General features: G+C 35.2%; 2 protein-coding genes across 2 annotated transcripts; both read right to left on the bottom strand.

The window, feature by feature from the left end:
* Positions 1-50,267: 50,267 nt before the first annotated feature.
* LOC118499667 (60S ribosomal protein L13a-like) lies at positions 50,268-50,686 on the bottom strand. The gene has a single exon (XM_036021600.1). The coding sequence runs from the start codon at positions 50,659-50,661 to the stop codon at positions 50,308-50,310; it is 354 nt and encodes a 117-aa protein (XP_035877493.1). The 5' UTR covers positions 50,662-50,686; the 3' UTR covers positions 50,268-50,307.
* On the bottom strand, positions 50,268-50,941 carry LOC114496168 (60S ribosomal protein L13a-like). Its single transcript, XM_036021601.1, has one exon. The coding sequence runs from the start codon at positions 50,917-50,919 to the stop codon at positions 50,665-50,667; it is 255 nt and encodes an 84-aa protein (XP_035877494.1). The 5' UTR covers positions 50,920-50,941; the 3' UTR covers positions 50,268-50,664.
* Positions 50,942-72,089: the final 21,148 nt, after the last annotated feature.

Below are 72,089 nucleotides of genomic sequence, written 5' to 3'. Positions count from 1 at the left end.
AAAACATGATTTGAATCCTGTCTCCACCTTTATGAACCATGGGAAAGTAATTTAATTTGAGTCTCCTAGAAGTTTTTGTTTCTTAGTCTAATTGTCTTCATCTGTAAAATTGATATAATGTTACCTAAGAATCTCATAAGGGTATCTCATAAGCACATAGTAAATATAGTAAATCTTAAACAAGATATTCCTGTAACCTATCTAGCACAGTGACCAATGAATAGTAATTGCTTAATAAATACTTATTTATTTGGAATACAATTCCTCACTAAAATGCATTGCAAGAAGTTGTTTAGAAGAGCTATGTATACGACAATATAGAATCAGATGAGACTTGAAGAATCATGGGGCAACAGAAACCAAAATAAAAATTGCAGTGTTAATTCCCTACATCCTTGAGGCTCCCAATGTGAGACAAACACTAGACTCAGATGAATTTCAAATACAACTTCCAGCAAGACTAGGTCTACCAGCCTGATGCCACTTTGAGTCCATTATGTCAAATATAAAAAAATAGAATTTTAAGTACTCCAGTTTTGAAACATTTTATATTTACTCACCTATTTAAGTTCTAATTTCTTTTCCTCATCTATGATAGAAAATTAATGTCAAATCATAGATATGCATATTAAATATTCATTACCAATATCAGTAAGAAGTGATACAAAGATTTTCTTTTTATATTCAACTCTATTGAAATGTGCAGATTCACCTTTCAGTTTCTTTCTTTTTTAAGTTTTTAAGAGGACACTTAAAATGTATTCCCCTCTAAATATTTTTTTTGTATATTGTTGTACAGTTTCTCCTAAAGTAGTCTGCCTCACTTATTATAATGACTAAAGTCCTTAACTGGCCCTTCACTAAGTCAGGAGTGCCTCTCAGCTCTGAAGCTCCACTTTCAAAAGTGACATGGACCCAGTCAGCACTTTGGTTGTTAAATTTCAAGACATTTTAATCTTACTGTAAATCATCTCCAGTGTTGTTACTCTAAGTACTTAATTATCTAACACTATTTTTGCCTAGAAATTATTCATTGGCTTTCTACTATGAACTACCCTTTAATTCAAAAGTTAAAAAAATTATGGAGATTTGGGCTCAGTTCATTTCCACACAGGTGCTACAAATCATGTTGAGAAATAGATATGAAAGGACTGGATATTTTAATCTGTTTATTCATCAAAGCTTTTTAAAAAACTTTTTAATACATGGAATATTATGGGTTTTTAGTATAATCATGACTTTCATACAAATATAAAATGAACACAAGGATTTTATTTAACTCATTAATCAATGAGTGAACCAAAAAAAAAAAAACATTGAAAAGTATTTCCTATGAGAATCCTAAGATCAGATGCATATAAGAAATCTGTAATAGTGTTAACAATAAAAAAAACCCTAAATCCAAAATGTTGAGATAAATTTATTAGGATATATCTTCTTATGTGTGATGTAGTTTGCATCTTCATCTGAAAAATGTATTTGCATAACTGTAGACAATCATGTCATTTGTGTAACCAGCAGTTTGGTGCAATTTGAAGAGATAGAAAAAAGCTGAAACACAAAATGAGAGCTCTGGAAGGAAATAAGAAAGCATGCACTGAGCAACACATAGAATTCAATTCCACTGTTTTTCATGATGTACTGTAAAATGACTTAGAAACAGGGTAATGTGGAAAAAGTTAAAGGAGAATGACTGCACTGGGTTTTTACCATTATTCATAGGATATACAGAGGCAAAGAAAGGGAAAATGCAATGAACACTGACTGCCCACGACATATAGGTCCTTATTAATCTGTTTGAATATAATATTGTGTTTATATTTCCTAAAATACATTTTTCTTTAGCTATTTTTTGAAGTTGACTGTACCACCCCCCAAAAAAACACTATGTTGATGTTGTTACTCCTTCTACCTGTGAATGCGATCTTACTTGGAAATAAGGTCTTTTCAGACTTACTTAAGATGTGAATTAGTATGAGGTCATATGTAATCAGGTGAGCCCTTAGTAATATGATCTGACTGGTGTTTTTAGAGGAAGAGAAAAAGAGACAGACACAATCCACAATGGCAGAAGCAGAGACAGGAATGATGTGTGTACAAACCAAGGAGCTCTGAGGAATGTTAATGACAGTGGAAGCAAAGAGAAGGGCATAGATCAAATTATCCTCTAGAGCTTTGAAAAATGCATGACTCTGCCTACACCTTGATGTTAGGCCTATTCTAACCTATTTATTGATTTATTAGTAAATCAATAAATCCCCATTGATTTAAGCCACTTAGCTTGTGGTAATATGTTACAGCAGCCCTAAGAAACCTATACAGTAATTTTATAACAATTTTGTATTTTAATATAATAGTTAACAAAAAGGATTCAAAAATTGGCAAACATCACACAGATCCTAAGTGACAGAGTGAAAACTTTTCCCAGGAACATTAACATAAATACAGCTTTTTATTCATTTGTACCCTAACACATTTTTGTTTGATAAATGTTTTGAGTGATATCACTTATTTTGAATTTTTTATTAAAATTTAAAATGATCAGTATTTAAATTTATTTCTAAATCATAATTTTATTAATAAAAACCCCTGTAACTGGTGATACCTAATATAAACAAAGCAGGTAATAATGTATTTCATCTTAGCTAATAATTATTGTATTTTTCTCTTTGTGTAACATTAAACACTCTACTAATATTGGTTAGAATATGTTTCCAAATATAATTTGAAAACAACAAAAAAAATGGCAGGAAACAAAAAAAAGTCCTGGAATTATGAAGGACATATCTCTGTTTTTATTTACTTTGCGGCCCTTTATAATATGCTAATTAATTCATCAGAGAACCCAAGGAATTATACATTAATTACCAAGAAAATGAGATATAATATTTGATATCAAGTCTAATTTCATTTAGGTATTTGCTGTTGTACTAAGTTCTCAGTTTTTGTTCTGTGAGCTTTGGTTGTATGGACCAGACAGGAAAATTTTTGATTTCTGATTTGTGATAAATATGATTATAAAAGTGATGACAACAGAACACAAATATATTAAACTACACAAAATTCACCACACATTTCGGTATAATTGGCATATTTTGATATATTTCTTAACCTGGTGGACATCACCATACAAACATGCACACACACGCAAATTTTTGTGCTTTGCTTTTTTTTAACATATCATTATACTGTTATGTAATTTAAATTATATAATTAGGAAATACACAAATGCTTTGCAGAAGAGAGTATAAGGGGGGTAAATGGTAATGGAAAAATAATAAAAAAGAAACTATAAAAATATATAAAGCATGTTATTTTAGTTTGATATCTATTGACTTCATGGTAATTTTATTTTAGTGAGAAATCTGTAGTAACCCAGTGTTTATATGTAGTAATATGTTATTAGGTGATAACATTTTTAAAGCATGTTTACTAGTCATACATATGAAAAATTCTTGAAATAAATGATTACACTTATTTATATTTTCTTAAAGACAGTGAAACAAAATGCTCTCTCTTCTTACCACCTTGGTCTTACATAGTTACCTCAACAGATACACAGTAAATTAGTAAGAATTTTGTTACCTATGCCAAGGCTACAACTAAAAAGTAATGTTTGTTTTCCCATTGAAACTATTTGGTTTTGTTCTTGTAGACGTTAGTGATGGAGTCAATATGACGAGTCTGTTTTCTTCAGTAGTTTCTTATATGTCATAAGGCATTGTTTATGAGTAAATATGACCTCTGCCACTGCTGTGCAAACACTATTGGAAGATGAGTTAATTTTTAAAACTGTCAGAAAGATGTTCAAATATACACATTGCCCTCGGTTTTAAAGCACAATGTTTTTATTTCTACCCATAGAACCAAGCAAAAGGTAGATGTTTTGGCACTAGTACAATATATTATTATGTACTTTTTTTTTACAGAAATAATTTAAGCATATCTAGGTGACAGTGAATTCAGAGAACTATAAAAATATTAATAGAGTGACTGCATATAACATAAAACTTATTCAGTTGTATTATTGATTGTTTACTTATTTATAAGAGAGTAGAAAATGGAGAGAGCAAAATACTCTCTTTGTCCAAAGCCCATTTTCATTGAATTTGCTATAAATATCCAAGGAACAAGGACATACATATGTGTAAGAGTCTCCTAAAATTCTCAAGGTTACAAAATCATTTTCATACTCCCTGTGAAAGTTTTCTTATGTCCATTATTATGTTTTTGCTATGGAAATCAGCCCTGGTATTCAGTACATGCTGTAGTAAAATCTAAGTAGGTTAGGGCTGGGTTCAGAAGCTATATATTAAAAGTTCCTATGAGTTAAGCCCAAAGAATCAGAAAGTTACACATAGAAGTTTGTATTTCCAAATTCTGTTGTAAATTAGGTTTCACATAGCAAAAATGATCAGAAAAGAAATGAGACAAGAAAAATCAGGATGAGAGGTTTTTGTCATTTTTTTAAAAAAAGAGGAGACAAAATAGCATCATTATACATTGATGGAAATGAGGCATTAGAAAGGAAAATGATGATGCAGAAGAAAAAAAGAAAAAGTCTTAAGAGAAGAGAGTGGATTTGTACTTGTGAACAATAGAGAGGATTCATTTTAGATTTGGGATTTGAAAAACTATTGAAAGTGACTATAAAATGAGAAAATGAGAATTCCTGTCTTTCAAAGTATACTTTCTGGTATATTCAGCATAAACTATATATGTATGTGGTAAAATTTCCAGAGTGACCAGATTGTAGTATTAATCCATTATTGTTTGAATTAAGTAAAATCCTTTCATGTTAAAAATCCAACAACACTGTGCTTCCATGCTTGCATTTCATTTATCTTAAAGCAACCACTTTCCTTATTCCTTATGTTTGAGCCAAGTGTTTTACATGTCCATCGAGATATTTAACCTCCTTATGTCTCTTGTGGTCCATAAGACCAATTATACCAATTGTATTAAGAGAAAAAATCAGAAAAATACCCTTCAATTCAGAGAAATATGATCCCCTTTAACAACTTTTTAAAAAACTGCTATGGTTCATTTTGGATCACAGATAATTAAATAATCAGAGCATAAACTTTAATCCCCTGCTTTATCCATAGCAATAATAGTATCTTTGGACACTTAATGAAGAAGACTCTCATCTATAGTTTTTTATATTTAAGCACTATAGACCTATGCAACTGAAGGCTTTTGGTCCACATGTATGTAGCCACATGGTGTATATGTTGTGTAGACAAGTGGCTCACAATATCCAACATGTACGCACACAGCTATGTTCTGCAAGGCATATCTGTGATGCTGAAATACAGGTCAATTTACTAGATGAATCCAGAGCCAGGCCTAAAAAGCCAAGAAATCCATCCATCTCTAATAACCAGCTCCTTTCACATAGAGGATTCTGGCCTTTCTTTATAAGGTATATCTCTATCTTGTTACACCCAATGTCCCTTTCTTTGTTAATTCTAAAAACTTAGAGTTGTCAACCTCTTTTAGGTCATGAAAAAGCATTGGTTAAATGTAACTTTGTGTTAAAACCACAACTCCTCAATACTCTGAAATGGCTTGATATCATTCCTTCCGCTTGATTATAGGACCAAGTTTCCACACCACGTGAGCCCCTCTGCCAAACAAACAAAACAACACAAAATAGGATTTTAATATTGCAATAGTAATCTAATGTAGTTCATTACAGTGGCTCAGATTCCCGGCTACTTTTGTGGCAACCTGTTATCCCTTCCCTTTTCTTGGAGTTCTTTCATAAGCAGATCCAGAAATTCCTCTGTCACACCCCACCTTCCTAAAGCCATCCTTTCTTTCCACGGTTGACATGTCATATCACTGTGTCTTTATCTGGATCCCTGTGTAATGCCCGCTGTAAGGCTAGGCTACCATCTCTAGGGCCACTGAAGCCAGGTCATAGATTCAATTACCTCTGAAAAGCCTACAAAAAACTTAAGAATGGCTAACTTACCAGGGCTGTCATACCATTTCCAAAGTCAGTGTGGGTTTACTTGCCAATGCATATCTGCAGACTCCACCTTCACTTTTCAGGGCTTCATCGGTCTTCTTTGTAATAGAATAGGTTTTATTATTCCTGATGCTAAACTCTATTTATCTGCCATCTGATCTCTTTTATCAATAAGCCTCTACTAGTTTGTATTCACAAAACAATGTCATCTTTTCTCCATGTATTTCAAGTATATGTATACAGGTCTGAGTTAGAGGACAATCTGAGAGAAAAGTTATAAACATAGCCATAATAACCTTTCTTTTCATAGCTGAATCCTTGTCCTGAGCCATTTGTATATCTTAAACTTTCCTCTGGGATAAGTCTTTTTCCCACAAGTTTCCATAGTCCTAATGATACAAGATACCTGATGGTGGTGGCCCCTATGCCCTCTAGACAGCTCATGCATATTTTATTCTGCAGCAACTTATACCTCAGGGGTGCCAAACTGAGAACTATACTAATCTATAGTTGTTATATATTTTGTTGGAAAATGTGATAGATAATAGACAGGTCTCTGACTTTCAAGGGTTTGTACGACTGGCTGAAACCTCCAATTCATGTCAAATACTACAATTCCAAAATGCCTTTGATTTGATTTGAGTTTTAATTATATTTTATTGATTATGCTATTACAGTTGTCTCGATATACCCCTTTTTGGCCCCCTCCACCCAGCAACCTCTGACCCCTCAGGTAATCCTCACACCATTGTTCATGTCCACAAGTCATGCATATAAGTTCTTTGGCTACTCCATTTCCTATACTGTACTTTACGTCCCCATGGCTGTTCTGTAACTACCTGGCAAACTCACAGGCACACAATTTCATTTTTTAAGCCACTTCCTTTTTCTTATGTATGACTTTTAAGTAGCTCAGGTATTTGCTAATAGGACTTCATACATATTTTCTAAGGAATTATTTCGAGCATTCTAAAATAGGTAGAATCTTTTGTTGAACAGAGCTGTGCTCCTAACTAAGAAAAGGAAAAGAAAAGAAAACCTCCTAGTGACAGAACTACAAATAAGAAAAGATGAAAATAATAGGCCCATGATTCCATAATACCATGAGGGTAGATAGATCAAACAAGCCAGACCCATATGAGAATAGCATTAGTTGTTTAAACAACATATCTCAAAAATCCTATATATACAAGCTTATTAGAAAAGATGAGAAAAATATCATTTAGCATTTCTTTAAAAGACCAATTTTCCAGAAAATTACAAAGAAGAAATGACATCAATTTTACATATAAAGGTCAAAATGGAACAAAGTTTAAACACACAGTTTCTCTCCCTCAGACTACTATTCCTGAAGTTACACTGGTGGCCATAGCACCTCTCTGACTTAATACTTGTAGGAAAGCAAAAATGTTATGAAACAATAAAGAACAGAACCTACATGACTGGAGAAGGTCGGAACACACCCTGACTCTTAACATGCAGGTTCCAAACTTTACTTTTGCTAAATAGACATTTGTCTCCCAGGTGTTTCTCTGCTAATATTTGACTGCAAGAAAGAGAACATACCCCAGGTAAGGTAAGCAGAGTGTGAGGATGTGTTTAAAACCACAAGAGGGCCATCGCACAGAAGCCAAGTAAGTACATTAATTGCTCCATCATAGAGAATATAGTCAATAATATTGTAATAACTCTGCATGCTGTCAAAAAGGTACTAAACTTATTGGGCGATCACTATTTTGTACACCTAAAACTAATATAATATTGTATGTTGGCTATAATTTAAAAATTAAAAAAATATTTAAAATTTCTTAGCATGAACTGGAACAACTGAAGCTAACTCTCTGCTGAACTTGAACAAAGACCCATTATGCCCATTTCAGCCTCAGTTATACACTAACTCCCGATTTTATTAGAAAACAGACTTTTCTGGATCCCAAAACCAAATTTCTGTCAGGTCTCAGGATGCATCATTCATCTATTCTTGGTCCAATCAGCTGCGGTCTTAGCTGTGTTTAAGAAGAAGGCATCCCAAGCCAGGGTACATGCATGGGTTGCAAGGCCATAACCCCAGCAACCGCACATTGATGTTTCTCTCTCCCTCTTCTATCTCTCTCTCTCTCTCTCTCTCTCTCTCTCTCTCTCTCTCTCTCCCTCTCTCTCTCTCTCCCTCTCTCTCTCTCTCTCCCTCTCTCCCTTCCCTTCCCTCTCTAAAAATAAATAAATAAAATCTTTAAAAAAAGACAGGTATGAGATGCTTAAAGTTTAAAAAAAAAGAAGAAGGCAAAAGGAAGAAACATTTTGAGTGGGAAGCAGAAGGCAGAGCTGGGTAGGATAAGCATTTGTCAGAAAAGTTAATGTAAAGCATCAGAATTCCCTGCCAGAGTATACAAGAAAGTCTATTTTCTTGTTGCTAAGTGCTACTGAAGTGGGAGATATGGGACTGAGATGGCTTGATAAAAAAAAACAAAAAATCCTGGCACAGAGGAACTGAGGGTCTTTTCATTTATGAGCACAGGGGTCCTTTTAAAAACCCAGACACAGGGTTTCCACACCGTTTCCAAGGGAAAGACAAGCACCCCATTCTACCCTCATCCTCAGAACTTAACATCTTTCACATATTTTCGTTTAACAAAACCTTGTGTCTGTACTTGCCTACAAAAATACAGAAAAATAACTTGTGGCTCTCACATCTTTCAAAATACCACCAGCTTCCCCTGCAGCACTGACAGCTCTGGCTGCCTCAGAGAACCTTGTTAGGGACTCAAGCTGCAGTGCACTGCAATGACATTTGACCTTGTTCTCATCACCTGGAGATTGCTTAAAGGAATTCCCCAACCATTTGTCTTACAAGCACAATAGTGTTCCTAGAATGGTATTCATGGACTTTGAAGATGATAACTAAATCTAGGTTCCATATGCCAAATATAGCCTGGCACCAGCTGGTTATAAATCTGTTCTCATCTCTCTGAGGGAGCTCTTTTTAAAATTCATGACTTAAAATAATTTCTTGTGTGCTGTGCAAGTATGAGTATTCAAACATATTTGTGCTAAAAAAGTACAGTATATATTTCTCTAATCTAAATTATATTCTTTTAAAAATAAATTAAAATTAGCATGACAATACATATATATGTTACAGAGGACGTTTCTGCTTTCCATTCCTGATCTATCATTGTACTGCTTGAGCTCAAACCCAGGTCTAAGAAGGATTGGACAGGTGGTATGTAAAATAAAATGTGTCATGCTTTTTTTCAGAATTGTTCATCTGCTCTAAGTCCAAGATAACTGGCCCAAGCTTTCTGAGAAATATTCTTTTAGCTGAATTTTCTCCTAGGAGATTTATTGCATTATGAACAAAATATGAAAGAAGCATCATGCCAAAATAAAATCTCTGTTAGACGCTGAGACACAGCAATGCTGCTTTGAAAACTCCCCCAAAGAGTAAAACCCACCAAGAGATAGACATTACTGTGCCCCTTGCATCGGGACACCAGGAAGCTGTCTTCCTATTTTTTCTAGGAAAAAAAGCAATGACAATAATAGCAGAACATCAGTGATGACACCTGTCCTGAGTATGAGGGTCTGTCCAGTGACAGCAGCCTCAATGCCTGTTGTGGTACACATTTTTTAAAGGGAACACAGATGCTAATAATAAAAAACAACTGTGTCTAGAAAAGAGCTGTCAAAGCTGGAAGAAATGAATACAAGTCGAAGGCCCCCAACACACTGTAACTGACTTCCAGCGACACAACACACTGAGTGTTAAAAGGACATGGCAATGTCCTGGGGTCCTGATGTAATAGTTACAAGAACAGGTAACAACACTTACAGAAGAATAAATAATTTCCCAAATTCATTAAAAAGCCTACACAATATGAATCAAAACAAAGCAAAATAATGTGCAATCAATAGGAAGCTTTTATTAACTACTTAGTCTGGTTTAGAGTAATTTTAAAAATTATTTTATTGTTGTTCAATTACAGTTGTCTGTATTTTCTCCCCACCCCCCCCCAACCCACCTCCCTCCCTTGCTTCCACCCTCCCCCTTGGTTTTGTCCATGTGCAACCTGTTTGGGTGCAGATCCCCTTTCCGGGCTCATAGGTAAGGCAGGCAATCAATGCTTCTCTCACACATGAATGTTTCTCTCTCTCCCTTCCTCTTTCTCTAAAAGGAATGAAAAAATAATGTCCTCAGGTGTGGGAAGAGACAAACAAAACAACAACATAACCCTCGAGACGCAACTCAAAAGGGAAAAGACTGAAAGCATTGTTCTTCAAACATCTTAAGTTACCAACAACTGCATAAAATGTTGATTTTTCTCTTGGAATAAATATTGTAATACATTTTAGCATCCAGCATGGAATCAAATGACACAGGAAGAATGTTCACTATATCTTCCAATTATATTAAGTGAACGAGTAGCACAGTAAGTTCAATGATTATAAATAGTTATTGTTTTGCTTAATTCTTGGATTGTCCACTTACTAACTGAATTCATTTGCTTTGTGGAGAAAAATGGCTTACATCAAGAAAACTTATTTGCTTAAAGCAGCAAACTTTATCTCCTACAATTCTGTGACTTGTAGGCATTTCTCATTTCTAAATTTGTGTGTGGTTGATGACTCAGGACGGCCTCCCTCACATACAGCTGTAGGCAGGCTGCTTGGTCTACAGGGGTTCAGATGGGTAGAGAGCTTATGTCTGTTCTAAGTGGCCTCTGAGCTGTCCTAGAGTTTTCTTTACCTGAGCAATCTTAGGATTCCAAATAGTACTGAGAAAGGAAGCCCCAATGCGCAAAGGCTTTCAAATCTCTGCTTAGGTCTGATTTGTTAATGCTCTTTGAAGGAAGTCATGCAAAGGGCAGAGCCCAAATTGGAAAGGTGGCGAATTAGACTTTACTTCTTGATGAAAGGAGTAGCAATGTGGCATTAGAGTTGCACTTACCATGTTGAGAGGGTTTTGTGGTAATTTTTTGTACTCCGCAAACTAACCTGAGTTTGCTAAAATTACTTAACTGAGGTATGCTGCATATATTAGCAATTTTATAGTTTTGATATGAGTTAAGGGGAAATTATATTTATACAACTTGTATTAAAACTAAAAGTCATATCTTAACCGATAGTAAGTTAATTCGTACCTAAGAACAGAGAAAAGTATATGCTGATTGATAATAGATATTATGAAAGGAACAAGTTATTAAAATATGTAGTTTTTCACTCAGTTTCTCTTTATTATTTCACCCTATATGTAACCTAACCCTATTTATGCTGGCCTCTTTCACGTATTTTGCATAGGACACATGTTTTATAAATAGAGAATTCTGGGTATATCTAGTGTATTGTGGTAAATATCACACTTACTTTGTAAGAATTAATTATTCATTAAACCATTCTTTCAAATGAGCTTTGTGGGGTGGATCCTCAGTACTGTGAATAAAAGGAAAAACATGGATTTTTATCTGAAGGAGCTCAGAGTTGTTGGAAAAGTAGATAAGGAAACAAATAATTATAATAAATTCTGACACCCTTATCCATCTAAATAGAGAGAATGCTTGGCTGTAGGAACTCAGCCCATGTTTGTACAATTAATGAGTGCAGTGTGGATGGAGAGGGTCATTCATTTCAGAGAAAATGAAGAGACAAGTGCATATCTACTCCTCAGAAAGCAGAATAGTTAGAGAATAGGGGAGCACATTCAGGGAATATCCACTGGATTCTTGAGACAGGTCTTTGCTGAGGTCATGATTTCATCAAAGAAAAACTTCACAACCAACAATAGTAATTCTTGCAACTTCAGGGAAAATAAACTGATTGCAAAGGAAAAATTTCAAAGCTGAATGTGAACCTGGAAAGGAATGTTGTTAATTAAACATTTTAAAATGTACGGAACAGATAGATTATCAAACCTTGGACTGAAAAATAACAAAGAATCAGATTTCCATACGTAAAGTTGTAGAATAGTCACAGGGTCCATAAAAATGAATAGAACAGAAAGGAATGTTGAACAAGCACTTGTTAACATTTCCTATTTAGCTAAATTATAAAATATTTAGTTAAAATTCATAATATTTTTTAAAATTACAGTTTAAATGTGTTGTCCATCTAAATTTAGTGCATGAATAAGGGTTGAAGGAATTTCACAAAGTAGAAGGACTAGCCATATAAATTCAAACGTAGAAATGTTCCCATTTTCCATCTTTAGCCATTGCCCTGAGAATTTAATTTAAAAGAGAACAATAAAACAGATAATTCAGAAGTTTGCATGGTCCTTTGGGGTTTTTTTTTTTTTTTGGTATGAAATAATGTGATGTTTTTGGTTTGATACATTAAAATAGATTGTAATACACTGTAAAGGTCATGTACTCTTGGTTAAAAAGGAGATTAAAAACATGTATACCCTCCGCCAAACTAAAAATGTTATTTCTAATAATTTTGGATATGTTTGACATCCTTAAGTAGTTCCCCATATGACAGCTAATGCTTTTATTTCCCCTTACAAAATGTTGTACAAGGTAGCGGATTTCTGTGATTCCCACTTTGGTTCTTATGGATATATTTGCTCCATAACTTGGTAAAGTACCCTGATTGGTATTCTGTTTACTGCTTGAGAGGCACTGATGAAATCATTTCCTTTGGATTAATTCTGTTGTATTGGCATATTAAAAATGTGGTGCAGGCTAATGTGGAGAATTTAGTCTGTCACATTAAATCAATTGTGATCTGCAGAACTATGTGAGGTCAAGCCCTGTTCAGGATACCTTTACAACAATTCATAATACCACATTAAGTACTTAGAGGGTGTTATTAACTGAAGGAAACCTCATGGGGAGAGATTTACTGAAGATAGCAGAAGGAAAGCTCTGTAGGCAGATATTTAAACACATTGCATCAGAACTTAGAGCTAATGCAGCAGGAGAGGGAAAACTGCAGTGATGATACCAGGTGGTTTCACAATAATGTCCACATTTCTTTAGAAAGACTTTTGTCTTTCAAAGGAAAGAAGGAAAAATCAGCTCTTTCACTAGGGAAGTTTGGTAATCTGAATAGGTAAATCTATCTTATGTTCCTGAATCAGCAATAAGAAAATCCTCTATCATTTCAAGTTCTCAAAACAAAAAGTAAGAACATGAAGGGCCTGATGTGTGTGTGTGCGAGTGTAGTAGAAAATAAGATTTGACTAATTTGTAACCTATCAATATGCTCGTAAGTAAATGTAATTGGCTATGTCAGTTATGTTTTAGGGTCATTTGTTTAATCATTATCATGTAGTTCAACAACTATTTAGTGTCTACTGTGAGCCACATACTATGCCACAAACTATATAATATACATAGGGCAAAAAACAAAAACAGAAATCTGACATAGCTTTGGTCTCTGCCCTCATGGAGTATACTAAAAGTTTACATTCTGGTGAGGGACTGCTAAGGGGATATACCTAGATGTGAGGAAGCAAAAGTTCCATTTCGATGGGAAGAGAAAGGCCAGATCAATAATGAAATAATGGATGGCCCCATGGATAACAGGAACAGCTTGGTGAGCTACAGCCTTTCACGTGGGCTAGTTGTCTTGTTTGAACGCAGAAGTTGGTATCCTCTACTCTTTTCTCTAGTGGATCTGGTATTCTGCCTGTTTTGCTCCATCAGTTCTCCAGCTTTGCTTCTGATTCTGGTGATTTCTATCTCTGCAACATATTTTTTATTTCTACAAAAGAGAAATTCCATTTAGTTATGTACCAACTCTATCAATCAGGATTTTTTATTTATTAGCAGCAATATCCACTCTAAATGCTTTAATTTAAAAATTATTAGGTAAATAACAGAATATGCAGAATGGAGTAGAAAAATCAGACATAATGTACTCAAGACAGAACAATGTCCAATATACCCACATAGGACTAATTTAGCAGAGGGCACCAGCATCTCCAGAGTCATCGCACAGTCTGAACAAGTGATGATTCTCTGGTACAGCTACCTTTGGAGGCAGGTGTCTATAATAGTCCCTTTAATGGGATAGATTCTTTGCCATAAATACTTTTTCATGAAATTCCCTAAACATAAGAAGGGTATTAAAATATGGCCAAAGATCAAAAATCCACTATACCATCTGCTGAAATTTTCTAAACAGACGACTTATTAGATAGTGTCTTGGTGTTAGACAACTCACAGGTTCCCGGGCTCCACAAAACCTACTGATGAACTTTTAGTGTCCATGATACTTACGAATAAGAAAAAAAGGAGGCTGCATTCATATTTGTTTATCATATTACAATACAACAGTAATTTACTCTCATGAAATTCTGGACAGCTGCACCTGTTTCACAATATCACCCTTGCAATGCTGATAAGTGTATTTCCACTTTTATAAGTGTTATCAAGCTATTTGTGTCACAGGTGAAGTCAGGGAAAGTGTTTAAAATATTAAATTTATTTATTTTTCTTTTCTTTTAAAAAATGTTTTATTAATTATGCTATTACAGTTACTCCATTCTCCCCCTTTATTCCCCTCCACCCTACACACCCCTCCTACCCTAATTCCCCTCCTTAGTTCATGTCCATGGGTCATACATATAAGTTATTTGGCTTCTCCATTTCCAATACTATTCTTAACCTCCCTCTGTCTATTTTGTACCTACCATTTAAGCTTCTTATTCCTTGCACCTTTTCCCCATTCTCCTTCTTCCCTCTCCCTGCTGATAACCCTCCATGTGATCTCCATTTCTCTGATTCTGTTGCCCTTCTAGTTGTTTGCTTAGTTCGTTTTTGTTTTTTTTTAGTTTCAGTTGTTGCTCGTCATGAGTTTGTTGTCATTTTATGGTTCATATTTTTATTATCTTCTTTTTCTTAGATAAGTCCCTTTAACATTTCATAGAACAAGGGCTTGGTGGTGATGAACTCCTTTAACTTGACCTTATCTGGGAAGCACTTTATCTGCCTTTCCATTCTAAATGATAGCTTTGCTGGATAGAGTAATCTTGGATGTAAGTCCTTGCCTTTCATGACTTCAAATACTTTTTTTCAGCCCCTTCTTGTCTGCAAGGTTTCTTTTGAGAAAACAGCTGATAGTTTTATGGGAACTCCTTTATAGATAGCTGTCTCCTTTTCTCTTGCTGCTTTTAAGATTCACTCCTTATCTTTCATCGTGGGTAATTTAATTATGATGTGCCTTGGTGTATGCTTCCTTGGGTCCAACTTCTTTGGGACTCTCTGAACTTCCTGGACTTCCTGGAAGTCTATTTCCTTTGCCAGATTGGGGAAGTTCTCCATTATTTTTTCAAGTAAGTTTTTGATTTCTTGCTCTTCCTCTTCTCCTTCTGGCACCCCTATGATCCAGATGTTGGAATATTTAAAGTTGTCCTGAAGGTTCCTAAGCCTCTCCTCATTTTTTTGAATTCTTGTTTCTTCATTTTGTTCTGGTCGAATGTTCATTTCTTCCTTCTGCTCCAAACCATTGATGTGAGTCCCAGTTTCCTTCTCTTCACTGTTGGTTCCCTGTACATGTTCCTTTATTTCACTTTGCATAGCCTTCACTTTTTCTTCTATTTTGTGACCATACTCAATCATTTCTGTTAGCATCCTGATTACCAGTGTTTCGAACTGTGTTTCTGATAGGTTGGCTATCTCTTCATCACTTAGTTGTATTTTTTCTGGAGCTTTGATCTGTTCTTTCATTTGGGCCATTTATTTGTCTCTGTGCACCTGTTATGTAGTAAGGGGCAGAGCCTTAGTTATTTTCCAGGGTGGGGCAACCCACATCACTGTACGTGGAGAAGGGGTCCGAGAGGGAACAATGACCCTTGCTCAGCTCTTGCTCTGCTTTTAGTCACTTCCCCCACTACCCATAAGCAAATTGTGCTCTTCTGGTGCTGATTCCCAGGTGGGTTAGTTTGTGTACATTCTAGGACCCTGTGGGTCTCTCCAATGAACTCTCCTGTGAAGCTGGGAGTTTTTCCCACTGTCACAACCTCTACAAGTTTTTTTCAGTCAGAGGTTTTGAGGCTTTCTTTCCCTGCATTGAAACCCTGGGTTTCAAGGTCCATCTCACTCTCCAGTTGTTCTTCGAGGTTTACCTACATGCAAATGTGGCACCACCCAGTCTGCCAGCCACTGCTTCACCCACCTAGGCCTTCCAGCTACCACCTTGCCTTGAGTTCTCTCCACCCCAGCTGCCCATCTCCACCCCTCTTACCAGTCTGGATGAATGTTTCTTCTTTAACTTGTTTGTTGGACTTCCATACAGTTCGATTTTTCTGGCAGTTCTGGTTGTTTTTTTGTTTTGTTTTTTTAAATATACTGTTGTCCTTCTGTTGGTTGTGTGAGGAGGCACAGTGTATCTATCTACACCTCCATCTTGTCTTTTCCTTTTAAAAAAATTATTGTTGTTCAAGTACAGTTGTCCCACATTTTTCCCCATTGCTCTTCCCTGCCACATCCTACAATCAGTCCTTCCCCATTGTCTGTGATCATGAGTCTTCTATTCATGTTCCTTTGCTTTCCCTTTTCCCTTCTTTCCCCTGTCATATCTGTTCCCCTCCACTTTGGTTGCTGTCAGTTTATTCTTTATTTCCAAGTCTCTGGTCCTATTCTGCTCATTTGTTTGTTCTGTTGATTAGTTTCCACTAATAGGTGAGATCATGTGGTATTTCTCTTGCAATGCCTGGCTTATCTCATAGCATAATGCTCTCCAGTTCCACCCCATGCTGTTGCAAAGGGTAGGGAATTCTTTCTGTTGTGTAGTATTCCATTGTGTAAATGTACCAGTTTTTTGATCCACTCATTTACTGATGGCCACTTAGGCTGTTTCCAGCACTCAGCTATTGTAAATTGTGCTGCTATGAACATTGGGGTGCATATGTTTATTTGAATTGGTGATTCAAGATTCTTAGGGTATAGTCCCAGCAGTGGGATCACTTGATCCAAAGGGAGGCATAACTTTAGTTTTTTGAGGAAATTCCATACTGTTTTCCACATTGGCTGCACCAGGCTGCGTAATACCAACAGTGTACTAGAGTTCCGTTTAAATTTTGAATGACTGGATAACAAGTTAAAAAAATGAAACTATGTTTGTCTCTAAGATGTGTTCCCACACAGCTCTCTTCCTAGACATGACACCTAAATCCAACAAAGCATTCATAATTACCCACCTTAGCCAGACAGGGCACAATTGACAAACACAGTGAATTCTGGTTTTTTCTTTCTGTGTCTTCATAACTAATTCTCTTTATTACTTCCAGTGCATATAGCCCCAATGAAATAACTTCAGGAGCAAATCTTGTTATAAAAGTGGACTTTAGGGTGTATTAAAAATGATTGTGTGTAGACAACAGAACATTAAAATGGGTTTTCTTAGGGACAGATGCTAGCCAGCAGGAAATAACACACTTTATTGAGTTTGTAACCAAGACACTTTATATGTGTTCTACAAATATAACATTATATATAGGGCACTTTATTGCCAGTATTGTGATGAAAACAGTTCAAAATTACATGTGTAAACTTGTTCTTCCTTTTGCATTTCTATTTTGTATATAGAAAAGAGTGTCTGTTTCAGGTGTTCTATAGAAAAACAACAATCATTAATTGGTCAACAATAATTAATCAATAATTTAGAACTAAAATTATATTATTTAAATTGAAGGCAAAACAACAACAACAACACTGACTACCAGTCAAAAGATTTGTATAGTATATATACCTAGAGGTAAATGACTCTTATTGGTAAAAGCTAATTTTTAATAATGGTTATCTAATATAATACATCCTGTATGCTGTAGGAGATATGTGTGCAGTTACATGTTATAAGAAATGTTGTATTTTAGAAATCATGGTCCTATAATGGTCCAAATAGCAGGCCATTTAGAAATTATAAGAAAACACTGAAATAGGGAAAGATCCTCTTTTACATATTGTGCTAAAAAGTTTAAAATTTTCCATCACATCCCCTTTGAGTTTACTCCTCGACATTGCTAACTGTACCCAATTTCCTTAAGAATATCTACCTTACATGTCACTGGAGCATGAAACCCTTTAGTAATGTCTCTAGAATGGAGTTAGGTCAGTGAATGCTGGCCCCCTCTCACTCTTCTTGGTATATACAATTATTAAGATTATATAAGCAGGCATTAATTCTCTCAATAGCATGAACTACATATCCCTAGAACATTTCCAATTAAAAGAAAGGAAACTAAAATAAAAGAATGTCTTCCACTTGAAAACACCAAATGTAATATTTTAAAAAGCCTTTAAAAATGTATATGTAGATTTGAAGGAGAGGAGGTCCCTTGCAGTGTGACCAGGTGGGTGTGCTGGTACTCTGCTTCCTGCTTGCTCCCTTTGTGCGCAAAAGGCTCTGGGTAACATAGCTGTGCACGTGCTGCAGTGACATTGCAGGTTCTATCATCCTTATTATTTTTGTGTATGCTACTTCAATAATCTACTGTTTCACCAGCTCTAAAATTTTTCAGTCTTTCCTGTATTCAAAGTGGTGGAGGAGTAAGTGAAATCTATACTAACATTCTCCCAAGACCAATCTGGACTAAATTGTAAAGAAATAGTTTTGAATAACCAACTGACCACTAGCTGGAGAGAAACTTTACAACCACTGACAGAAGAAAAGACCTTAGCACAACATGACTAGTAAGCAGTGTAGAGGAGACATGAGAGGGCTGTCTGGGCTCTCATGGGCAGCACTTAAGTGCTGGAGGGATATTTCAGTGGCCCAGAGATTCCCCCTGAGAGGTATGGGATCTAAACCCCAAGTCTGGGCTCCCCAGACTACATATAGTACAGAGCCAGAAAAGAACCCAGACAACATCTAGCTGTGAAAGCAGCAGGGGTTCTGTATCCAGGAAGAGACCTCTGGAGATTCAGAGAGCCTTTCAAAGGATCGAAGCACGACATTTCATTTGCAGCCATTTACCCTGGGTGCCGGCAAAGGAAGGCAAAGTGGACTAGTGACACTTGAGGAAAGTCTGGGGTGGATGGCTCTGGGGAGAGAATGGAGGGGACACCAGGATCCATGTGCTGAGTCATTCCACATCCTTCAGGAGCCACTTCTCTCAGGCAGAGCTCTCCTCCCTGAATAGCATCAGCATGAGGGGAAGCAATAGCCCCACCAACAGGAATTACTGTGTCCCACACTGTGGTACTTAAGCCTGTTGGCTAATACCAAATTGATTAGATTAAACACTGATGCATTTAACAGCTTACTAGTTTAAAGTCTAAGGTGGAAAATTCAAAGAAGCAGCCAAAATGAGAAGACAAAGAAATAGATCTCAAATGGAAGAACAAGAAAATTTTCCAGAATAAGAATTAGATGAAAAATACAGGCAAAAGATGTATCAGATAGTTTACAGTAATGATTATAAAGCTACTCAAAAGCATGAAAAATACACATAGAAACCATTAAAAAAGGATCGGTGAGAAATAAAGAATGTAACATCTGAATAAATAATACATAGGAAGGAATAAACAGTAGGTTTTGGAAGACAAGGTAGAAACACACAACCAGGAAAAGCAGCAAGAAGAAAAAAAAGAATTTTTAAAAAATAAGGAGATCTTAAGAAACATCTTAGACAACATGCTGTGTAACGACACCCTCACCATGGAAACACCAGAACAAGAGAGTGAGCAAGGGATTAAAAACTGATTTGAAAAAATAATAATCGAAAACTTCCATAATCTGGTATAGGAAAAAGTCACACAAGTCCAGGAAGATCAGAGTCCTGAATAAGTTGGACCCAAAGAAGCCTACAGACACATTATAATTAAAATGACAATGCTTAAAGATAAACAGAGAATGCTAAGAGCATTAAGAGAAAAGCAGGTAGTTATATACAGGGAGCACCAATTAGATTGTCATCTGATTACTCATTAGAAACATTTCAGTTCTGAAGGGGATGGCAAGAAATATTCAAAGTAATGAAAAGCAAGGACCTACAACCAAGGCTACTTTCGCCATCCCTGGCTGGTGTGGCTCCGTGAATTCAGTGCCAGCCTGCTAACCAAAGGGTCTCTAATTTGATTCCCAATCAGGGCACATGCCTGGATTGTGGGGTATGTCCCCAGTAAGGGGCATGTGAGAGTCAACCACACATTCATGTTTCTTTCCCTCTCTTTCTCCCTCCCTTCCCCTCTGTCAAAAAATAAATAAAATCTTAAAAAACAAAACAAAGGCTACTTTACCCAGCAAGGAGAAATAAGGAGCTTCCCAGACCAGAAAAAAGTTAAAGGGGGTTGTTAATACCAAACCAATACTTCAACAAATGTTAAAGGGTTTGGTTTAAAAAGAAGAAAAAAGAAAGAAAAAGCTGGGGGGGAGGGGGGCCAGAAAAGACTGTATAACAATGAAATGGCACTACATAAGTATCAATAATCACGTTAAATGTAAATGGCTTAAATGCTCCAATCAAAAGACAGAAGGTAGCTGAATGATTAAGAAAATAAAACCCATATATATGTTGCCTCCAAGAGACTCATATCAGATTGAAATATGCACACAGAGTAACAGTAAAGGGTTGAAAAATGATATTTTATGCAAATGAAAAGGAAAAAAAAAACCTGGGGTAGCAGTGCTTATATACAACAAAATAGACTTTACAACCAAGGCTATAGTAAGAAACAAAGAAGGAAACTACATAATGTAAAGGGAATACATTATGTACTCCATACAAGAGAATATAAACCTAGTAAACAATTATGCACCCAACACAGGAGCATCTAAATATGTAAAGCAAATCTTGATGGACATAAAGGGAGAGATCGGCAGAAATACAGTCATAGTTGGGGATTTTAATACCCCATTGATTTTAGTGGATAGATCTTCCAGGTAGACTATCAACAAAGAAACAGTGGCCTTAAACAGCACATTGATCAAATGTATTTAACATATATCTTCAGAGCATTTCACCCACAAGCAGGAGAACATATATACTTTTAAAGTGCACATGGAACATTTTCAAGGATACACAACATGCAAGGACACAAAACAAGTCTCAATAAATTTAGCAAGATTAAAATCATGAAGAATAGCCCTGGCTGGCGTAGCTCAGTGGATTGAGCGCGGGCTGGGAACCAAAGTGTCCCAGGTTCGATTCCCAGCCAGGGTACATTCCTGGGTTGCAGGCCATAACCCCCAGCAACCGCACATTGATGTTTCCCTCTCTCTCTCTCTCTCTCTCTCTCTCTATCTCTCTATCTCCCTCCCTTCCTTCTCTAGAAATAAATAAATAAATAAAATCTTTAACAACAAAAAAAAATCATGAAGAATCTTCTCTGACCACAATGTTATGAAACCAAAAATCAGTCACAAGAAAAACACTGAAAAACACACAAAGACATGGAAGCTAAATAATGTTATTAAACAATGAATGCATCAACAACAAGATCAAGGAAGAAATCAAAATATACCTTGAAACAATGGAAAATGAGGACACAGGATCCAAAGTCTGAGGGACACTGGGAAAGCAATCCTAAGAGGGACATTCATAACATTACAGGCCTATATCCAAAAACAAGAAAGGCTCAAATAAACAATCTAACTTCACGTTTAAAGGAACTTGAAAAGGAACAACAAACAAGGCTCAATGTGAGTGTAAAGAAGGAAATAATTAAAGTCAGAGAAGAAATAAATTAAATAGAGTCTAAAAACTGACACCAAAAAACAATGAATCCTAGAGATGGTTCTTCAAAAAGATAAACAAGATTAACAAACCTTTAACCAGGTTTATCAAGAAAAAAAAGGACTCAAATAAATAAAATCAGAAATGAAAAAGGAAAAATAAAAATTGGCACCAAAGAAATGCAAAGGATTGTAAGAAAGTATGAACAATTATATGGCAACAAACTAGACAACCGAGATGAAATAGATAAATTCCTAGAAACACACAATCTTTCAAAAATAAATTAGGGAGAATCAGAGAATCTGAATAGATAGATTATACCTAATGAAATTGAAGGAGTAATCAAAAAACTCTCAACAAACAAAAGCCCTAGAAGAGATGAACTCACAGGTGAATTTTACCAAACATTCCAAGAACTAACACTTCTCCTTCTCAAGCTCTTTCATAAAACTCGAGAAAAGGGAAAGCTCCCAAACTCACTTTATGAGGCCAGAATTATCCTAATTCCAAAACCAGATAAACACACCACAAAGAAAGAAAATTATAGGCCAATATCACTGATGAACATAGATGCTAAAATCCTCAACACATATTAGCAAACCAAATGCAGCAATGCATCAAAGAGACCATACACCATAATCAAGTGGGATTTATTCTGGGAATGCAAGGATGATACAATATTCTCAAATCAATAAATGTGATTCACATCATAAAAAATTAAGGATAAATACCACAAGATTGTATCAATACATACAGAAAAGTTTTCTTTATAAAATCCAGCACCCATTTATGATAAAAAGTCTCAGCAAAGTGGCAATACAGGGAACATAACTAAACATAATAAAGATCATATATGACACACACACAGCCAAAATCATACTCAATGGGCAAAAACTATAAGCATTCCCCTTGAGATCAGGAACAAGACAAGGATGTCCACTTTCTCCTCTCTTATTCAACATAGTACCAGAAGTCCTAGTAACAGCAATCAGACAAGAAGAAATAAAACACATCCATATTGGAAAAGAAGAAGTAAAAATATCTTCATTTTGTAGATGAGATGATACTGTATATAGAGAACCCCAAAGATTCCACCAATAAACTACTAGAACTGATAAATGAATTTAGCAAAGTAGCAGGATATAAAAATAATATTCAGATATCAGCATCATTTTCATATGCCAATAATGAACTAAAAGAAATGGAAATTAAGAAAACAATCCTATTCATAATTGCTTCAAAAATAATAAAATGCCTAGGAATAAACCTAACCAAGGATGTAAAAGACCAGTATTTGTAAAGTTATATGACACTGAAGAAAGAAGTTGAAGAAGATACAGACAAGTGGAAGCACAAACCATGTTCATGGTCAGATGTATTAACATCATTAAAATGTCCATACTACCCAAAGCAATCCATAGATTCAGTGTTCTTATCAAGATTCCAGTGACATATTTTACAGAGCTAGAACAAATATTTCAAAAATTTATATGGAACCACAAAAGGTCCTGCATAGCAACAGTGATCCTGAGAAAGAAGAACAAAGTTGGAGAATCATACTACCTAATATCAAACTGTACTACAAGGCCATAGTAATCAAAACAGCCTGGTACTGGCATAAAAACAGACACATAGATTGATGGAACACAACAGAGAGCCCAGAAAAAAAACCCACAACTTTATAGTCAATTAATATTCAACAGAGGCAGCAAGCACATACAGTGGGCTAAAGATAGTTTATTTAATGAATGGTACTGAGGTAATTTGCCAGATACATGCAGAAAAATGAAACTAGATCACCTTCTTATACCACACACAAGAATAAATTCAAAATGTATGAAAGACTTAAATATTAGACCTGAAACCATATCCTAGAAGAAAAGAGAGGCAGCAAAATATTAACTATTTTTTGTAGAATTTTTTTTATCAAACATATCTCCCCAGGTAAGGGAAACAAAAGAAAAAATAAGCAAATGGGACTTTATTAAACTAAAAGTTTTTGCACAGCAAAGGAAATCATCAACAAAATAAAAAGACACCCCATTGAATGGGAAAACATATTTGTCGATGTATCTGATAAGGTGTTAATATCCAAAATTTACAAAGCTCAAAATTTAGTAAGGTGTTAATATTACAAAATTTACAAAACTTAACAAAACTCAACCCCCAAACATGAACAACCTAATTAAAAAATGGGCAAAGTACCTAAATAGACATTTCTCCGAAGATGACATACAAATGGCCAATAGACATATGAAAAGATGCTCAATGTTACTCATGATAAGAGAGATGCAAATTAACACCACAATGAGGTATCACCTCACACCTGTCAGAATGGCTATCATCAATAAATCAACAAACAAGTGTGGGCAAGGATGTGGAGAAAAGGGAACTCTTTTGCACTGTTGGTGGGAATGCAGACTGGTGCAACCACTGTGGAAAGCTCTTTAGAAATACCTCAAAAAATTAAAAATGGATCTTCCTTTCGGTCTCACTTCTGGTAATATATCCAAAGGAACCCAAAACACTAATTCAAAAGAATATAAACACCCGTAAGTTCTTTGCACAGTTATTTACAATCGCCAAGATATGGAGCAGCCCAAGTGTCCATCAATAGATTAATGGATAAAACAACTATGGGACATTTACATAATGGAATTCTACTCAGCCTTAAAAAAGAAGAAAATTTTACCTTTTGCAACAGCATGGATAGACCTGGAGAACATATACTAAGTGAAATAAGCCAGTCAGAGAAAGACAAATACCATATGGTTTCACTCATCTGTGGAATCTAATGAACAAACTGAACAAGCAAAACACAGACAGACTCAAAGACAGAGAGCAGATGACTGCTAGTGGGGCAGAAGGTAGGGTAAGGTTGGAGGGTGGAGGGATTGAGCAAAAAGGTGAAAGTACTCACGGATATGGCTGAAAGTGTGGTGATTACTGGGGGGAGTGTATAAAGGGACTAAATGGTAATGGAAAAAATAGAATAAGGATTATATATCTAAAAAAATTTCTTTCCCCACCCCTCAAAAAGAAAGAAAGTAAGTGAAACCCACAAGGCCCAAATTAAGTAGAAGCTGGGCTGTACAGTGAAAAGCTGTGGTTAAATTTTGGGTCCCCTGAGGCAGTTGCCATTCTTTGTAACCTTTGATCTTAGGTAGTGATGACTGCAGAACGGATATGGTAAGAGGGATAAAGTTTTTCCTACTCAATGTCTTTGGGATACAGGCATTGGTACCCTCTCGCTTCCTTTTGAGATACTACATACTCTGTGGTTGCACTTGATTGTTCAAAACTGCCAGTTTTGATGAACTGGAGTTTTACTTGTCTCCGATTTTAAAAATCGCAGATATGCTTAATCTATTATAAATTAATTTCATCAACATGCATTGTATGTCTATTTTTTTTAAGATTTAAAGGTTCTTCTGATGGTGTATAAAACAATAACTGTTTGAGAGGAAAGGCAGAATTTTCTGATACAACTCCAAAGGAGAGAAGATGGCCAGCAGAACGGCTACATAGGGCATCCCATCTGAGGACAGGATAATAGCAAGCTGGAGCAGTAGGGGACAGTTTATGTATGACCAGTGCAGCAGGATTAGGTAGGTTTTGTGAACTTCCTGTGAACTGGTTAATTTGAATCATTTCTGGAGGAAAATAGGAGCTGCCTCTGGACTCATACATACCCCTGGGGTGATTAGGGCTGGTGCAAACTGACCTGGAGTGTGAGCCCACATAATGAAAGTGATTGGAGTGTAGATTTAATCAAATGCTCAAGAAGCGGAACTAATCAGCTTTTAGCCAGGGTCTCAATATCAGGTCAAGACAGTGTTTTTTCTTTTAATTCTATTATAGTGCCCACCATATACTAAACACTTGCAGATGCAAGGGAGAAAATTTAGAGCATTTTATAAGAAAGCATGAAATAAAGATTATAGTTATTTTAATGTTATAAATAAATTTGTACAAGTAGAATGCTGATATATTAAAAACTATATCAGAAGCTCCATAATATGATGACACAATGTTCTTTCCCCACTCCTTCAGGAGCAGTGGAAGCTACAGGACCCAGTAATAGACATTTAAAGCAGAACGTTTTTCAGTAACACAGCTGAACTTGCAATTTTGTGTACCAGTTACCCCTGCCAGTACCTGATCTTAAATTTTCCATTTGACTTTATTACTTCTCATGATCAGTTCCAGCAACTTGGCCTTAGTTTTGCTTTAAGTCTACCAGTATCATCTTTGCCCCCTGGAAATTGTCCCAGAACTTATCTGCAACTTTTATAATCTAAAACCTATATAGAAGTTTTGAAGACATCTGTTTGTGTCCCAGTAAAAGTTTTAGCATATAGTAGCAAACCATGTCAATGGTTATAGTTTGGAATACAAACTCTTTCATATATTTTATTGATGTCAAAAATGGATAACTATACTTTCATTATTAACTGTAAAATAATTTAGCTTTTTCTATGTTCAGATAATGTCTTTAGAGCACATACATAAAAGTAAGATTTGAAGATTAATTGCTATTTTATGTCTAGAAGAGAATAATGACAAATATGTTAGTGCAGAGGAAGGTTCATAGGTACTAGATTTTTCACGTTTGTTGATTCATCTTTTTGCTTTGCTCAATAAATCTACTGTCATTGGTGTAATCTTAGTAATGAAATAAAAATAACTTCTAGAAAGGCTGAATTTTCTAGTCTAAAATATATATAGTTCTGATGGAAAAGATTAATGAACATGAAAAATAAATGTACTATAAAAGTTTAAGAAGGCACAGACAATTCTAAGGCATATAGCAATTTCAAGCAGTGTTGAACAGCATGGCGATCTATGTTTCTGCTTGGCAATAAAAACATAATCTGATGTGGGGATTAAACATTGGTTCAGTGTTACATTTCAAAGTGTGATATTCATGTTTGGAATGAAATCTGCCTGATTTGTCCAAGGGATTAATGGATATCACACATGTCTAGCTTTTGCTGGAACAGACCAAATTCAGCTTCAGAGGTAGATAGCATTACCTGATGATGTAGATCCTTTAACAACTGTATCATTGTTATCTGCTTCTGCTTTGCTCCTTGCCTGTACACGTTTATTTAGTTCTTTTTGGCCCATATAAAGTTCTTTCTCCAGAGAGTATTAAGCCAACTTCACTTCTTACAACAATGTTATTAACGCCTTTTGAGCTTTAATAATCTTCTTCAAGAATAATTGACTTCATCATGTAATGTGGCCTTGATTTTCACTAGTCTCTACCATAGTCAAACTTTCCAGCCTCTTCTTTTGTCTTGGTGTACATTCTTATTCTCATACTATTGTACAATCTAAAAATATATCACACGTATAATGCTGGGTTGGAAAAAGGTCATGGTCAGGAATGATGTATGATATAATATAAAGAAAATGAGTTAAGCAGGCTTTTGAAATTTGCATTTGAAATTCCTTTGATGATATTAAGTTATCCCATCAAGATATGTTATAGAAATAATTTTCTCCACCTGTGTTGTAGAGTGCTCAGTAAGCCCATTAACTGCTGATCCATTTTCAAGGACAAAACTATAATCCCTTTCTAAAATGATTTCAGCACTAACAGGAAATGACTTATCAAGCCATGAAAAGACATGGAGGTGAAACCTTAGAGAAACCTTAAATGCATAGTGCTAACTGAAACAAGCTACACTGTAAGGCCTATACACTACACACTGTATGATCCCATCTATATAATTTATGAAAAGGGCAAAACTATGGAGACAGTAAAAGATCAGGTGGAGCACGGAAAATATTCAGTGTGGTGAAAGTACTTGTAGGATACTATAATGATGAATGTATATCACTATACCTTTGTCCAAACTCACAGTCCAAACACCAAGAGTAAATAGTAATGTAAACCATGGACTTTGGGTGATGATGATGATGTGTCAATATTTTTATAACAAATGTACCATTCTGGTGAGAGATGCTGACGATGGTGTAGGCCTTGTATGTGCTGGGGCAGGTAGTGCTTTCTTCTCAGTTTTATCAAGAACCTAAAACTACTGGAGAAAAATACAGTTGTAAAAAAATTAATGACATGCTCTTTTTTTTTTCCCTCAGAGAAACTGCTGTTCTACCGTCTTTCACCCTCCTCAGTCCTTCTTGTGTAGATCGGTTGCAATTTCTTTGCTTGGAATCCTGCTTTTCTTCTCTCCTTGGCCATTTTAGACTGAGCTATCTCATGGCTCCTGTGTTTGACCATGCCCACAGACACTTATTACCACTCCTGCTTTCCTCCAGTGCCTGCTGGATACAAGGGTAAACCTAAACCATTTCTATGTCTAATTCTGTCTTCCCAAATTCCAACCATTGTTTGAATGTCTTCCTCCCTTACCCTATTTACATAAAAGAGCAGTTTGTGTAATATTAAACTCCATCTGTCTTCTAGTACAGTTTTTTAAAATGACATTGAACAACATACTTTAATTGTTTTCTATAACCATTGGCACGTATAATTCAGCCATTATGTTAGGCAGCAGCAATGTTGTAGTAAACAAGATGAATAAGTTAGTCCCTGAGCTCACATTTTAGAGAGAGATACAGAAAACAAGAAGATAACTAATATGTCACTCAGTTAAGTTTTTAATTGTGATAAATCAAAGGAAATAAACATGTTGGTTTAATGAAGATGAGCTGAAGCAGAAAATAATTCATGGGAAGCTGAAGTGTTATGTGAAAGCTGAAGAATAAGAAGCCATCAATATAAATGGCCTAGGGGATGAGCACTCTTTTTAACAAGATATTGTTCTATTTGAGGAAAGAAAATGATGCCCACATGATTTGGTGAGGAGAGTTGTGTAAAGTGTTATTCATGCAATGTGATTATGGTAAGGTGAAAAGTTTTTAAGCTAGAGTCTGGCATATTATTATGTATGATTTTAACTATTACTATGAATAGAGAATGACTTATAAAGATGAAAGTAAAAAGGAGAAGAAAATACAAGGTATTGTATTTTCTGATGCAACAAGTGATGCAAATTAAGAGTTGTATAGTGGTAGATGAGAATTAAGTAAGAAAAGGGTTCTAGCAAAAAATTACTAGAACTGATAAATGAATTCATTAAGGTAACAGGTACAAAATTAATATTCATAAAATGATGACATTTGTATATACCCATAATAAACTGTTAGAAAGATAAATTAAGAAAAACAATCCCATTTACTATTACAAGAAAATAAATAAGGTACCTAGGAATAAATTTAACCAAAGAGGGAAAAGAACTGTACTTGGAAAATTATAGGATACTGAAGAAAGTAAGTGAGAAAGACATAAGTAATTGAAAGCATGTTTTGTGTTTATGAATAGGAAGAATTAAAATCATTAAAATGTCCATACTACCCAAAGTAATCTATAGATTGAATGCAATTCCTTAAAATACCAATGGCATATTTCACAGAACTGGAACAAATATTTAAAAAATTTATATGTAACCACAAAAGACCCTGAAAAAGCACACAGGAATCTTGAGAAAGAACAAAGTTAGAGGTAACATACTATCTGATATTAAACTATACTACAAGGCTATAATAATCAAAGCAGTATCATACTGGTGTAAGAAAAAGTATATAAATCAATGGAAAATAATAGAGTCTGGAAATATACCCATAACTTTATAATCAATTCATATTTGACAAAAGATGCAACATACAATTGAGTAAAGACAGTCTATTTAATACATTATATTGAGAAAATTGGAGAGATATGTGCAAAAAAAAAAAAAAAAAAGAAACTAGACCACCTCTTTATACCATACACAAGAATAAACTCAAAATAGATTAAGGACTTAAATGTAAGTTGCAAAACCATAAAATCCTAGAAGAAAACATAGGCACTAAAATCTCAGACATTTCTTATAGCAATAATTTTCTGGATATATCTCCCCAGGTGAAGAAAACAAAATAAAAAATAAACAATGGGACTGCATCAATCAAACTAAAAGGCTTTTGCACAGCAAAAGACACAATCAACAAAATTAAAAGGCAACTCACTGAATAGGAGAAAATATTTGCCAATGATAAATCTGATGAGGTTATTTTCCAAAATATATAAAAAACATATACAACTCAAAAACCAAGAACACAAACAATTTAGTTTAAGAACATCAGCAAATGACCTGAATGACTTCTCCAAAGAGGACATACAGATGGCCCATAGACATATGAAAAGATCCTCAACATCACCAGTCATCAGAGAGATGCAAATTAAAACCACACTGAGATATCACCTCATGCCTGTTAGAATGTCTATCATCAGTAAATCAACAAACAACAAGTGCTGGCAAGGATGTAGACAAAAGAGAATCCTTGTAGACTATTGTTGGGAATACAGATTGGTAAAGCCACTATTAAAATCATTATGGAGTTTCCTCAGAAAATTAATAATGAAACTGCCTTTCGACCCAGCCATTCCACTTCTGGGAATATATTTGAAGAAACCCTAATTCAGAAGAATATATGCATCCCTATGTTTATTGCATCATTATTTTAAAAAGCCAATATTTGGAAACAACCCAAATGCCAAATCAGTAGATGAGTATGTAAAAAAGCTGTGATACATTTGCATAATGGGATACTACTGGGCTGTGAAAAAGAAGGAACTCTTACCTTTTGTGACAACATGGATGGACCAGCAGAGTATTATGCTAAGGGAAATAAGCATTCAGAGAAAGACAAATACCATGTGATCTCACTTATATGTGGAATCTAATGAATAAAATAATCTAACAAACAAAATAGATACATAGGACACACTGACACAGGGAAGGAGTGTTTGGGGGCTGGGTGAAAAAGTTGAATAAATTAAGCAGAACAAAAAATGTAACACACAGACACTGCCAACAGTATGGTGATTGCCAGAGGGAATGGGGGTTTGGTGGGGGAGGAGGAGGGCAAAGGGTGGGTAAATGGAGATGGAAAGAGACTTTATTTTGAGCAGTAAGCACATGATGCGTTATGCAGATGATGTGTTACTGAGTTATACATTTGATACCTGTATGGTTTTATTAACTAGTGTCACCCCAGTAAGACAAATAATAATAATAATAATAGAATGAAATTATGTTATCTGGTATATTAAACATAGTAATTAAAGTATGGCATTATACCAGAAAATATTAAATTTATATGGGATTTTGTTAATATGGGATATAATTAAAAAATAAAGGAAAGCTGAAAAATAAAGAAAAGCTAAAAAACAATGGCTTAAAAGTTCAAGACAAATTAAAACATTACATAAGAAGATGTAAAACTATTTGTATCATACATCATGCTATTCATATTTTAAAATCCTTAAAAAGATGAAAAGATATTTTTTAAAATTGAAGATACTCTTTAAACAGTATGCAGTTGCCATAAGTACACATACATGGATAACATATCAATAAAATATATATTTCAAAATTTATCAAAAGTAATAAAATCTAGATAAAATACAATTATATTTTGAATTATCCATATACATTATTCAAAGTTAAATAAATTTTGAAATCGTAAATATATAAGTATAAAAATCCAATAGCATAATCAATATATTTATTTAAATATATAAATATATAATTTTTCATCATGGACATATATAAATATAAATGTATGCTTTTTAATCTAAGTTTATTTACTACATGAAAAAAATATGAAAATATATTTCAAATAAAATAATTTTAGGAAAGCATATTCTCTAATTCTAATACAATAGAAATTAATATATATAATTTTAAACCGCAATTTTTAACTATATATGTGTTACCTCAAAATAAAATAAAAAGTGAAATAATAAATTAAGTAGGAAAAATATATCGTAGCCTAGGAAATGCAATAAACACTAAAAGGAAATTTTGTCCAGTCAGCAGAGCTTTATTATTTAATTTTTATTACAAAAGAGAAACTATTAAAAATTTCCTAATTCTCATATTTATATAATAGAGAACATTAAAATAATTAGAAGGGAATGAGAAAATAGTAACTAATAGTATAAAGATAGAAATTAGTGCCATAAACAAATAAATTATCTAAAATCTAATTCATTTTAAGGATGGAATTCAAAGAAAGGAGGCAAAGATACACTAATAGAACTAACAAAAAGGAAGAATGGAAAAAAATAAAATTGAGAATGAGGAAAGAGCTATAACCACTATTATAGAAGAGATCAAAACAATCATAAAATGACACCACATAAAATTTCATTGGAAAATATTTGACATCTAAAAGGAAACAGATGACTTCTTGGTAAAATATAAAATAATGAAATTAATCCAAGAAGAAGAAAACTTAATAAGACCTATATCATGAAAATTATTAGAAAAGTTAGTAAAGGTTTATCGATAGCATGTCAAAATTCATATCATGTTTTTCTTATTTATAAGCAATTAAGATCATACTTCTAATATCCTTTAAACTATCCATGACCAAAGAAGGTAGGTAGCTCTACTTTTATGAAGAACTGATAAGGATGATATAAAAACAAACTATATAAATATATAAAGATGTTTCAATATAAGTTAAAACATTCTAAATTTTTTTCAAATGAAATCTAGCAAAATATCAATGTGGTAATATAATCTGATCAATTACAACCCATTTCAGAAGTTCATGGATTATTCAATATAGGGAGCTCTTCATAAAATCAACTAGATTGAAAATTAAATGAAAAATGATGTAATTCATGTGTTCACCAGTAAAAGTAAAAAAGTGGGCTCTGGTCTTTATTTGGAGCCTCCGTGTTCTAGACTGGAGGCCTAAATCAGCAGAAGTCAAGAGGGAGATCAAAATACTGCATGATTTGTCAAGATCCCTACCCCTTCATTGCCTTATGAAGACGATGCCATCAGGAATAATTTCTGACATCTTTTCTCTCCTCTAATAAAATACCACAGAGAATCCCCCTTCCAAACCCCACTCCTCAAATCCTGCTATATGTCTATGTACTCCATATATCAGAATCCTATTCCTCATTTGGTTCTACAGATGTATGCATTTATTTTGATACCTTTTCCCAACATTTCCATATGAGGAACTTCCTCATATCTTCAAACTTTTTTTTTAATTTTTACTTCCCATTCATGTACTAACAGAAACCCACCATTTTTCTGGCTTTGTGTTTTATATCCCTTGGACCAGAGGCTTTATGTTGAGCCTGACACCTTTTTTCTCACTTTTGCTCTCACATGAAACACACTCCCACCTTTGCTTAAAAGTACAAAGCTTTGCCCTGGCTGGTGTAGCTCAGTGGATTGAGTGCAGGCTGGGAACCAAAGTGTCCCAGGTTCGATTCCCAGCCAGAGTACATGCCTGGGTTGCAGGCCATAACCCCCAGCAACCGCACATTGATGTTTCTCTCTCTGTCTCTGTCTCCCTCCCTTCCCTCTCTAAAAATAAATAAGTAAAATCTTAAAAAAAAAAGTACAGAGCTTTGACTATCAGTCAGATTATTGCCCCTTATTGTCTTAATATACAGAATTACAAATGCTTTATGTTTGGATAGTTTAGCCTGTGGCTCAGTTTAAATCTGTAACTTTGCTTTTCCATAGTTATGATCTTATCAGTTTCCACATATATGAACTTTCCATTAGTTGCTCATCAGAACTATTTCTCTTTCCTTTTGACAAATAGCCAAACAATATTTACAATCCCTTCCATATGGCTGTGTTACTGATTGATTTATGACAAGCAGAATATTTGGTGAAAAAAAAAGAGTCTTTAACACTTCAATATATATACATATATACATATAGTTTTCATATATATACATTATATATAGTTTTGTAACTTAAAAAATCAAATAAAATATTTTTCAAAGGATTAATATAGTGAGGCTTTTGACACATGCTGATAACTTGTTTCAGGAGGTGTAAAGGGATAGAGTACAGAAAGCAGATGTGAGGTCAAAGTAGAGTTGCTTTGTTGATTTTTTCTTTTTATGATGTTATTTATATTATTTCTTTTTTATTTAGGAAGTGGGTTTTAGAACAGATTTTTATATGAATAGGAATAATCTTGTATAGCTGTATAGACAGAGAAATAAAAAGCCAGATGACAGAAAATGAGAGATATAAATACTGATACAAGGCCACTGATACAAGTTGGTTTGTGAATTTGGCAATGGGAAAAGGAATAAATTCCCTTAGATTGATTCCACACTAAAAGAAAGTTATAAGCTAGATCATCAGCTGAAAATATGTTAGAAGAGGGGTGTGAATAGACTGAGGAGAAGAGAGAAATAGTATAATAGACATCTCAGAGAATGAGAATGTGAACTTATGAGGAAAATAGCATTTGACTCCAGGGCAGTGTTCAATATCCATTTGAGGCTTTTGATTATGAAGTTAAAGTATGATGATCCAATTGATTTTTATCATTTCTTAGCAACACTTACCTATTCAGGGGCAAGGACAAAGAAATGAGTAGTTTTGAGTTTTATTTGGGTCACGAAAACTGACAGAAAAGACAAAAGGACCGAGGATGTCTTCAAGACCACTGCATCAAAGGCAGGCAATGAATAGGGGTAAGAGAAGTGATATTAAAGGAACACCACACAAATAATGTGCCCATGAGTCTAAAAATTATGCCCAGGTGTGTGTAACTCAAGTAAATTAGAAAGAAAAGTGATGACTGGAGAGAGTGAGTATTTAAAGTAGATGTTGTAGATGGTGTATTTACTGGTAAGGATAAAGTCCATGAAATAAATATGGGAATTGCTAGTAAAGTATAATCAAGAGAAAGTTTTTTAAAGCAAGAGATCAAAACCAAAAGAAGTAGGATCAAGGGTGGGAAGTGGGAATGGCTGGGGTAGGGGGAAGTGGTGGGCAGAAAATGCAGACAACTGTGCTTGAAAAACAATAAAAAATGTGAACGAAAATAAAAGCAAGAGATCAAAGAACTGGAGAGACAAGAATTAGCATGGTCTGTTCAAATGAGTTTTAGAAAGGCTTTATAATAAAAGTTGAGGAAACAATATTGATATAAACTCCAAACAAGGTATATCTGCAACATTTTTCCCTAGGCTGTAGGTAATTTTTTAAAAAGGGATATTATAGCATGAGCACATTGAAGGAATTCAGTTTTTGTATACAAATACTTGTTTTAGACATTTGCATTTATTATTTCACATATGGGTGAGCTATGTTAATAAATAGCTTGGGTTTCTAACTTTGATGTTAGGCTTAAGGAAGGTATACAAACTTTCTACAGGTCCAAAGCCCCAAGTGATGCTTCAGCCAAGTTGTAAAATACATGTAGTGTTTAAAATTATTGTAGGTCCTATATCTCTATGATAGTGTTATAGGATCCATTGTGTCCCCCCAAACATGTTGAAATCTCAAGCTCCTGTATTTCAGAATGCGCCCTTATTCAGAAGCAGAATCTTGGTAATTCAATATAATTAGTTTAAATGATAGCAGACTGGAACAGGGCAGCACTTTAATCTGGTATGACTGGTGTCCTTATGCAAAGACAACCATGTAAATGCACAGAGACACACAGGGAGAAGCCATGTGAAGTCAGAGGAAGAGATGGAAGACAGAAATGATGCAACTTCAAGTCAAAGAACACACATAATTACCAGAAGCTTGAAAAGGCAAAGAAAGATCTTTCCCTAACAATATCTTAATTTTAGATATGAAGCCTCCAGAATTGTGAGACAACAAATTCTCTTGTTTTAAGCCACCCAGAGGGTGGAAATTTGTTACAGCAGCCTTAGGAAAGAAATGAGAACAGGTGAGTATACAGATTTAGAGAGATTTGGAATGTTGTGGTTCCCCACCTTAGTTTAGTTGCATAGACTTACATGGTTTCTTCCAGTACAAGACCAGTCCTAATATGGGAGCCTGACTCCAAACTCCAAGTGGTAGAACAGGCAGCAACTGGACAAGATGGCTCAGGTATGAAAAAGGAAAAACAGCTCTTTCTAGAGGGCAGGGGCTGGATGTCCTCTCGATGCCCTTCTTGATGTTAATTTCTAGAAAGGTGATTATTTATTTCAATCGAGGAGATTTTCTGAAACCCATTCTTACAGATTTTTCTGAAATCTATTCTATCCATTTTCCTGTTTTATCATTTCTGCCAGAAATATGTTCTGATACAAATATTAGAAATGTATGTTGTAATGAAATACATTTAACCATTAAGAATACAAAGAAAATTCTGTGACTGAATGAAGGTGACTGAATGAACAGTAGTTTAAAACTAAATATTTGCTCGGATTGGATCATTGGCATGTGTGTCAAGAAGACAAAACTTCATGGAGTAAATTAGTTTAATCTTGGGGCTGTGGAATATTATCTAATTTGTTTCAGAAAAAAAAAATAAGATGCCTGAAATTCAAAAGAGATTTAAATCACTTTACTATGCTAAGCAAAACACTCCAGGCAAAAAAAGTTAAGGACCTTATTATTTCACTCATTGTGGCATATAATACTGAAAGCAACACATGAACAAACAAGAACAGCAATCAAAAACTCATAGACACAGAGAACAATATTGTAGATACCAGAGGGAAGGGGGTGGGGAGGTGGTAAAGGGGGTCAAATGCATGGTAACGAAAGATTTGACTTTGAGTGCTTGGCACACAATGCAATATACAGATGATGTAGCATAGACTTATATACTTCAAACCCATGTGATATTATTAACCAATGTGACCACAATAAATTTAATTAAAATAAATATATATACAATAAATTACAAAAGTTATCTAAATTTTTGTGAACACTGGCTATATATTAGATAGTTCTGAATACCAAAATTTCTGCTGACAATGAAGTGAGATATTTATTGATTATGTTATTATCATTTTAAAAGTCAGAAAAATAGGGCAAAAATGGTTAGACAATTTTTTCAAGGTTATATATCTAGTTAGAGGCAGAGGTGGGATTTGATTCTAAACAGTGTATATCTGAAAGTGTAGCTCCTAATTCTTATGCAGAGTCTCCCACTTTACATATTATCTCATAAATCATATTTTATTGAATTAAATGGTGTTCTATTTTTGCCAAATAAATTATTATGAGTGTTTTCTTCCACATTGATTGTAAAAGACAACTTGAATTAAGAATGTTAAAATACAAAAGAGTTAAGCTGTGTAACTTAGAATTCATAAAACATTGTTGCTGAAACTAAATATTGTGAGTTAAGTAATATCAATTTTATGGATTAAGAAACAGAGTAAAAGAGAGATGTGGTCACCTTATTTGGTGACATAGTTGATGAGATAGCAGTTAAAATATATATCTTTTCAATACCAGAACTTGTTCACTGAAACACTAAGATATTTCTTAATTCAGCAATGATATACTTGAAATGATTATTTCTATATTTGCAATCCTTTTTAGGTTTTGGAATAGTTCTATTGTTACAGAATGTTTTATTAAAGAATAAACTTGCTCCCTTCTCTTCATTAAAGACATAAAGGGCAACTTCTTTATAGGAGCTGTTATAGAGATTAAGGGCGCCTTTCCTTCCAAAGGAGGTTTCAGAATTTAAGACTGCCACCAATAGAAGGGAATTAGTAGATCCATTGTTTAGGAGAAGCAATGTAATTAACTATTTATGTTTCGAGAGTTAAAAATAAGGCCTCTTGATTTTTAGTGTAATATAGAGAAAGACCCTGACTCCATAAAATCTGGGTCACCACAGGGAGTCTCAGGACAAGAAATACTTGCACAGCTTTCCATGGTGGTACAGTTTGGCAATGTGTAGCAAAGTGGAAACTAGACCAATATAATGATGTACATCAGGGTTATTGCAAGGTGGGACTGAAAGTGAGATGCATGACCTTGATGAACTATGTAAGCCTCTGCATTTTAATGGGCATTGTTTTGTTTTTGTTTATGTGTTTACTTGCTTAAAATACTTAGAGTAGAATTTGATACAGAGAGATGTGATATTGAATCTCTTAGCTGATATTAAATACCTATTGATTTAGGTATTCCATGTGATTTTTATTTGTAAAGGTAGGTAGATATCATGATTTCCCTGGGAACATTAGAGAAAAATGACATTCTAGTTACTTTTTATTCATGGGCAAAAAGGAGCAGCCAGAAAGGAAAATAGAAAAGTTCCTATATCACAGCAGGTCCTGGTGGAGAGGATGCCAATGTGTAGAGGTTAAGGTGGTAGTAATAAAGAGGAAAGGAAGCCAACTAAATCTCAGGAGATTGAAATAAAAGAGAAAACAGGAGAATTCTGGTCAAGATGGTGACATAGTTAAATGTGGCTCACCTCCTTGCACAACCACATCAAAATTACAAACAAACTATAGAACAACCATCACTCAGAGCCATCAGAAATCAAGTTGAATGGAAGTCTGGCAACTACAGAATTAAAGAAACCACATCCATCCAGACAGGTAGGGAGGGCAGATACACAGAACGGACTGGTCCCCCATCCACATGCAGTGAATTCAGGAGGGACATTTCAGAAACGAGGAGTCATGGCTTCACACAAGGACCCCAAGCCTAGATTTCCAGTACCAGGAAGATAAGTCCCCACAATTTCTGGCTGCAAAAGGCAGTAGGGATTAAGTTGGTGGAAGAAACCTCTGGAGTCCCAAGCAGTTCCCTTTAAAAAAACCCACACAGTAACTTACTCAGACTAACTCCCTCTGAACTCCGGCACCAGGATAGCAGCTTAAAAGGCACCAGTGGCATACAGGGAGGAACTGAAAAGCCTGTCATCAAGGCAGGATGTGGAGGTCAGCTTTCTCCTAGACAGACGTGTGAACAGAGTCATTATCTCTTTTCTGAGCCTCCCCTCACAGAGCCACAGGCAGGCAGGCTGGTGCCATATCTGAGACTCTATCAGCCTAGCTAAAGAGTTCCCCACCCTGAAGATCTCCTAAGAATCTGTCCCACTTAACATATGGGCCCACCCAAACTGTTAACCATGACTTTTCCATATGAATGACTGAGATTGGCTTCTGACTCACAACTCTTAAATCTTATCAAACAAGCAACAGTTGGCCTCAGTATGCCTGAGTCTCCATCTTGCTAAGTGGCCCAGACCCAACACCAGCAACATCCAGCCTAGATTTACAACCTGACTTCCCCTAAGAATCTCCAAGCCCAGCATAAGTAGCAGCCATCTCAGATTGCTTTATAGCTCATTTAGGGTAGCCCCAGGGAAAACCCAGGTGAGGGCTGACCTTGGCCTGCCCCACCCAGGGAAACCCCAGGGCCAGGGCACTCAGTGGATAGCTTCAGGTCATGTTGGAGCACCACAACCCTGCCTCTGCACAGCTGATCCTCCATGGAGAGTAGAGGTTGGTACTCTGTGGTTATAGTCAGTTCTTGCAGCACACTGGCCTATATAAATCACTTCCATTGACCCACCAACAACAATCAATGCTCAACTACAAAAGGAGAGTGTACTCAGCCCACACAAAAGGCATACCTTAAATACCCAGCTTGGGTTTCAGTAGAGGCTCTGCCACTGGACTCTATAGGACACCTACTACATTAGGCCATGCTACAAAGATTAGATGGAGTCATAACAGCTCTACCTAATGCATAGAAATGAACACAGGGAGGCTGCCAAAATGAGGAGACAAAGAAACATGGCCCAAATGAAAGAACAGATCAAAACTCCAGAAAAAGAACTAAACAAAAAGGAGATAAACAATCTATCATATGCAGAGTTTAAAACACTGGTTATAAGAATGCTCAAGGAACTAGTGAGGACCTCAGCAGCATAAAAATGATCCAGTCAGAAATGAAAAATATACTAATTGAAATAACAATTTTCAGGAAGCAACATAGGAGTGGATGAAGCCAAGAATCAAATCAATGATTTGGAACATAAAGAAGAAGAAAAAACAACCAATCAGAACAACAAGAAGAAAAAAGAGCCCCCCCCCAAAAAAAATAGATGTGGACAGTGTAAGTAGCCTTGGGACAACTTCAAGTGTTCCAATGTTCACATTATAGGGGTGCCAGAAGGAGAAAAGAAAGAGCAAGAAATTGGAAATCTATCTGAAAAAAATAATGAAAGAAAACTTCCCTAATTTGGTGAAGAAAATAGACATGCAAGTCCAGGAAGCACAGAGAGTCCCAAACAAGATGGATTCAAAGAGGCCCACTCCAAGACACATCATGATTAAAATGCCAAAGGTCAAAAGCATCAATAGAATAGCGGTTAGTTCCTATAAGACTAGGGAGATCCCATAAGACTGTCAACTGATTTCTCAAAAGGAACTTTGTAGGCTAGAAGGGGTTGGCAAGAAATTTTCAACATCATGAAAAGCTGGCACCTACAGACAAGATTGCAAGATTGCTCAATGCAACAATATCATTTACAATCAAAGGGCAGATAAAGATATTCCCAGACAAGAAAAAACTAAAGTAGTTCATCATCACCAAACCATTATTATATGAAATGTTAAAAAGACTTATTTAAGAAAAAGATCAAAACTATGAACAATAAAATGGAAAAAATACATATCTATCAACAATTGAATCTGAAAAACAAACTAAACAAACAAGAACAGAGATAGCATCATGGATATAGAGAGCATTTTGATGGTTGCTAGATGGGAGATGGGGTAGGGAAATGGGTAAAAAGCAAGGAGATTAAGAAATACAAATTTGCAGTTACAAAATAGCCACAGGCATACAAAGTATAGTATAGGACTTATATGCATGACCCTTGGACATGAACAATGGTGTGGCGATTGCCTGAGGGAGTGGGCAGTGCTGGGAAGAGGGCTGCTAAGTGGAAAATTGAGAAAACTGTAATAGCGGAATCATATTATAATCATATAATATAATTAAAACAAAAATTCCAGTGGCAGATAATAATAAGACCAGCGATTTGTAATGGAAAACTTGATCTCAAAGAAAGTGAAATAGGACTTCCGGCAAGATGGAGGAATAGGTGAACGCACCGTACCTCCTCGTACAACCAAGATTAGAAAACCAATAATTTACAACAATAATTTACTATCAGAATAACACCCAGAGCCAGCAGAGGATTTATCTGAATGGAAGTCGGGCAGCCAAGAAGTTGAAGTAGACGCATTCATCCGGACTGGTAGGAGAAGACCAGCCGGGCGGGCGCGGGGCTGGCTCCGGTCGGCGGCGTGCCGAGGTCGGGGGAAGGTTTGGCGCGAAATCGGCGCAAAAGCCATCCGGTGCGCAAGAAGGCAGCGGCGATCACTGAGTACGCAAGCTGCGGCTGGCAGACCCAGAGGGGTAGCGATTGTGGACCAGGGCAGAACTCGAGGCCCAGAAGCCCAGACAAGGGTCTGAGTCCAGGAGAACGGAACTACCGCCATTGTTTTCTCCCGCCCCCGCTCTGCTCATGCCCCGCCCCCACATATAACGTCACAATCTAGCGACTGGGGTGCCCAGCTCCAGTGAGCACCTAAGGCTCCGCCCCCCACCATAACAGGAGCAACCAGACCGGAAAAAAAAAAAGGAGAGACGGGGGGAAAAAAAAAATGTTTTCAACAGAGCAGATCAGTCCCCCAGGACTCATCCTTTTGAGCGACCAAGATTTAGCCAATCTATCAGATGCGCAGTTCAAAACACTGGTGATCAGAAAGCTCAAGGAACTGGTGGATTTTGGACGAAATTTAGATGAAAGAATGCAGATTACCATAAAACAAATGCAGGAAGACACGCGGAGGAGAGCCAATAGTGAAAGGAAGGAATATGAGTCTCAAAACAATACAGTGGACCAGAAGGAAGATAGAATCAACCAAGCAGGAAAGCATGATGAAATAAGAATTCAAAAAATTGAGGAAAAGATTAAGAGCATCCAAGACACCTTTAAACGTTCCAATATCTGAATTATAGGGGTACCAGAATCGGACGGGGAAAAGCAACAGATTGAGCACATATTTGAACAAATAATAAAGGAGAACTTCCCCAATCTGGCAAAGGGAACAGTCTTCCAAGAAATCCAAGAAGCTCAGAGAGCCCCAAAGAAGTTGGATCCAAGAAGAAACACACCAAGGCACATCATAATTACATTAGCCAAGGTAAAAACGAAGGAGAGAATCCTAGAAGCAGCAAGACGTAAGGGGACGGTAACCTACAAAGGAGTTCCCATCAGACTGTCAGCTGATTTCTCCAAAGAGACCTTCCAGGCAAGAAGGGGCTGGAAAGAAATATTCCAAGTCATGAAAGACAAGGACCTACATCCCAGATTGCTCTATCCAGCAAAGCTCTCATTTAGAATGGAAGGGCAGATAAAGTGCTTCTCAGATAAGATCAAATTAAAGGAGTTCATCATCACCAAGCCCTTATTTTATGAAATGCTAAAGGGACTTATCTAAGAAAAGAAGATAAAGAAAAGACATGTATAGTAAAAGGACAGCAAACTCACAATTATTAATAACCACACCTAAAGCAAAACCAAAAGAAACTAAGTAAACAATTAGGACAGGAACAGAACCACAGAAATGGAGGGTACATGGAGGGTTAGCAGCAGGGGGGTGGGAGGAGGAGAGAGGGGGAAAAGGTATAGAGAATAAGTAGCATAGAATGTAGGTTGAAAATAGATAGGGGGAGGGCAAGAATAGTATGGGAAATGTAGAAGCTAAAGAACTCATAAATATGACACATGGACATGAACTAAAGGGGGAAATGTGGGTGGGAGGGGGGTACAGGGTGGAGGGGAGAGAAGGGGGGAAATGGGACAACTGTAATAGCATAATCAATAAAATATATATTTAAAAAAATTTAAAAAAAAGAAAGTGAAATAAAAATTTGCAAATGCATGCAAATAAAGAGTTGAAAATAAAACAGAAAAAAAGAACACATGAATGGGGTCAAAGAAGCTGATCCAACTATTTAATAATAAAAGGATCTGCTTGGAATCTTCAGAGGGGCAAGCTCAAGAAACCATTTAAGTTTTGAAATAAACATCTAAAGTTGAAAATAAACATAGAAGCAATCATACCCTGCAGGCATTGTTTTATTTTCTTGCTTTATTTATCTGCTTTTAATAAAATAAACAACATAGTTGCCAGATATGGCTCTTTTACTGTTGAAAGGTGTTATTATACTTTGAGTTTATGGAGCAATTATGCTGTTTTATTCATATATTCAAACATATAAATATATTAAAATGAACTTGTGGTCAAAACATAGGAAAAAGAATCATTCAATGCTTTGTCAAACTGTTAAACTAGGCAATAAAAAATATTGCATACTATATTAAAATATTTATTTACTAATTTTTTGAGGAACTAAACCCTAAGTTCAAAAAAAATTAAAAATTCTAATGTTCAATGTAAATAATGAAAATATACTATCTAGCATTGAGCTCATCACTGGGCCACATAGTAGACACTCAACAATGCTGCTTGAATTTCTAGTTGTATGCAAGGAATTTAGATGGGACCTGAAATTGTAATTTTTCCCTATTTTATGATTATTATATAGAAACATTTGGATACATTCAGAATCATCAGTTTCTGAAATCAGAATATAATCTATGCTAACACATGGATTTTAAAACTTTACAGTCCTAAAAAATGTATTAGCTTCACTTTATAGTCTTTTACGTGGCTGGGAGAAAGTTGAAAAAAAATGAAAAATTCATGATCTGTAATATTGTTTGGGAACTTGGGAAAGGTATATATATTGCAAGTTTTTTTTTTTTTAATTTGGGTAAGAATGTCTTTTTTTTAAGATTTTATTTATTTTTAGGGAGGGAGGGGAGAGAGAGAGAGAGAGAGAGAGAGAGAGAGAGAGAGAGAGAAGCATCAATGTGCGGTTGCTGGGGGTTATGGCCTGCAACCCAGGAATGTACCCTGGCTGGGAATCGAACCTGGGACACTTTGGTTCCCAGCCCACATTGCAAGTTTTATAAAATAAAAAGTTAGTTAAGCTAGTAGAAACTTTATGTAATGCAACATCTGCATACAGGTAAACTAATTCCTTAATATAACTATTGTTTATTGCATTCTGGTGGAAATGGGGGAAATGGAGTTTTTAGAGAGTCTTAGAACTTACTGAACTATTTTATTTCCCAGCTACACAATGAAATAAATGATCCAATTAGTATACTTTATAAAGTGAATTGCATTATTCCTGAAATTTTCATATATTTTTCAAAAAGATATCTCTTAAAATTTTATCTGACAAATTGTTATTGGTTTATATACTAATGTCAGTTGGCCACAAGTCCAGGCCAGCAATACTGGTAATAATACTTATGAGGATGACTGTGATGCTACCGTGAGTGATGATGATGACATTAGCTCACATTTAGGGCATGTATACTCTATCCCACAGAAAGCCTGTTACTTATATATATGCTAAATTTCCTTGCTTCTGAAAGGAAAAAAGGGGGCTGAGATAAAGTAAATAAATTGCACAAATTTACATAGTTGTTGACCAGAGCTGGAATTTGTACCTATGCCTGTATAAGTCTGCGTGCTTAACTAAAACCAATTACAATTTCTGAAAGAGTAGTTACATCCCTTTGTTTTCTGGTGATCCATGTGAATATTACTTTTCTCGTCTGGTTTTAAATAATTGTACTAGTCTGGTTTTTAACACACCTGATAGCACGGCAATGCCGTGCAAGTATTACCAGACAGGACCCGGTCTGGACACGATCTGCCTTAGGCCCACCTGTAGTGTGTTGCTTCTTGACTCTGTGTAGGAAAGATTTTTTTTATTTATTTCATAACATGAGTCTGGTGATTTTTTTTATTTTTTAAAAGATTTTATTTATTTATTTATGTATTTATTTATTTTTAGAGAGGGAAGGGAGGGAGATAGAGAGAGGAACATCAATGTGCGGTTGCTGGGGGTCATGGCCTGCAACCCAGGCAGGTACTCTGACTGGGAATTGAACCTGAGACACTTTGGTTTGCAGCCCACACTCAGTCCACTGAGCTACACCAGCCAGGGCAAGTCTGGTGATCTTGAGAGTGCATTTATTAAGGCTGGGGACAGTGAAACAAGGAAGAACTTAGGGTAGAAGAAGGAACAGGAGAGAGCCAAGGTGGTCCTCTGCTTTGGCTCCCTAGAAGAGTTATAGGAAAGTAGCAAGCCAAGGTGGGGTGGCTATTAGCTCACTGGGAAGCCAGAGAAAAAGGGGGCCCTGGAGACCGGATAAGGGGGGTAAGCTTGGGTCCAACTGTCACTGCCACTACTCTGCTGGCTGCAAGTCCCCTTGGGACTCAGACTTTTGGAGGAAGTAAAAGGTTCATTTATGCCTGGGAAGGGGCATGGACATGCTCTAGAGCAAGCTCATCCTGACTCTGTCTTGAAGGCTTTCTATGATTTTTCTGAAGGTGAGAATCTTAGAGGAGGGTTTCAGCAGAATATTCATCAGCTTTCCAGTTGCATTTTTCATCATATGATGATGCATCAGGTGCTGAGGCATCATAATGAACACATAGCTGGGTTTGGGCATATTCTATGGTCTATTGTACTGATTACGTTTTTTCTTGGGTCTGACTGGATTTTAATGGGGTCTTTGTTATTTGTTCCTCTGGCTTCCTCTGTCCTTGGATTTAGCTGGCACAAATGTCATTAATTCGGTCTCTGTTCCCTATTTCCCAACCAGGGAGATTTAAGTTTGTTTCTTTGGTTAGGGAGGAGAGAAATAAACCATTTGCTCTCAAGTGTCCTTGGCTAGGGGTGATAAGGTGAATTCGCCAGCTGGCTGTAAGTTGCTCACATTATTTGTCCTTGTTCACTTTTATTGTCTCAGTTTTCCATTCCACTTGCCTAGGAATTTTCCCGTTTCTTGCTATCCTGTCACAAAAGCAGGTCAACACTGAGTTATACAGTGTCTGGCAGAAGTAACACCTGCATGAGTGTGGTGGTAGGGTAATGATAAGGGTGTAATAATTTTAGTTCTAATTTGAACACTTCACCTAAAATGTCATATAGTGTGCCTGAGTGTGATATTGTTATGTTACAGAATACATGCTTATGATTTTGTAATAAAAGATTTTGTAAAAAAAAAGGGGGGGCATTGTCTGTGCTCAACCCTGTATATCAACAAAACAGTAATGATGACCATGCATAGAGCTTATAATTTTGTTTTCAGATTGGACTAATTATTAACTAGTTAAGCTAAGTTTGTTTTGATATAAATATTAGTTAAATGTTGTTTACTTTCTAATCACACTATTAAATTTTAGTTTATTGCAAATTTGACATCAGTGAAAACTGCCATTGCTACTAATAGCTGTGTTTACTGCTTGTTGTATGGACTGGCATGATGTTAAGTAGTCTAAAACATTATCACTAAAACTAATATCACCCATTTTACAGAAGAGGAAATAAAGGCCTGAGCTTTTTGTTATATTTGTTATTAAATAACGACTCCAGATCCTAGAACTGGAGAATAGTAGGATTCAAAGTCATTTTACTACAAATCTATGCTTTTTAACCTGTGCCATATATCTTCTTTTAATTTGATAGTAAGGATGTTGAAAGCCACCATAATGTTTGATAGAACACAAAACATTTTATATCAATGAGATTAGGTACTACCTTAAGGAAGACAAAACGAACAAACAAGTGAGGACCATAAAGGCTCAGAGAGAACACCAAAGCTTGGAATGGGTACGAATGTGGAAAAAATAGAGTAACACAGTTACCCATCAAATCAGAATTAGGATAACCATGAAATCAAAGAACTGTGAGAAAACAAGGTACATTATTGTGGAGCTACAGAGGACTCTTTAAAAGAGAAAGCTCTTCACATCATACAATCTGAGCTGTATGATGTGAAATTTAGTTGTATGACCTTAGAGTTGCAGACCTATAAGGGATGGTATTTTCTCACCTAAATGAGATGGATGATGTTTCTGATGTTCTCCTAATGTGGCAAGGATAATGACATGGTTTTCTATGATCAGTTCATACAGTTGGCAAGGGTCACTAAACTTCTTCTAGTACAATCCCACATGTGTTAATGGATTCCTTTTGATACCTCCCTGTCATGTGTTGGAGTGAGTTGACTTAGCAGATAAAAGCACAAGTTCCCAACTTCAAACACTATCCTAAAGAGTTAAACGACTTTGGGCAAAGTTTTTTAATACTTTTCAAGTTTTGTTTTTTTAAAGATTTTATTTATTTATTTTTAGAGAGGTGGGGAAGAAAGGGAGAAAGAGAGAGAATGAAACATCAATGTATGGTTGTCTCTAGCACACCCCATACTGGGGATATGGCCTGCAACTCAGGCATGTGACCTGACTGGGAATCAAACCGGTGATGCTTTGGCTCACAAGCCTGCGCTCAGTTCACTAGCTACACCAGCCAGGGCTCAAGTTTCATTTTTTAACTGAAAAATAGAGAAGGTATTAAGATATTAACTTCAATCACACTGTAAACAACTGAAAGCTTAGCACTCTCCTAACCCGTAGTAGGCACTCTAAAATTGTACCAATTTTGACATCATGATAATACTAATAATGATGATCATGACTGTGAGTTATCTGTGAATTATTTGTCTGACTTAGCAGTGTATTCCTTACTGATCAATATCTTTTCACTGTGCTATAAATGTCTTTAATCAGGTAGGGTTAGACAGTGTAAATTTTTTTCTTACATCCTACTCTCTGTGGTTAGCTTCATTCCTAAAAAAACCTATATAATTGTATTCTTTTTAAGACTTTTAAAAAGATTTTATTTATTTTTAGACAGAAGAGAAGGGAGAGAGAAAGAGAGGGAGAGAAACATCAATATATGGTTTGCCTCTCATGTGCCCCTAAACTGGGGACCTGGCCAACAATCCAGGCATGTGTCCTGACTGGGACTTGAACCAGAGACCCTCAGTTCACAGGCCAGCACTCATCCACTGAGCCACACCAGCCAGTGCTATAATTCTACTTTTTATCCACTCATTCTATTTATGAGTTATCATCCTCAAATCACTGATACAACACTTCATGAATTCTACCACTTATGGAACCCTTCCATGACTACTGAAATAAAATTATAATCTTCTCAGCATTAATTCCAAGGAAGTCTTTCCTCTCCAATGCTGTGCCCCTTATTTGTATCTGATTTCATTTACTGAATATATAATATATATTCTCTCTCTCCCATAGTATCAGCTTTAATACTCTAATAATGCAATTCTAAACAAGCGTTCATTGAATAATGTCTCATTTAAGTTGCTTTTAATACATAATAACAGAGTGGACTAAACATAGAAAGTAGTAGTTCGCTTTCATAATGACAAGTTGAGACAGAGAACACTTGTAAAAGTGAACACTTGCGAAGTTCATGGAAAATTGTAGGAAAATGTTTCATTGTGGGGAAAAAAAAATCCTCTCTGTCTTGCTTCAGTGAAAACATAGTGATTATTCGAATCTTAGAGGTTGTGTTAGAAAATTAGTTTTGATAAGAATGCTATTGTCATGGCTGGTGTGACTCAGCGGATTGAGCACCAGGCCTGTGACCAAAGAGTCACTGGTTCGATTCCCACTCAGGCACATCCTGGGTTGCGAGCCTGGTTTGGCCCCCAGTAGAGGGTCTGCAAGAGGCAACCACTCAGTGATGTTTCTCTCCCTCTCTTTCTCCTATCCCTTCCCCTCTCTCAAAAATAAGTACATGAAATGTTTAAAAAAAAGAATTCTATTACTTGAGAGCAGGAATAATAATAGCATCTTTAATTACATGAAAATAATTGAAAAGTTTTTTTAAAAATTGAAGTCAACATATTAAAACTCACAATATTACTATTTAAAATGTTTTATTATATCAAGACATTATTTTAATTTTCTATTATCATTTTACCTGAGGCTTATTGCAAGCAAAACCTCATTAACAATATTTTCAAAATGAACTTTTTCTTACACTTTTTTCTTCTGGAAAAAAATCTAACAACTAGATTAAACATTTATGAGTCCTCAGTTTTCTTTCTTGCCCTAGGTTCTACATTATAAGCTCTGCATGTCACTGTTGTGTCCAGGCTATCAGAAATCTCTATTTTATTCAATGTAAATATTTATATTCAGTTTGAATTTTTTAAATAGTATATATTTAAACTGTTATTTACCTTGATTATTGAGTTTTGGGGGACCTCTAAAATTTTATGCTTCAGACAAGTATCTCATTTATCTCGTCCAAATTCTAGCCTCAGTTCCAGGCCCTTCACTTATAAAAGACCCAGGCAGAAAGCCAAATCTTGCTAACTGATAGCATGTCAGAGGGATAACTCTGCAGGTACAGTGGAACAGTGTTCTATTTTGGGATAGGATTCAATAGTGAGCTCCTAACTCTGATAAATCCAGTGAGCAAGTAGCTTTTCTAACAGCCTAGATACTTTCATCTTCATTTTTGCCTCACCTAGCATAGTGAATACAGAATTATACATGATAAATAATGACTTCTAAATGACTAAATCAATTAAATAATTGTAGCAATTATTTAATTGATTTATAAATGTAGCTCTTCCAGACAAAGTTGGAACAGTCAGACTGATATTTTTTTATTTTATATTCAGAGCACTGTAAAAATGAGCAAGAAATAATGTATTCTTTAGGATTAAACACTCAATTACTGTATTTAACATTTAGTTTAAATTATAAAAATGTAGTCTAACTCATAGAGAAAAAATAATCGCCATCTCAAGCAAATCCTGTAACTACTCTAATTTCAGTAGTTGATCTCAGTTTTTTTCTATGATGGTATGTCTGTTGTTATATAAATTTGGACACAAACTTTAAAAAGCTATTTATGGTTTAATTCAATACCAACCAAACAATAGTCAACAGAAATTTATAAAATTATAGAATTAATTTAGAACTATCCAAAGAAATTACTTAATACCAAAATAATGTAGTATAGAGTAAAATTATTAAATAAATGACAAAGAAGTATATTTTTACTCTAATGGCTTTAAGAAAAACTATTTCTAAAATGTATAAATTTCAAACTATACTATATTCTTAGTATAGAATATACATATTCTATAATGTATATGTGTATAACTATATAAATTATACACATATATACATAGAATGTATATGTGTATACATAAAATGTATATGTATAATTATGTCACATCTTTGATATAAGTGATTTTACTCTAAAAGTTCTTGGTCATTTTTTGAATGAGTGTTTAGTTTAAAGATCTTCATTTTCAATAGTTGCATGGAAGATATGTGAAGGATCAGAAACAAGCATGAGATTGTGGGAGGTAGCACAGTATTATACTGGTATCTATGAGAAACTCTGTATTGAGATGAGATAGATGAAAATTTTAAGCATCTTTTATGTGTCTAGTATGAATCTAGAACCCTCAAACATATAAACATATTAAATTTTCATGACAACCCTATTTAATAGATTTTATTTATTTACCCCAATTTAAAATAAGGAAATAAGAGAAAAAGATTAATTAACTTCCCTAAGGTCACAGATATATTAATTGTCAAGATACAAAATGCTTTGTATCTACTGCACAGGATCATGTTTACTAATCTATACTGCTTCTCTTAATCTTACTGCTGGGTGAATAAAAGCCAGGCTAAGAATTAAACTGTGGTCCTAGAGACAGCAATAAATTACTGATAAAGTTAAAAAAATAGTACATAAGAATATGATATCCTTATGAATGCCATAGAAATGTACTTTTAAATTTTTCTTATAAGCATATCAGAAAAGAAGAATCTGTGAGTAGATACGTTTTTATTTTTTTTTTATTTTTTTTTTATTTTTTTTTTTTGAGGAATCAACAGTCAATTTTATTGGGCTCAGACTAGGAGTCCGTGGGTCTTGAGGACCTCTGTGTATGTGTCAATTTTCTTCTCCAAGTTCTTTTCGGCCTGTTTCCGTAGCCTCATGAGTTGCTTTTTCTTCCGGTAATGGATCTTGGCCTTCTCCTTCCTCTTCTCCTCCAGAGTGGCTGTCACTGCCTGGTACTTCCAGCCGACCTCATGGGCCAGGCGCCCCAGGTAGGCAAACTTCCGTGTGGGCTTCAGACGCACCACCTTGAGGGCCGCAGGGACCACCATTCGCTTTTTCTTGTCATAGGGCGGTGGGATCCCATCGAACACCTTGAGGCGGTCCAAGGCAGCCTGGCCTCGCTTGGTCTTGTGGGGCAGCATGCCTCACACGGTTCGCCAAAAGATGCAGCTGGGGGCTCGAAAGTGGTAAGGGCGACGAGACGGGTTGGTGTTCATCCGCTTACGGAGGAAGGCCAGGTACTTCAGCTTATTTCTGTAGAAGTTGCCAGAAATGTTGATGCCCTCACAGCGCACCACCACCACCTTCCGGCCCAGCAGCACCTGCTTGGCCACGATGGCCGCTAGGCGGCCCAGGAGATGGCCTCCGCCATCGAGCACCGGGACCTGCCCCTCCGCCATCTTCGGCAGCCGCCTGGGAAAGCAGTAGATATGTTTTTAAATCTTAGGTTTGTAAAATGCCAAATTCTGTGTTTTATCTGCCAAATTACTGATTACAATTTACATGCTAATATTCATTGAGACTATTTAAGAATATAAAACATTTTTCAAATTTGAAATATTTTTTTGTTCATGTTCTTTGTGGGAGAAACATTTAAGAAAACATTGTTTCTGGGACTTTTTAACGTTCCTATGTAGGTATGCCATTTGGTGTTTATCCATATATTCAAATGACAGAAAAAATTAATGGTCATTAGGACATAGCTAAAGCAGGAGATCTATAGAAATGTACAGTTTTAAATACATTTATAAGGAAAGAAAATAGTGAAAAGCAAACACACTAAGTTTAAAATAAGGAAAAGAACAAAAAGAGCAAGCCAAAAGAAATACAAAGTATGTAGTAGAAAAATTGAACATATCTATTAAATTAAGACAAACTACAAAAGAAAGAAAATTTATTATATAAAAATATGCTTTAAAAGATTTAAATACACAGATCTTTGGCAGTGTGGATTAGTGAATAAGATAGATTATGCATAGAAACTATGGAATAAAAGATAAGATAAATTATATATACGACATTTTATAATAACATTTCTGGATTTCAGATTCTAGGAAAAATATGGAAAGATATAACAGTCCTAGTATGACACATTAAGAAGTAAGATTAAATTAGAAAATTATAATTTTAAAGTCATTAGAGATTTATGGAACAATGAGAGCAAGATAGAATTTCAGAAAGGAACATATTGTTCTGAGATGAGCAAATAATCACTTGCAATTTTCTGCCTGGAAAAACTTGTTGATTCTGCGTGCAGGTTGAAGATTTGTCTTTCTCATTCAGAGGAACTGATAGTGGAAATAAATATCAGCCAAAATTTTATGGTTGTATGGAGTTTGCCTGATAGTTTGAAAACTAAAGGGGCCACAGTTACACTTGTTTTCCCTCATGAATATTTGCTGAACTTGAAAGCTATACATGGGAGTGTAAGGAATTAGATCAAAGGCTTTCAAAATTAAACTAAAACATGCCAAGACAAAAATTCAAAGAACTAAGGTTAAAATTTTCACCAGCTAGAACTGGATTATTTCATAGTCCTTCAGGATGAGGATAAAGGCACTGTCAAGAATCTCAACTAAGAAGCCAGAATAGGACATTAATAAACCAGTGATTAATAATTAAAACTTCAAACACACTCAAGTCAGATAAATTCTGAAGAGCATCAGTTCTTCACTATCTCTGCATAACAGACAAAAACATTCTTTCTGGTGGATGATATTATTTGAAACACTTGAAGTTATTTTATAAAAGAAAAATGTCCAGTTTAAAATTAAGCATTATTGAACATATGAAAATAAAAAAATATAATAGAAAATTATTTGAACCATATATTTTATTTGTTAGAAAAGGTCTTCCCCAATGTTCATAGATGACAATTTATAATAGCCAAGTGCCAGAAGCAACCTAAGTGCCCACAACTAAATAAGTGGATAAAAACTATGGTACATTTACACAATGGAATACTATGCAGCAGAAAGAAAGAAGGAGCTCCTACTCTTCATGACAGCATGGATGGAAGTGTAGAGCATTATGCTAAGTGAAATAAGTGAGGCAGTGAAAGACAAATACCGTATGATGTCACCTATAAGTGGAACCTAATCAACGAAACAAACAAGCAAGCAAAATATAACCAGAAACACTGAAATAAAGAACAAAGTGGGTAACCAGAGGGTAGAGAGGAGAAAGAAAAATGAGGGAAAAGTAGAGGAAGGGCCATCAAGGAACATGTATAAAGGACACATGGACAAAGCCAAAGGGGGTAGGTTTGAGGGTGGGAGGTGGGGATGGGTGGGGCAGGAGGGCATGGTATGGGAAAAATGGAGACAACTGGACTTGAACAATAAAAATTAATTAAAAAAAGATTCAAAAGAAAAGGTCCTCAAATCATTATTGTTAAAGAAAATAAATAAAAATATCAACAACATAAATGAAATCATAAAAAGTTTTAACAGAATTTAGAATCTGTAAAAGAACATATTAGTGGTTGCTAGAGGAGAGAGGGTGGGAGTGTAAGAAATGAGTGTAGGGGGGTGAAAAGATACAACTTTCCACTATAAAGTAAGTCATAGGAAAAAGTGTATAGCACGGTGACTATAGTTAATAATATATTGCATATTGAAAAGTTGCTAAGAGAATAAATTGTAAAAATTCTTATCTCAAAAAAAAACCTAAAGATAATGATTTACCTAATAAATTAATTAAGCTTAACTGGATATAGCTGTATCAATGTGATTGATACAAAAAATCACTTGTAATTACTTGTATTATTACAAGTATAATTAGATAAACATTAATATAACCACACATAATAAGATAGCTAACAACTGATTACCTATAAATAAATCTACTGACAAATCTAAAACATTGCTGAGGTCAATTTAAAAATAATTAAAAAATGAATGAACATGCTATGTTTATAGACTGTAATACTCATTCTCCTATTACTCATTGCTATATTTAATGAAATATTGAGGTAGAAGGAAGGCAGAATAACATAAGGAAGAAAGGATGGATGGAAGGAAATGTTATGGGAGAAACTCCCAGAGACTCAGCTCTTCTTGCCAATGCAATAAAAAATTAAAGATCAGCTAGTCTATTATCATGCAAGCAGGGTTTATTGGTGATCTGTTCTCATGGAAGAGAATGGGCTAAGCTAAAGTGGGGGTGGGGGCTGAAAGACATAGGTTCAGAATGATATGGGATAACATTGGCCAAAGGCTGGGGTGGTAAGCAAGCACAGGGGTGGTGAGAGCCTGGGTGGCAGCACAGGAGTGGCCAGAAGCAAGGTGACCTGGTCAGAGAACCAAGAGCACCAAGCCCTTGAGTCCGTTGTCCTGGGCACTCATATAGTTGGTGGGATGGAGGAGGGTGAAGAAAATATATATTGATTGATAGGTAAAAATAGCATTAGCTTTCTGGAGTGGGGGCTGATGAATATGGAAAGGTATTAATGGGCTTCTTCCTTTAGGCACTATGGGCCCTTTCTGTCTTTTCAGGCCTTGGGTAGTTTCCAAGGACTTTCTTTCCCAGATAATGGAACAGATACATAGAATTTCAAGGACTGCTAAGTGAGTGGGTGGGACATGTATCCCTCTTCCTCCCTGCCTTTGTTTCCTCTCTGGCTTCTCATTCTACTACAAAATCAGGAAGGAAAGAAGGAAGAAAGAAAGGAAACTTTAAGTTGTATTCTGTTAAGAAAATATTACTGGGCATGAGAAATATTTTAGTTGTAAGACTGATAAATATAAGGAAAGAAAATGGATGAAATTCTATACTCTGTATTTGAAATCCCTAGTTGATAAGATATTAAACAATTACTATTCAAATAGGTCTCCTGGTGAATTTCTAGACTTAAGAAAGGCATCAGGCTAAAACTCTTGAAGTTTCTCTAACATAAATGAATCTAGTAAATTCATGAACAGATACCTAAACCTGATATTTTTAAATAAAGGCAAAAGATTCATTAAAATAAGTAGAATGGAAACATTCAATCAAAATAGTGTTTTGCCTTCATTTGTACAGGTGCATTGCATGTTGGAAAACCTCAAACATGCTTTTGTCCTATTTGAAGAACCCCATAACACCAGTCCCAGTTTAACCTGTTTCTTCTACTTTAACATACTAAATATTATCTCACCTTTAACTGGAACCTAATCAACAAAATGAATAAGCAAGCAAAATATAACCAAAGACATTGAAATTGAGAACAGGGTGATAGTGACCAGAAGGGAGAGGGGAGGGGATAATGGGGGAAAAGGGTGAAGGGTTTACAGGAATAATTATAAGGGGCACATGGACAATAATGGGGGGGTGGAAACAGGGGGAGGAGGTGGGGAGGGCTGGGGTTTGTGGGAAGGGCTGGGGGGGGGGGAGGCAGAAAACTGTACTTGAATAAAAATAAAAGGAAAAATAACCCTGACTGGCATAGCTCAGTGGATTGAGCGCGGGCTGCGAACCAGGCATCGCAGGTTCAATTCCCAGTCAGAGCACATGCCTGGGTTGCAGGCCATGGCCCCCAGCAACCACACATAGATGTTTCTCTCTCTATCTTCTCTCCCCCCTTCTGTTCCTCTCTAAAAATAAATAAATAAAATATTTTAAAATAAGAATAAATAGAAAAAAGTACTAAATATTTTCTTTCAGACTCAACTTGTATGTTGTTTCTTTAGAATTCATAATATATCCTTTTCTCTATTTTTTAAATGTGACCACAATTTTACAAATGGTGGTTAAAATTTTTTGCTAGTTCAGATAAGCTGAAGTATTGTTCATAGTCTTCTCTCCACATTTGCCCAGAGCCTGCTATTTGCAAAGATTCTCATGATGAGGGTAAGTGCAACAACTAAACAGAGAACCATACTGATACTTATTTGCTAGCACTGCTAGAAGGAGATATTGTTTCCACACACAGAAATCACTTGTTCTTTTTTTTAAAATTGTTTAAGCTGTTAGAGTTGTTCTCAGTTTTCTCCCCTTCCCCTCCCTTACCCAGCCCCACGCTATCCCCACCCGAAGCCATGGCTTGTTCTTTAGGATGAGAACATTTTTCTTAGCCCAGTAAAATGCTTCATAAACTGCCATTTCCTTATAGTTCATTTGTTAAGCTGCTATTGATATATAAGGGATTGCTTATAATGTTATTATGAAAAAAATAGAAAGATAAGTTTACTTACAATTTTGCAAAATGTGCTTTTCTTGTAATTATGTTAAGTTTGCATTGTCCTAAATAAGTATGTGTGTATATATAATGTAAAATATGCAATTCATATATAAATTATCTATATAATGGATGACAATAGTAGTTTACTAAAATCTGGGCTACAATAATCAATGAAGTGTTTAAATAAATTTCATTTACTAGATGCTTGGAAACTTAGCATATATTTTTTAACAGATAGAATAACCCAAGCCTGTGTAAAATAATCAGGGAGATCTATACATGTGTTTGGACTTAGATTCTTAGAGTGTGATTGTTATTTATATGTATTTGTGGAGGTGGCATTCTTTCATTTATTTACTCATTCATCTGTAATTTTTTTTTCTTCTAAACAAATATACTAAACAAATATAATTCCTTCAATGCAAATGACACAGAATATTATAACTAACCTGTGTGAATCCTCTCATACTTCACAAATTGAAATTCATGTTGTGTGCATGCACATGCTAATATCTGAAGTACATATACTTTAAATGCTCCCCTCATCCTATGCACACATACTCACACACACATGTTCATGAACAGATTGCCCCTCAATATTTACTATATATGCTGGTAAGTTCTTTAGAGGTTAAAATTTTGTTTTTTGAGACACAATATATTTGGTTAGAAATCTACTTCAAGAAATCACATGAAATAAAAATGTCAATGGGAATCATAATAAATTCATCCTAACTTTAAGGCTGCTTAGGGCCTATTTTAGTTGCCATAGTATTATAATGCATAGCACAGTCCAAGACTGGTATTGATCATAAAAGCTAGCTGAATAAATGCATAAATAAGTAACTTTTGGTAAACAACCAGGTTCCAGAGGCAGAAAGATTGAGAGTTAATTGATAATTTCTTTACTTAGTTTTATTTGACTATTGGAGCATTATTTAATTTCCCAGAATCTTAATATCTAAGCCCCCAAATGGACATAATTATGTAGAGCTCCCAGGATCATCCCAGATGGACAGAAGAAGCGGTGTAGTATGGTTGGGCTATCAACTAATGACAATAGTAATGTTATCCATTTTGCACTATTAACAGAAACATCATTATCAACAGGCTGAGAGACTGGGAGTGACCAAGAGGAAATGCATGAGGAAGCTACAGGGAGGGATGCTACCTAAACAAAATGTGCCTGTTGTTATGAATTCTCAAGTCAGTGAAAACCGAGGTAATATTTAGGACTGTCCTCAAATTCAAAAAATTTTTTAAAGATTTTATTTATTTTTTTAGAGAGGGAAGGGAGGGGGAGAGAGAGAGAGAGAGAAACATCGATGTGGTCGCTGGGGGTCATGGCCTGCAACCCAGGCATGTACCCTGGCTGGGAATTGAACCTGGGACACTTTGGTTCCCAGCCCACGCTCAATCCACTGAGCTACGCCAGGCTAAATTCAAAATTTTAATGCAGCTTTTGTTCTTATATTACAAGAATTAGAAGATTGTGCTGAGGAGGGAAAAGTAGTTTTCCTGCTAGAGGAAGTTAAGTATTAAATAATTAAAAAGCAAAAGGAGACTTAGGTGCTAAATAAGACCTAGAATCTCATGATGCTCTAACTCAGCAGGAAACTAATAAACTAGAAAAATTACTCTCAGTTTTTTGGTCATTGCACAGAACCATTTGCCTCTAGCATCTTCCTGCCTACATGTCAGTGACTTTTCTTTGCCACCATTATAGTTTTGTGGTTTTGAGACCATCGTTAAATTAATCACATCAAGACTATTAGTGTTTAAAATATCCTTCTATTGCAAGACACACATAAAGCTTTGCTGGAAATTTATTTCTGCCATGGAAAGAAGGCATTTCATAGGAAGATATCTATGTTTTGAATAGACGTTTGTCATGCTTGTGCTTTCTTTAGTCATTTGTAATTCAATCAGTTGCGTATGAAGTTGTGACATTGAAATGCAGAAGCAGAAATTCTATTCTCTCAACCTTAAAAGTATCTAAATTCAATCTTGCCATGGCTGGTGTGGCCAATGGATTGCGCATTGGCCTGTGAACCAAAGGGTCACTGGCTTAATTCCCAGTCAGGGCACATGCCTGGGTTGCAAGCCAGGTCCCCAGTGGGGGCATGTGACAGGCAACCATGCATTGATGTTTCTCTTTCTCCTTCCCTTCCTCTCTCTTTAAAAATAATATAAAATCTTTTTAAATAAAAAAATAATAATTCTAGCTCTGGTCAGTAATGGACATGCCAACACTCTGAATGCTGCCTAGACTTAAAAGGAGGTTATTTTTAAATGATTTGAAGCTTGTAGCAAAACATGTCTTCATCTCATTTTTAAAATATCATGTAATAGGCACAGAAACCATGTTTTCTTTAGAAAAGTCATTGAGGGATACAGAAAGAGTGTAAATAATTTGGCTGTCATTATAAGTGCACCCACATTAATATATAGGAGAATGAAAAGCAGTCCCTAATTTGTGAGCTGGAATTAAGTATTAAATAATTCATAAACAAGTACTCTGTTATATATAGTGTATGTATATTTAGTGTTATAATACATAGAAATCTAGCATTATATTTGGAGAAAAGCAGTTATTGAATTGAATCTCTCTCCTTTTGGCACTGTAGAAATGTTCTTATTCATTCTCTTCAATTCCTACAATCCATTTGTCTAACCAAGGTGAGTATTCAATAAATGTTTATTGAATGAATGCTCGGTGCCCTTTAAGTGATTCCTGAATGGTAGGTCAATTATCCTTGCACATAGGTTACTTGCTGCTCATATTCACTAGCATGAATAAATTTGCATCGATGGCCAAAGAAACAGAAATAAAATGTTGTATATAGGAAAAATATGACTTGGCTAAATTAAAATATAAAGGAAAAATAACACCTGATGATAAACAAGTACTGAAGAACTCATTTCTTTCTGGTAACTGTCAGGAAAATCAGTGCTGTCATTGGAAGAAATGAGTTAGTACAAGTTCTGTGTGAAATGTCATCAGGTCTGCAATATAAAGTGAGCCAATAAAACTAATCTACAAGGGGCTTTTACATTTTGATTAGAAGGTAGATTGCAAGCATTTTGTGAAGTTTTTGTAAAATAGCAATTGATTTTCCCTCTAACCAAGCAATTTAATCTATGGTACAAGTTGCAAAGCCAGCTGTGGGATAGTGAGTTTCCCTGCAGGATCAGTGAGGTAGAAGCAGTACACCTGCCACTGAGCTTCTAAAAGAATCATTTGGCAAAGATAATTTTAATAGGCAGGAATAAAGGTTAACAGCCTTTGCTAAGGCTCTTTAGAGACAGACTGATTCAGTGCCACATTCATCTCCCCATTCCTTCCTCTTTCAGCCTCATTCCATTCTGAGACCAGCAGGTTTTAGTTATACATTTCATCATGCTGATTCAACTATGCATGTATTCATGCCGAATATATTAAATGCATGGCATAATCTGGCTAGTACACCAGAAAATGGGAGGTGAATATGATAAAAGCAAAAGGTCTTATAGTGGTGGTTATACAAGCACGAGGGAAAAAAAAGAAAGACAAGCTAAATCTGGATTAATTGGCCCCATATATACATTTTGCTTTTTCCATGGAAAAGGGGAAGCAGTGAGTGCTCACAAATCATACTGGCCTAGACTCTGAGATGGAATTTCTAATGACAACTTGGTTCTATTGCCCTGAGGGAGTCCTCTGCCTGGGAATGAAGTCTTTTCTCCAGAAAACATTGAGTAATAGGTCCCAGAGACTGTGCAGAGGGAGGAGAAAATGGACTGGAAAAGAACTACTGGAGTGATAATGAAGGAGAGGGAATGGCAGGAGGGGATACACTGTGTGAGCACAGAATGTCACATAGCAGTCCATGGTCCCATCACAAGGTGGATTGCTTCCACTGTTGCATCCTGGGAAGATACACAAATCCACTCTTGTGTATCTTGCTGGGAGCCAGCACCATGCTGTGTTAGATAGAGGGGCTCCATGAAAGTTAGTAAATCCACAGCTGCAGATGTGCTAGGAGTAGGCCAGTCATGACTCTGATATAGTCCTAGTATTAGCTTAAGTGTTACTTTGAGCAACACATAACTATTATGTATGAGCGCTTGTTTATTTTTATTTGAGGACATGAAAAAAATGACTCCTGTCTGCAATGTTTTGTAGACAGATATTCTGAGGATTCACAGACTATCATATAAATATTTTAATATCATCATTATTGTTGTATTAGTTTATCACATATTGAACACCTAAAATGTCTCTGAAATTGTTTCTAGCATTTTACAATTAGCTCAATATAGAAAACTGAAAAACTGAGATAGAAGTTACTAATATTCCTATAATATTCCCACTCATGAACAAAATATGTTACATAAAAATACTGTTTTATTTTTTAAGCCATCACACATTTTTATTGGAGAATGATGGGGCATTTGTACATGGGTATGTGTACATATAAATGAACATATTTATAAATAGATTTGCATTAAATTAAAAATTGCTACTTGTTATGCAAGTATTAATTGTCAAAGCTATCATTGAAATCCAGGTGGTGAGACTTTAAATCCCCTGTTCTTAATCATTGTGCTAAATGCATATAAAATAGTTTGACATACGCTAAACAAAAATAAGTAAAATGTAGAATTATTTCAATTACCAAGAGGAGTACAGAGCAATGTAAGTTTGTATATGCTTTTCATCTCCTTTGGAGAGTAAACTGTTCTGCTACTAAGGACCAAGAATAAGATAATAGTGCAGAATTGTGTGTGGGACAAATGCTGCCCTCCATGCCCACAGCTCTTGGTGAAAGTTCATCTTCTCATTACCACCCTTTCATTTGTGACTCAGTTCAGGGGTAATTCCCAAGTAGATTGGAAACCAGGAAGGTAGGCTTCTCTGGAGTCCCTGGTTCATTTTCTCAGGGATATGATGGATCTTTGCTTTCCTTCCTTGTTTTGACTGCAGGAGACCTCAGAGCAAATGCCGTTGCTGCCTTTCTCTAGAAACTGTACCCAATAAAATCATCTGCTTCTTTGGGTAATAATTTTACCTTTGGTTTCAAATTAATTTTATATTTTATTTGTGCTTTGCTTATATGTATTAGTTAAGTTATATAGTTACTACATTAAGTACATAATTTATTTTTGTGGATGTTTTTCACCGTTCAATTATGGTATTGATTTTTCTCTATGTTCCAAAGATGGAGTAACTCATAATTGAAAACATATTGCTCATCAGTTTTTTCTCTAATGTTGGCTTGCCAATTTTAAGTAGAAAGTGTCTCTTATTTGAAATAATGTTTGTTCTGTTTTGCTTTTGGTTACCGCTTTCATAAAGAGGACAGAAATGAGGAGACATATTTAATTGACATTCATTCTTATCAACAGGAAAAATGTTTTTCAGTTATATATTTCTGAATAGAGCATCTCAGCATTCCGTTATTCATGCTGCTTTTAGATCTCTACCAGAATCAATGGCCCTGAAAACTGTACAAGACCTTCTTGTGGCTTTTTAGATGAAAGGGCCTATCAAGTCCTGCCATAGTACATATTTTCAGAACTTCTGTGAGATACTATGCCTTACAACATAGTGTTCTCTAAACTCTATTTTATAACTTCAATGAACCTAACAGCCCAGTATATGCTATATCTTTGTACCTTTACCTGTTGTAGTCACAGGTAAATTACAAACATAACAGATTTAGACATAGTCTAGAGATGGGAGAAAAATGTCCCAGGGCACAAAGGGACTGAAAGCATATTGAAATAGGTTCCCTAGAAATCAGGTCTATTAAGAAATTCTCATTCTCTCTTTCTATCTCTTACTCTCACTTTCTCAATACATTTTCTCCACCAATAAACAAAATGTATACTCATTGTTAATTTTGACAAATAGAGAACAGAGAGTGGAAAAAGTAACCCATATTTTCACCATCCAAAGACAATTTTTAATATTTATACTCGCAAGTATGCCCTACTATCCAAATCTCTTGTGTATTGAGTTCAAGTAATGCAAATTTGGATAGCAAGTTCAAATACTTATGCTGTTATTCAAAAATTGTTTCAGATAAGAATTGGGGAAATACAAATGGCTTCATATAAAATGTTGCCTGAATCTGTTCAATAAGTTCAATTATTGAGATTTCAAAGAGTATACTTATTGAAGTGTATATTGTATTTTTAAATATTTCGAGTGTATGCATGTGTACATATAAATAAATAAGAAACCAGAATGGAATATATAAATATACATATATAATTTTGTTATATATAGTGCTTTCTTACATTTTAAACTTGATATTGTAGGATAATTATATACCTAATTGAACCACTGTAAAACATTTCATAGACTGCAATTTTTATAGTTTACTTAGCCATTTCTCTATTCTTGAATATTTAGTGTGTGCTTTCTTCCAAAATTAATCTATTCTAATTAAGCTACAATAAATTTATTGTGAATGTGTATCTTTTACAGACTGTCTTGAGAACAGATTCTAAAACTAGGATAGATTTTAAAACTTTTACATTCTTATCTTTTACATACTGTCCTGAGGATAGATTCTAAAACTGGGATAGATTCTAAAACTTTTTGATATTGTTATAATAGAGTCTTTTATTGGCTTAACCACGTTTCTGTCATATTTCACAGTGTCCTGTATAAAGCAGATATGCTGCCTTACGTTTGAATTCTCTTAATTTTATTGTTTAGGTAGGTTTCCACCTTCCCCCACATATAGTTCTGCCATTTATCTTTTTAAATTAAAAGTCTGATGCTAACTAATATCCCAAATCCCATGATCATTATTATAATAATCAGCACTTCCATAGTTGTTTAGTATGATATATTAAAAGTATAAAGATAGCATTAATGAGAAAAAATTTTGTTATTGGCTTTTTTAAAAGATTTTATTTATTTTTAGAGAGGGGGAAGAGAGGGAGAAAGAGAGGAAGAGGACCATCAATGTGTGGTTGCCTGTAATGCACCCCCTACAGGGAATATGGCCTGCAACCCAGGCATGTGCCTTGACTGGGAATCAAACCAGCAACGTTTTGGCTCACAGGCCTGCACTCAATCCACTGAGCCACACCAGCCAGGGCCTTGTTATGGGCTTTTAAAAGCTCAGATATTGTGATTGGGTAGGGTGGGGTGATTTTCTTAATAGTAGCTTAGCCCCATGATTTTCAAAAAAAATGATGGTGACATTGGGTTGTTATAACGTATTTAGGTAATAAACAGAGTGATTGTAGGTGCAATGAATGCGCCAAGGACTTTAATTACCATTTGTAGAGCTTGGTAGAATGTAAAAGGTATAGCAATGAAGAGAAAAAATCTATGTGTAAATGAACCCGCTTAAAAACTTAATTTAAGACATACTACACTTTACTTTAAAAAAATTTTATTTGATTTTAGAAAGAAGGAAGGGGAGAGAAGGACAGGGAAACATCAATATGGGTTCCTTCCTGTGGCCCCCTACTGAGGACCTGGCCTGCAAACCCAGGCATATGCCCTGACTGGGAATTGAACCAGTAACTACCTGGTTCGCAGGCCACTAAGCCACTCAATACACTGAGCCACACCAGCCAGGGCCCACTCTTTATATCCATATTTTTCTATAGATATGTCCACAGTTTCATTTATCGGTGTGAAGTATAATAAAGTATATAAGAAGTTGATTTATATAAAATTTATACATAAAATTTTGAATATTCTAAAATATATTAAATATGCCATTTTAAATTGTGAGGGACATAAAGTAACTTCAGAAAATGTATTTATTATGATTGATATAGAGTAATTTGAGTTATTTATCACAAAACATTTTTATGCAGAGATTTCTAAATACATTTTGGAAAAAATTATTTTACTAACTCTGATACCCCAAAAGTTTGATGATTGACAAATATTATAAGCTGTCTGATGACAATTTTGAGAGTAACCTTTTTTCTCCCTGTCCTAGTTAGTCAGATATGATTTACTTTAATAAAGACCTTGTCATGTCTTTTAATTATACCTCAAATTATCACTTGACAATACATGTTTCAAACCATCTTTCTTCAATGCTGATTGGTAAAAATGTTTGGATTCATAAACCATTAACAATCTATCTACTGCATGCCCTGTAATTAATCAGAAGTCAAGTCATAATAAAATGCAATTAGCTCATTAACTACAATTTTTAAAAAATCATCTCATAAAAAAGCATAAAATCAGATGGAGAATACTTTTCACTCTAGGATGGAATGTAAGAAAAAGCAATCTTCCATCTTCCTAAGTTCTTCAATTCTTATCTTCTTCAGCCATTTAATTAACATGTTAATATATCCCAATAGATTTGATAGCAAGTGGCAGTTGCAAAGTGCAAACTGAAATAAAATCTAACACAACGAATTTGTTACTCCTAAAAAATAGCATTATTGCATAGTCAGGCACCTCTCTCTCTCTCTCTCTCTCTGTCTCTTCGTCTCTCTCTGTCTCCCACTCAGGAAAGGTTGTTATTTTGAAGAAGATTTAAGCTTCAGCCTCCACATATTAGCAGAATTAATGATCTATTTGCTTAGAAACCATATATTAGCTCCAGTTTATCTGTCTGCTGGGTAAAACGGTAGACATTACTTGGTCACTGTGATAGATTTGAATGCAGGCAAAGCATCCATCAGTGTCGGCCGCTGATTGGTCATTGGTGTCTCTGACAGACTCTTCCATCTCAGTGAATAAAGCCAGCTGATTGCTCTCACTTCTCTCTACACCCATTGCTCTAGAAGCCACTATATTACACAGCTAATGCTGAGGGTGGAAATTTCTCTCTATGCTAGCAGTGAATTTCTCCCCCTTGCTTATTACCTCGTCGTTCTCCTACTTCAAATTACAGAATAAAGCTGTGTCAACAGTGTGTGGTAATGGAAACCTTTCTGAAACAATGGGTAGTAATGGGTAAAAACAGTTGTGTTTTAATAATAACATCTGTTCTTCTTAAGGCAGAAAAGTGATATGAAGTATACTTCCTTAGATGACACAATAAAAATTAGATATGTCAAAATTAAAAGGGCTGATAACTGAGAAATAAAACATTGTAATGAGAGGAAAACATTACCCTTGAGATGAATTTAGGTTCTGAAAGCACAATAGTAATTAGCACAAAAATGATCATTAAATTTATGTTCATTTTATGTTAACGTCTGTTCAAGCCAGTCTTTTATTACTAGGGTATGTATTTAAACTCCTTTATGAACAATGTAGCTTTTCCATGAGGCTGAAAACCAGATGGATTGAATTTATTTCAGAAATATTTGAGCAAGTGGAAAAATATGAATTTTGGCTTTTTTGACACCCAGAATTATTTAGCATATGCACAATTCTTGTTCCTAAACATAAAGTCAGAAGAGATAAACCATCTGTAAGCAGAACTAAGAGTTCATAAATTTTAACATTTATTTGTTTACAGAATTTAGGGCAATAGCATCAAGTACTAAGAAACCATTAGATGTGATTCAAATGACATTACATAGATTTAATAAGAATACAAATCCATGTTCTTCCTGTTTTCTTTCCTTTTATATATACAATATATTTATGTCCAGTGCTTGAGATCATTTGACAAAAAGATATGGGTACCCACAGTCTTTAATATGCAATAACATTCTAATTTCCAGTCAATAACATGTAACTAACAGAAGTGAAAATTGAATACAAACTGATGAATCACTAAACTTTATTAAATATTTTAAGAAATGAAAGTAAATAAAGAAAAAGATATGAACAATAATTATACATATATAATCACAATGGTATTAATTTTTAATTTTATTTCAATTATCTAACTATAGCTCAATTTATTAATTTTTCTTGAGCAGTAATAGAATATTTATGCATAAATGTAGGCACTATATCTGAAATGTGAAGATTTCAAATTTATGAAGATGTGAAACTGATATTGGGCACTAATTAACTGAGATGATGTCTTCTCAGAAGAAGTTGTTCAGACCTGATGGCATTATCCAGGGATAAATTCCAGTAAGACTAATAATGGACAAGTATCATTAATTAAAATAATGAGTAACTATTTTTATGTTCTAATAATCGTGTGAAGAAAACTATTTATGGTTGACAATCTTATGTAGTTCAATTTTACTTACTTTAAATATGGTGGATCAGAGAGTAGTTTATTTTAAAACACAATTGTCTACTTCACAAAGTGTTAGAAAATTTGTGAGGATAATGCAATATTAGAAGAGGATGGGTGAATGTAAACATTTTATGCTCATAGTAAAATGGTAGTCAAAGGAATGGCTAAAAATGTAATATTCAAGTTAATGTATAGGACAGATTTCCCCTGGCTTCAGTCAGTCTAATAAAATAAAGCATTCTCCATTAAGATCTGTATAAGAAAAAGTCTTACCCTGAATTAACTTATGACACATAATGTAGTTAGAGTCCTAATCAGCAAATACTGGCAAAACAAAACAAATTTATCTTAGAAAAGTTCCAACTAAGGAACTGTTTGGCACATGGCTCAACACTGCTCTCCTTCCCCTCTGTAGTCAAAGAACCTGACTACAGTAGATAAAAAATTGTGAAACCATATGTGAACACACTCTGACCATGTTAACTATCAATCTCAGGATTCTTAGTCACAAACCAGTAATTAATTAAAGCAAAACTTATCCATGATCAATTGAGTCAAGAACCTGCTTCCTATTTTAAACTAAAGATTTTTCAAAAGTACAGATGTAAGATTTAGAACACTCTTGTTTCTTATACTAAACCTATAATAGAAAATTTGGAAATAACTTGAATCGAAAAAAATAGAGGAATTGGTAGTTACACAGTGTTATAGCCACTCATGGTACCATCCTTCCAGAAGTGGGGTCAAACAACCCAGACTTGGACCTGCAGGAGGAAGCTCCTTTGATATAATCATCAGCATCACCTTGTCCCACACTGAACACTCATGTGGATGCCAGGGTTGTCTGAGATAATTTGCCATATGTAAGAAGGCAGTGTTGTGTAGTTGTCACTTTAATCAGGAAGGAACCAGAGCCCAGAAGAGTTGTTCTGTCCCCCAAAGATCAGCAAAAGGAGGACCACATGCCTGGCAGGATCTCTGCTCTAACTAGCATTATACACAGTTTTCCAATTCATGGGGTGCCCTAGGTGAACTTGGGAAAACATCGCACTTTCTGGGAATACTGTGTTTTAGCCCTGCACTATATAACCAAATACTCAACTTCTCTATCTTGGTTTATTATAGAATCTTTGCCTGTGTCTGGAGTCCGACAACCTCCTTACAATCTTATTTGACATGGTAAAATTATAATGTCATTAAAATTTGTATTTATAAATATAAAAAAATTAAATACTTATTTCATAATGCTACACAAAAAATAGATAATGCAAACATGAATATACAGTACTAAAAAAGGAACAATGAATCTTTAAAAAAGAGTTGGAGAGCCCTAGTTGAGCTGGCTATGTAGGTTAGAGCTTCATCCTGATACTCCGAGGTTGCAAGTTTGATCTCCTGTCAAGGCACATACGATGAATGCATAAATAATAAGTGGGGCAACAAATCAATGTCTCTCTCTCTCTCTCTCTCTCTCAATCAATTTAAATAAATAAAGAAATAAATAATAAAAGACAGAGTGAACAATACTTTTGTATACTAATAGTCTGTGTAAAAGTAAGGGCATTTCTTCTTAGTTAATATCTATAATGAAGATAGACAAGTTTAAATAGAAATATAAAATGTATTCAGTTTTAACTATCTTGCTTCAATTATCTCCCCCTATTAAAAATGTTCTGTAAAATTTAAAGGATGTATTTTCACCTGTGCAATAATTTGCAGTATGTTAAACACTTACATATTTAAGTCAGAGACTGACAGTGAAAAATAATACCATAGCTAGAATATATAGATAGCTTTGTTAAGCATGTATTTGGAAAAAATTATAACTTCAAAATAATTGGTCATTTTTATAAAATCATAAGTTATAGAATTTTCCAAAGTATATTCTACTTTAATATCATTGACCTAGAGTAAATTTGTTGAATAGCAGAGGCAAAAATTACAATGGGTTGAGATGTATTAGATCATTGGGTAGTTTTAATTTTTCTGGAAAGATGAGTGGTATGGAAATGAGATAAGGATTATTAATGGAGAAGATATCTGTTCAAAAGTAACATTTATTCAACAAATGTCCTAGAAAAATTGGGTACCTATGTATTTAAAAAAGAAACCTACCAGAGACTTTAGACCATTCACAAAACTCAATATGAATCTTAACTCTAAATATACTTGCTAAAATATGAACATTCTAGAAAAAAATCAGAAAAATCTTGGGTTTCATAACAATGCTTTAGATACACATTGAAATATGACCTAGAGGGAACACTTGACATGTTGAAGCATATTACAATAAAAAATTTATAATCTGCTAAAGTCCTTACAGAGAAAGATGAATACACAAGTCATAAACTGGAAGAAATGATGGCAAAACACATATGTAATAGAGCTAATATTCAAAATATGTAAAGAACTCCTAAAACTCAATAACTAAAATATATAAGCAACTACAATAATGGGCAAAATATCTAAACAAATAACTCATCAAGTGAAATTTGATGTGTAAACTGGTGAAGAGATTGTTAACATAATTTGTCATTTAGAACTGCAAATTAAAATAGTATACCCCTACGCATTTGTTAAATTGGTGAAAGTCTAAATCTGATAATACCAATCACCTACAAGAATCTAAAACAATAGAACTCTCATTAGATGCTGGTGGAAATGTTGCTATAAAATGATAGATGCAGTTGAAAACAGTATGGTAATTTCTTACAAAGATAAACAAAATATTATTATATAATTCAGAAATTGAATTATTAGATTTTACAGAACTAATTTAAAAATGTATATTCACATAAAAATCATTAAGAAAATGTTTATGGTAGCTTCTTAATCACTAATTACTGAAAACAAATAAGATGGTTTCCATAGATGAATATTCCACTCAATGGAATATTATTTTACAGTAAAAATAATGTGCCAGTACACCACCACAGGACCAAACTTACCTTGATTCAGGGGTGGGCTTCTCTTTGGCATACTTCTAATGAGCACAATTGTGATTATATTTAGAAATATATTTTGGGGTTTTTTTGAATAACACCAATAGTCACTTCTTCCATGAGGAATTAATGGTTGTTTTCCCCATTTACTTTCTAACTTCTCATCAAAATTCCTATTGGCATCTCTATACCTTTTGAAATAATAATGTAGTTTTTGATGCTATTGTATATGTATTTATTTCATCTACCCATGCCAGCTAATCCTTTAACAGTTACAACAACTACAGCTTCCTCATGTAGATGATAAACTGCTGAAATGAAGCCCTGTGTCATTTCCTTACTTTTCTTGCCTGCATTCCCTTGCTGAGACTGATGAATCAATCTTGGCCCCAGACCCCCTTCCTCTCCCACCCATATGAGGCCATTTTACTTATAACGACAGTTGTTTGTGTGACTCCTGCTTCACCATAGTCTGCCACCAAAAACAAGTTGCACTGTAAGCCTCCCCCTCTCCCTTATCCTCCCCTGACTTCCTGAGGCATCTCTGTTCAGAAAAATCCCTCTGCTTAGCTTTGTACTTCGGTCTCATTTTCTTATAGCAAGACTGCCCCTGACTGTCCCTAGGTCCCCAAAACTCACAGCCAGTAAAACAACTTTAAGACCTGAACAAGGCAAGCCATACCAAAAAATTTTCCAGGTGAGAAGGCATTATAAAAATAGCAAATTAAATATATTCTTCAAAAAATGGCTTTGTCATAAAAAGGAAAGGCTGAGAACCTGACACAGATTAAAGGAGACTAAAGACACCTGACAACTCAATGCACTAAGTGCTTCTAGATGAATCCTGTAATGGAGGCTTTTCTTTTAAAGCCGCAGTGGATATTACTTGATAAATTGACAAAAATAGACTGTGAATGAGAGATAAAACTTTTTATGCCAAATGAAAGTAATAACTGTACTGTGTATAAGAATCTTTTTTCTTAAAAAGTATAATAAAATATTGAAGAGAAAGTTGCATGACTCATGAACTCAGGTGTGCAGGAATGCATGTCCGTTTTTCATACGAGTGTGTGCACTCATATACAGGGAGAATGGGGAGGGAGGAAAAGAGACAGAAACCACACAAAGAGATGGAGAGAAGTCACAAATGCACCAAAATGTTAGTAGGTAAGTCTGGGTAAAGGGTTCATGGTTTTATCATGCATGCACTTTCCCACAACTTTACTTATTTTCAAATAATACATTTGAAAACTGGATTGTTTTCCTGGATTTCACCTGACCTTGAGATTTCTAGCTTTGATCCCAGAGCTACTGACACCTCGGCACCCAGACGCCAGGAGTGGGCAACACCAGCCCAAGAAGAGCCGTCCGGTTCTGTCCCAGGAGGGTAGACCTGGCATCTGCTGCCCATTTGAAACATGCCAACTTGTTTGAAGGCCTTTACCAATTACTGGAGAAGGTACCCACCTCCAAGAGAGAATAATAGATTTTAAAAAATTTACATAATATAAAACAAACTAGAAGAGAACAATAAATTCAATATGTTTACTGCATGGAACCCCTCATTTCTTGTGTGGTGACCCCAAACCTTGGTCTTAGGGGTCTCAGACAGGTGTGAATGGGTTTGCCAGCACTTCCTCCACTGCTGCTTACCTGCCTCTCCTTTACCTGCACTCCCAGCATCCTGAAATGTGTTGCATCTTTTATCTTATTTTCTTCTGTATTTTTCCTTCTCAAGTACTTATTCTTTTCAAATCCTTTACTTGAACAACTTTATTAAATATAGCTCACATACCATATAGTTCACCCACTAAAATATGTAATTTTTTAAATTTTAGTATAGTCACAGATATGTGCATCCCCAGTCAATTTGAAAACATCTTCATGAACTCAGAAAGAAACTATAAACCTTAGTTATCATCCCTCCCCTCACATCACCCCTCCAGCCCTAAACAATTATTAATGAATTTCTATTTCTCTATTTTTCTGTTTTGAACACTTCATGGGAATGGAATCATACCTGATCATTTGTGACTGGCTTTTTTCACTTAACATAATGATTTCAAGGTTCATCCATATTGTACCATTTATTAATGCTTTTCATTGTCAAAACATATTGCATTACATGGATATACCATATTTTATTTACCCATTCATCAGTTGATGGAACTTTGAGTTAGTTGCACCTTTTCACTTTTATGAAAACTGCACACTAGGGCTATGAACATTTGTTTGCAAGTTTTGGTGTGGACATGCATTTTCATTCCTCATGAGTGTATACTGAGAGGTGGAATTACTGGGTATATGGTAACATGCTGTTTGACATTTTGAGGAAGTGCCAGACTATTTGTCAAAGTGGTTTCACCCTTTCTCATTCCCACCAGCAACATATGAGGGTTCCCCTTGCTCCACATTCTCAGTGTCACTTCTCTGACCTTTTCATTCTAGCCATTTCTTTGTGTCTGTTGCGATATCATAGTGTTTTTGATATGCATTATTTCTGATGGCCAATGATGTTGCTCATCTTTTTTATCCAATCTTTTACCTTAGTGGCATTTTGGTAAAAAATAAATAAATATCTCTGCGTTTAAGTCATTTTCATGTGTAACAGGAAAATTTTCTTCTTCAAAATACTTGTAAACACATATAGCAATGCCAATTGTGTAGTGTTCTACTTCTATATATTTAGCATGTTGTTTCTGGGTGATTAAGGAATAGCAGTACTGTGCCCTGGATTTACTCTGTAAGATTAGTTCTTGCATGGAGTTGAGGCAAAATTCACTCAAATGACTCAGGGCTGAGTAAAAAACAGAGCAGAAGTGATTGCCAAAGACTTCAAAGCTCAATGCTGTTTACATCTGTAGTGCATGCATAGTATCTTCTATATGTGATGAATATCAGACAAATTGAAAACACTGATGTGGACAGATAGAATTGACTGAGAGGTGGATGGCAAGAAGTTTCAGTGGGTTTTCCACTTTATGATATTGTAAAAATGAGATGTATTTCACATGCAAAATGGTAATTGTGAAAGTTGGGTAAAGGTACATGGAAAGATATATTGTTCTATCTGTTCTTAGGAATGTTTGAAGATTTCTGTGTTAACCAGTTTCAACAAAGCAAAAGATGTGGTGTGTCTCATAAGGAGAGGGCAGGGGCAAAGTGCCACTGGCAAAGTGCATCAGTCCATCACGGATGGGCATTTAGCTGTCTCTTCGTAAGATGATTTCAGAGCCCTGGCTGGCATAGCTCAGTGGATTGAGCGTGGGCTGTGAACCAAAGTGTCGCAGGTTCGATTCCCAGCCAGGGCACATGCCAGGGTTGCAGGCCATGGCCCCCAGCAA

The sequence above is a fragment of the Phyllostomus discolor genome, chromosome 3 (assembly GCF_004126475.2).
Source record: "Phyllostomus discolor isolate MPI-MPIP mPhyDis1 chromosome 3, mPhyDis1.pri.v3, whole genome shotgun sequence".
In the NCBI taxonomy this organism is placed as follows: Eukaryota; Metazoa; Chordata; class Mammalia; order Chiroptera; family Phyllostomidae; genus Phyllostomus; species Phyllostomus discolor.
The sequence above is the reverse complement of the archived record's forward strand: the minus strand, read 5'-3'. Positions and strand labels throughout refer to the sequence as shown.

Bases quoted from the DNA above. Each gene is read 5' to 3' on its own strand.
- LOC118499667 (XM_036021600.1), bottom strand. From the start codon at position 50,661: ATGCTGCCCCACAAGACCAAGCGAGGCCAGGCTGCCTTGGACCGCCTC.
- LOC114496168 (XM_036021601.1), bottom strand. From the start codon at position 50,919: ATGGCGGAGGGGCAGGTCCCGGTGCTCGATGGCGGAGGCCATCTCCTG.